The sequence below is a fragment of the Bos grunniens genome, chromosome 15, assembly GCF_055505025.1.
Source record: "Bos grunniens cultivar Pamir isolate PY7600 chromosome 15, Bosgru_T2T1.0, whole genome shotgun sequence".
Classification (NCBI taxonomy): Eukaryota; Metazoa; Chordata; class Mammalia; order Artiodactyla; family Bovidae; genus Bos; species Bos grunniens.
The window spans coordinates 27,287,780-27,348,727 of NC_141179.1; the positions used below are offsets into that span (position 1 = coordinate 27,287,780).

At 48.2% G+C, this 60,948-nt stretch overlaps 1 long non-coding RNA gene across 1 annotated transcript; it reads right to left on the bottom strand.

Moving 5' to 3' along the window:
• Nucleotides 1–54,580: 54,580 nt before the first annotated feature.
• On the bottom strand, nucleotides 54,581–57,086 carry LOC147357491 (uncharacterized). The gene is made up of 2 exons (XR_015141447.1): nucleotides 56,956–57,086; nucleotides 54,581–55,558 (listed from the first exon to the last, which is right to left on the bottom strand). It is a non-coding gene; the product is annotated as an uncharacterized LOC147357491 (long non-coding RNA).
• Between the last annotated feature and the right edge of the window lie 3,862 nt (nucleotides 57,087–60,948).

Below are 60,948 nucleotides of genomic sequence, written 5' to 3' on the forward strand. Positions count from 1 at the left end.
TTAATAATTGTCCCTCCCACTAGCTTTTAAGTTCCTGCTCCCTGGCAGCTCAGCTGGTACAGAATCCGCCTGCCATGCAGGAGACCCTGATTCAACTCCAGGGTCAGGAAGATCCACTGGAGAAGGGATTGGCTACCCACTCCAGTATTCTTGGGCTTCCCTGGTGGTTCAACTGGTAAAGAATCCACCTGCAATGTGGGAAACCAGGGTTCAATCCCTGGCTTGGGAAGATCCCCTGGAGAAGGGAATGGCTACCCACTCCAGCATTCTGGCCTGGAGAACTCCAAGGACTGCATATCCATGGGGCTGCAAAGAGTCAGACACGACTGAGCGACCTTCACTTGCACTTTTCAGGGCAGGAACAGTGCTCTTTTGCCCACAATGTAAACCCAATGAATGTCACAAATCCTGGCATACAGTAGGTGCTCAGGAAATCTGTGTCAAATGATGAAGCAGCTGGCTCTGTGATAGAGCTTGAATCTGAAATGGACAGTGATGAGAGGCACCAGTCATCAGGGTGAATCCCCAGACCCAGCAGTTCTTCTGCAAAGAAGCCATCGCTTTCCAGGTGAGATTTTAGGAGTACCTCTGCTTTATCGTAGGCTTACAAGATAACTTCCACTAAAGAACCAAACCTTTAGTTTAAGAGTAATCAAGCTTTTTATCCCCTTTAGAAAATGCAAGTCTACTCAAGAGAAGTAGAATTTTTAAACTCATCAGTCATTAACACCTCAGAGTGAATGGGTTTCTTGGATCCTTGAACAGAAAGCATGAGACGAAGGGTGACTGAGAGGACGGGGAGGAAGGAAAAAAGAGAATGGAGAGTGAGGAGGCAAGGAAAGGCCCTTGCCCAGACTCACTGCAGCCAGCCTTGAGGGTTCCTGTCACCACTGGTAGAGTATAAATGATGTGGCAGATACGTAGCTGATGCCTTGCACACATTACTCCTGATCCCCACAAGCCCCAAGCAGGACAGAAATACTCCCCGCATCTTACCCGAGAGGCACTCAAGGTCCCATGAAGGTAAAGTTGTTGCCGGTATATTTGAGGTTCTTCCTTCATTGTGAAAGAATTTGGAGACAAAGTGATAGGTAAGAAGTAGATTTATTTAGAGATACACACTCCACAGAGTATGGGCCATCTCAGAAGGAGAGAGCCCCAAAATACAGAGTGGTTTTTATGGGCTGGGTAATTTGATAGGCTAATAAGTGGGAGGGTTATTCCAACTATTTGGGGGAAGAGGCAGGGATTTCTAGGAATTGGGCCACTGCCCACTTTCTGGTCTTTTATGGTAGGCCTTGGAATTGCCATGGTGCTGGTGGGTTTTTCATTTAGATGCCAATGTGTTACAATGTATGTATGAGGATCAAAGCCTATTGGGATTCAAATCTTCAGCCATCTTGGACCTAGTCGGTTCTCAGCCATTTTTGTCATGTTTTATGGCCATGTCAGAGAAGGCAATGGCACCCCACTCCAATACTCTTGCCTGGAAAATCCCTGGACGGAGGAGCCTGGTAGGCTGCAGTCCATGGGGTCGCTGAGGGTCAGACACGACTGAGTGACTTCACTTTCACTTTTCACTTTCATGCATTGGAGAAGGAAATGGCAACCCACTCCAGTGTTCTTACCTGGAGAGTCCCAGGGACGGGGGAGCATGGTGGGCTGCCATCTATGGGGTCGCACAGAGTCGGACATGACTGAAGCAACTTAGCAGCAGCAGCAGCATGGCCGTCATTCTTTTAAAGATTGTGTCTGCCCCCTTCCCTCCTGTTTCAAAGGGACTTGCCCAAGACCACACAGTAAGTAAGCAGCAGTACTGGGATTTGAACCTTGGTCTTACTGCCTCCAAAATGTTAGGTGCTTTTTCCTCCCAATGCAATGATTCCTTCCCAAAATTATGGAATAATTTATGGATGAAGTCATAAATTTAACCCTCCTCACTGCAAAGGGCAGGATGGAGTCAATCAGAGAGTTCCATCAAGATCAGGGACAACCACAGCCAGAAGTCTAACACACCTAAAACTGTCAACATATATAGTAATGGTAATAACAACAGTAATAGCAGCTACTTGCAAAGCACTATGGCTAGGATCACATTAAACACTTTATACAGATCCCCTCATGCATTCTTCACCTCAGTCCTAGGAGAGTGGGGCTTTTATTATCCTCATTTGATAGAGAAGGGAGCTGAGGTGTAATGATGTTAAGTACATCCCCTCAAATTACACAGCGAGTGAGCTAGGAGGCAGACTCCAGAGTTCAAGCTCTCACTCTCGTCCACCTATCTGTGGAGTCCAGCTTCTGAACTTGCCATGGGCACGCTGCTCCTTCTCTGAGTGGGGCGAGCTTCCTCCTTCTTCCCCAAACAGCTGCCCATTACCTGGGGTACAGCACGGCCCCTGCCCCACTTCTCTGCACCACCCCGCCGGCCACGTGGGCAAACACCCTGCCTCTCCCCAGGCAGGGGACGCCCGATTTGCATAACTTAATTAAATTCTGCATTCTCGTTTTCGAAGGAGCAGGCCTATGAAGGATGCTGAGTGCACGGTCTTAAGGCAAATCAACGTAGATGATGAAAGAGCCTATTTCGGTTAAGCAAATTATGAGGAGGCGGGCGATGTCCTCACTCTAATAATTTCCCGTGAATTATTTATATGGAAACTGCAATTACATCGGGCAAAACAGTGTTGTGTGCATAAAGCTCACTTAATTACCCAACCACCTGTTGGGACACTGGGTTCTCCACGAGTCCATTTCTTCACCCAATAGGTCCTACTTCTGGGAGGGCAGGGGACTTGGGGGCCTGAGGCAGGCGGGGCTGGGAGGAAAACCTTGGCTGCCGGCAGAAGAGATGGAACCTGGGGTCTCGACTCAGACTGAGTCCCCATCCTGGCTCCTCTGGTCCAGCCTGGAGCTAGAAGCCCATTCTCCAGGCCCTGGGCAGAGCCTGGCCCATCTCTGCCTCCACTTCATCCCTGAAAAGGAAACAGTGAGGAGTAAGAAAGCGGCTGAGAGAAGAAGGAAGAAACCAGCCCCACACCCCTCCCAACAAACCCTTTAACCAAAGCAAACCAGACTCCTTTCATCAGGGCCCGGTTGTTTAACTGGAAATGAGGGTTGCCATGGCAACCATCCTGTCACATAGTACTTCTTACCACTTGCCAGCGGGAGAGGCGTTGATGTGTAGAGTAGAACCCTGGCTGGGTGGGGAAGGTCGGGGAGGTGGGGGTGCGTCGTTGGTGATCCATTTGTTGAAACACAAGTCACATAGGCCTGTCCCTAACCCAGGGTATTTCAAGTTCATCTCTCCCTTTTCCAGATCATGGGGTGGGGTGTGGAGGTGAACCTCTCCTTCTACTCACCCCCACCCTCCCCGGGAGAAAAACATTGTAAATGTCAGAAATCTGATGGCACTGTCAAAAAATACATGAAATTGGCTATAGAAGAAATCGCGAGACATACGTTCTCCTTTGTTCTGTGACTGTAAAAATCATGAAATTTCTTCAAGAGAGGGTAAAAATAAAGAAGAATGATGACCATTGGGAGAGGTTGGACAGGGGGCTTGGGAGTCTGTCCCAAGACTGGGGGAAGTGGTACTCCCTTCACAACAGTGTTTTAACCACGTTGGCACAGGGCCCAAGCCACAGACAGAGGTCTGGTGAAGAGGTGAGTAGATAAAGAGGGTCAAGGAAGCTCTAGATGTGGGATGGGGAGGAGCGATGGATGCCAAGAGCTGCCTAGTTAGCGGGGGACCGAGAATCCAGGCTTCTCACTCCGTCTGTCACTTAGTACTGGGTAACCTTGAGAAACTGATTAACAGAAAAAAACAGTAGCTGTGAAGTTCAATATGATGATTGTAACACCCTGATTTATTCCACTATTAATGAGAGAAATAATGAATGAATTTATTCCACTTGAAAGTGAAAGTTGCTCAGTCGTGTCTGACTCTCTGCAACCCCATGGACTACACAGTCCATGGAATTCTCCAGGCCAGAATACTGGAGTGGGTTGCCTTTCCCTTCTCCAGGGGATATTCCCAACCCAGGAATCAAAACCAGGTCTCCTGCATTGCAGGCGGATTCTTTACCAGCTGAGCTATCAGTCTATCAGGGAGTTGGTAAAGAATCCACATGCAATGCGAGAGACCTCGGTTTGATTCCTGGGTTGGGAAGACCTGCTGGAGAAGGGATAGGCTACTCACACCAATATTCTTGGGCTTCCCTTGCGGCTCAGCTGGTAAAGAATCAGCCTGCAATGCGGGAGATCTGGGTTTAACCCCTGGGTTGGGAAGATCCCCGAGAGAAGGGAGAAGGGAAGATTCCCTGAAGAAGGGAAATTCTACCCACTCCAGTATTCTGGCCTGGAGAATTCCATGGACTGCGTCCATGTGGTCACAAAGAGTCAGACATGACTGAACGACTTTCACTTCACGTAGTGAGTGAATACAATAACAGTTGTATTTAATAGTTCCAAACAACAAGATAGCTCGCATATTTGGTTGTTTTTGTTCAGTCACTAAGTCGTGTCTGACTCTTTGAGACCCGCATGGACTGCAGCACGCCAGGCTCTTCTGTCCTTCACTATCTCCCAGAGTTTGCCCACGTTCATGTCCATTGATTCAGTGATGCTATCTAACCATCTCATTCTCTGTTGCCCTCTTCTCCTTTTGCCTTCAATATTTCCAAGCATCAGGGTCTTTTCCAATGAGTGGAGCATGTGTGGAGCCTTGACTACATGCCAGCCAGTATGTTGAGCTTTATACACATTTATCACAACTCCCATTTCACAGACAAAGAAACTGAGGCTGAGAGCGTAAGTAAGTTGTCCCAGCTACAAAGCTAGAAGTGACAAAGTCAGCATTCAAACCCAGATCTTTCTGACTCAAAACTCGTGCTCTTACCACTGGAAAAAAGTTTGGAGGATCAAAATTCAAGTTGCCTGAGAGTCCAGCTGACGTCACCAATGCCATCCTTCCCCATCTGGTCTAGAACTGGCTGCTAAGCAGGGAAGAAATGGAGTGTTTTTTCTCCGTTAAAGATTTACCATGTATAAATGTATGAGAATATTAAAGGCAACAATTAACTTTATTGGAAACCTTATATTCTCCAGCCTCATTAGAGCTGCCAACAAGATCTATTATTAGTATTACTATGCAGATACTGTAATAAAAAGGGTATTTAAAGTGGATAGTTTGGCAATGAAATAAAATAGCTTTTCTCTCTCTTTCTTTTCCTTTTTAAGATATATGTGTGTATCAGAGAGGGTCTGGAGCAAGGCAAAGCCTCATGGGATGCAAGGACTGAAGAGCTCAAAAAATGTCCCTCTACAACCATCGAAGATGCTGAGAGAAGGTGGGGGCCCCCTGAAGGTCACTGGAGCCCTGTCCACCTCAGTGGGATTGACCCTAACACTGTGCAGAAGAGGAGTTCTGCGGGGGAGAAGCCCCCGCTTGTTGGAATGGTCACGTGTGATTGGACCCAGCTGCCACCTTTGAGATTGTGAGTGTTTCCCCAAATTCCTCATGGGAGCTTCAGCCTCTTCCATCTCATCCTCTCTTCTCAATGATGGCTTAAACTCAGAGAATGACCCCACCCCCTTCCTCCATCCTCCCCACACCCCTGCCTTGGGTTATGGAAAGAACAGAAATAAGAGGAGCCTGCCTCCCTGCCTTCTTATTCTGGCTTGTGTACCCTCATCAGCCTGCCCTTCTCAGCCACTGTCTCAATGCAGAAGGCTCCCTGGATGGGGGGAGGATTTCTCCTGGGTCTGTTCCAGAAACAAATGGAACATGGGGGGTGCTTAGACTTTCTCATTCCTGGACTGGCTTGCTCTTGTAGCACAGGGAAGTCACTGCCCTCCCTCCCAACGCCACCTACCTGTTCCCAGTCTCTGCACCAAGCCCAGGATAGGTGAGCCAGGAGGGGCAGGAGATACCCAATTCCTGACTCACTGGAAGCATCCTTGGATCTGTTAAATGGAAAATTCTCCACTTAATTAAAGCCTTAGCCCTCCTGTGAGGACCTAGCTGTGTAAGCCCTCATGCTTATGATTATTACTCCTTTTATTACTACTAATAGTCACCATTTTATTGTGTGCTATGTGTCTACTCATTTAATCTTCACAATCAGCCTGTAAGGCAGATGATGTTGCTATCTTCATGTTGTGAGAAAACTGAGGTTCAGGGAGCTGGTGGAACTCACCCAGCCATCATCCTTGCCAATCCAGACCTTTGCAATAACCTTCTAACCAGTCTCCCAAGTTCCACTCTCGATCCCCTGCAATTTGCTCTACATGGAGCAACAAGTTATAAACCTGGGGCACAAGTCATCCTTCCTTGTGCCCCAGGGCCTTTGCACTGGCTGTTTCCTGCCTCAGTAGAATGTTCTTGCTCCAGATTTCCTCTTTATCATCATTCAGATTTCAACTCAAAGAGGTCTTACCCGACCACTCTTCTAGACACACACCTTCTTGTCCTCTTCTATACTACTATGTGCCTAGAACAGTACCTGAAACACAGCAGGTACTATTAAATACATAGTAAACATTTCTTGGAAACAGATGGTTCTTGGTCAGCTTTTAAATGAGTCACACAGCTATGTGTGAGCAGCTCAAGGAGAACTTGGCTGAAGGTCATCCACTTTGCCAAGGGCACTTGGGATATTGGTGAAAAAAAATGAATCTGAAGTCAACTTGTGCCTTATAGATAAGCATGCTGCTGCTAAGTTGCTTCAGTCATATCCGACTCTGCGCGACCCCATAGACGGCAGCCCACCAGGCTCCCCCGTCCCTGGGCTTCTCCAGGCAAGAGTACTGGAGTGGGGTGCCATTGCCTTCTCCAATGCATGAAAGTGAAAAGTGAAAGTGAAGTCGCTCAATCGTGTCCGACTCTTAGCGACCCCATGGACTGCAGCCCACCAGGCTCCTCCATCCATGGGATTTTCCAGGCAAGAGTACTGGAGTGGGGTGCCATTGCCTTCTCCGATAGATAAGCATAGTCAAAAATAAAATTTCTGGGACTTTCCTGGAAGTCTGGTGGTTAGAGCTTCATGCTTCCAGTGCAAGGGGCCACAGGTGTGATCCCTGGTCAGGGACCTAAGATCCCACAAGCTGCTCAGCATGGCCAAAAAAAAAAAAAAAAAAAAGAGAGAGAGAGACAGAGACATCTTATAGAACTCAAGCCTTACCAGTAAACATTCCTTGGAAAGATGTTAGCAAATTTGTTTAAGGCTTCATGTTCTGAGTTGTAGCAGGAAGTCAAATTCAGGTCTGCTACTGCTGCTAAGTCACTTCAGTCATGTCCGACTCTGTGTGACCCCATAGACGGCAGCCCACTGGGCTCCTCTGTCCCTGGGATTCTCCAGGCAAGAACACTGGAGTAGGTTGCCATTTCCTTCTCCAATGCATAAAAGTGAAAAGGGAAAGTGAAGTGGCTCAGTCGTGTCTGACTCTTCGAGATCCCACGGGCTGCAGCCTACCAGGATCCTCCACCCATGAGATTTTCCACGTGAGAGTACTGGAGTGGGTTGCCATTGCCTTCTCTGAAATTCAGGTCTGTCTGACCCTTAATAATGTAGCAGGTATATGTGTGGTTCAGATGTTCAGGTGAAGGACGAGTGGGCTGCAGGCTGCCCAGGACTCTCATGGACTACTCATCAGGAGTCCAAATATAAATCCTTCACAGGACCTGACTGGCAATCCCAGCAATGAGAAGGCCAGGTAAGGAACAATCTACAACCTAAGGGGAGGAGCAGCTCCCAGAAAGGAGAGGGGAAGGCTCAAGTGTAAGTCCCAGGGTGCTGGGAATGTGGTTAAGACACGGCACTTCCAAAGCAGGGGGTGTGGTTTCTATCCCTAGTCGGGAAACTAAGATCCCTCATGCCATGCAGGGTGACCAAAAATTTTTTAAGAAAAGAGTGAGTCCTGGGTGCTGCAAAACGTAGCCTGGAGCCCAGGGCCACCTGAGTGAGCGATGCTTGGCTGTTTGAACCCCTCTCCAGGCTCCCAGGACCCACTGATCCCAGACGCCATTCATTGACTTGTTTCTCTCTCCCACAGAGATCCCTGGATGGGACTGTCTGGCAAACTTCAGTTGTGGGGGGATGGGGGGTGGGGGCTCAGGACCTGTTCTCATCAGCTGTGTACCTGAGGTCAGTTCGGGACTTCCCTGGAGCAACCTCTTACCCTAAAACAACAGAGGTCAGGCTACATGGGGCTTGCTGTGCTAAGCCTCAGTGCCCGTAAGATTTCACACACTTAGCTCCCAGAAGACCTGACAGAGGTCAACTGTGCCTTCCATCCACAACCAGGGCAGGCGGTCCCAGCCCTCACTTTTAGTATACATGAAAATATCTGGCATGCTGGCAATTGAGTACTTACTACTGAGCCCAGGCCTGAATTGCGGGGAGGTGGAAAGAATGCAGAAAACACAGGCCTCTTCTTGAACACTGGACAGCTAACCAAGAGAGAGGGCCTGCCTGTGCATGCGCGCGCGTGCACGCGCGCGCACACACACACACACACACACACACACTGCTTCACAGGCTACGAGTGTGGGCTGCATCAGACCAACAGGCTCACGTCCAAATCCTGACTCAGCTACTTGCAATTTGGGTGATTATTTCAAACCATCTAAGTCCCGAGTTTCCCGTGTGCAATGCACAATAATGCGCACACACCCCACAGTACTGTTGTGAGAGTGAAGAGCAAAGCCCATCGCAAGGGGCCAGGCACCTGCACGCTCGTAAAGACAACAGGAGCAGCAGTTGCAGTCACAGTAGCTGTTACGGGAAACAGCCCACAGGCCACATTTTAAGAAGTACAAATTAACTAATTAATTTCAGACTAAAGCAGGTCATAAACGCTAAGACGACCGTGATGGTGATACACCTTTGAATGATGTTGTAGGAGCAGACTTCTCAGAAGAGGTGCATTTTGAAGCTCGGAGATGACTCAGAATATTAGAGATATTATCCCAGCAGACTTCGGAGTTGATTTCTTACCTTTGTACATCATGGCACACAGGGAAATGGTAACATTTGTTCTGCATGCTGGAGCATACAGCTTCGGCTATTCCCAGCTGAAAGAGAGCCGGCCAGGGTCCCAGGGGCCATCCCGGGCCATCCCCACCCACCCAGGCATCTCAGGGACTAGGGAATCCCCCTTTCAACACATGGGTTACCTGTTTGAGCCCCCGACCCTGCATCGTGTACCACAACACATCTGGGAAACTCAGTTTCAGAATAAGCTCCTTCACTGACAGATGAGAAAACAGATTTGAGGAGCAAAAGTGACTTGGCTGAGGTCACACACTTGGGCCAGCACCAAGTGGAAAACTAAGGTCCCTGGACTATATTGTCTGCTCTTGAAAGATGGGAGGACATCAGGTCACGGGAGGAGGTCAGGGAGCTCATTTCAGGGCAAGGGAGTTAACCTACACTAACAGAGGAGATCTGACCCAATAAATAATGAGGATGACAGTGGTGAGGCTGAGCATCTGCAGCATCGTGGACATGCTCACCATCCAGCACCTCATCCAGTGCTGGTACCCTGAGACGGCACTGTGATGGCCTATGAGAGGGCAGGTCAACCAGGTCGTACGCCACAGTGGATGAAAGCCTGGGGAGGTCCATCTCCAGAGCTATATCCACCACACTCACCTGGAGCAGGAAGCAGGCTGACCCTATGGCCTTGGACCTCCACAGCCAGGGCCAGAGAAGAGGGCCCCCTACGAAGGAATGACAGACTCGGGCCCATTGAACTGAAGGAAGCCCTCAGTCCTCATTCTCCTCTCCCATCTCCCATCCTTGCTTCGTGCAGGGGAGCGACCTTTGAACCTGGCCCTGCCACCTGTCCACAGGTATCTTCTACAGCCCATCTCCCAGGTAAACAGTGTGTCAGTATTGCCAACACCCCACCTGTTAGTTAGAATTACCAGTCAGGACAGTCAGGGGCACCAGCACATACAGGATAGTGATTTACAGATCTACAGCTCAATCCCAGCCGAAGGCCCAAGTCTGGCCTCTTCCAACAGGAGCTCTCGGTCCTCAGATGCCCCTAGCTCTTTCCAGCTAAACTGCCCTCCCACGGCCCCTGACAGCCTCCTGTGCCAGCCTCAAGGGCCCTCCTCCAGGACCTCTTTGCTTGTGCCCTTGGGAACTGAATTCAGAAGCAGCTCCCATCAGCAAAACAATTTTACCGAATGGAGCTTGAAATGCAGGCAGCCTTGAGACTGGGAGGCCAAGGACAGAGCCCCTGAGGCCCCTGTGGGCCTTGTTGGGGTCCAAAGTTGGGGCCTGTAGGAAGAGCCAACCCCAAGGCCTTCGTCCCATTCAACAGGGTCGCATTCAACTGGACTTCCATTCAGCAGAGCTCAGCACCTCGTGGAGAAAACACCCTAGGATTTGGGAGAGTTGGGAGAGGCACAGCATTTACCATCATAAAAAAGAAGCTATTTAATCTGTATTTTTTTTTTCTAATTTTATTTTATTTTTAAACTTTACATAATTGTATTAGTTTTGCCAAATATCAAAATGAATCCGCCACAGGTATACATGTGTTCCCCATCCCAAACCCTCCTCCCTCCTCCCCCCCCATACCATCCCTCTGGGCCGTCCAGTGCACCAGCCCCAAGCATCCAGCATCGTGCATCGAACCTGGACTGGCAACTCGTTTCCTACATGATATTTTACATGTTTCAATGCCATTCTCCCAAATCTTCCCACCCTCTCCCTCTCCCACAGAGTCCATAAGACTGTTCTATACATCAGTGTCTCTTTTGCTGTCTCGTATACAGAGTTATTGTTACCATCTTTCTAAATTCCATATATATGTGTTAGTATACTGTATTTATGTTTTTCCTTCTGGCTTACTTCACTCTGTATAATAGGCTCCAGTTTCATCCACCTCATTAGAACTGATTCAAATGTATTCTTTTTAATGGCTGAGTAATACTCCATTGTGTATATGTACCACAGCTTTCTTATCCATTCATCTGCTGATGGGCATCTAGGTTGCTTCCATGTCCTGGCTATTATAAACAGTGCTGCGATGAACATTGGGGTACACATGTCTCTTTCCCTTCTGGTTTCCTCAGTGTGTATGCCTAGCAGTGGGATTGCTGGATCATAAGGCAGTTCTATTTCCAGTTTTTTAAGGAATCTCCACACTGTTCTCCATAGTGGCTGTACTAGTTTGCATTCCCACCAACAGTGTAAGAGGGTTCCCTTTTCTCCACACCCTCTCCAGCATTTATTATTTGTAGACTTTTGGATCGCAGCCATTCTGACTGGTGTGAAATGGTACCTCATAGTGGTTTTGATTTGCATTTCTCTGATAATGAGTGATGTTGAGCATCTTTTCATGTGTTTGTTAGCCATCTGTATGTCTTCTTTGGAGAAATGTCTATTTAGTTCTTTGGCCCATTTTTTGATTGGGTCGTTTATTTTTCTGGAGTTGAGCTGTAGGAGTTGCTTGTATATTTTTGAGATTAGTTGTTTGTCGGTTGCTTCATTTGCTATTATTTTCTCCCATTCTGAAGGCTGTCTTTTCACCTTGCTAATAGTTTCCTTTGATGTGCAGAAGCTTTTAAGGTTAATTAGGTCCCATTTGTTTATTTTTGCTTTTATTTCCAATATTCTGGGAGGTGGGTCATAGAGGATCCTGCTGTGATGTATGTCGGAGAGTGTTTTGCCTATGTTCTCCTCTAGGAGTTTTATAGTTTCTGGTCTTACGTTTAGATCTTTAATCCATTTTGAGTTTATTTTTGTGTATGGTGTTAGAAAGTGGTCCAGTTTCATTCTTTTACAAGTGGTTGACCAGATTTCCCAGCACCACTTGTTAAAGAGATTGTCTTTAATCCATTGTATATTCTTGCCTCCTTTGTCAAAGATAAGGTGTCCATATGTGCGTGGATTTATCTCTGGGCTTTCTATTTTATTCCATTGATCAATATTTCTGTCTTTGTGCCAGTACCATACTGTCTTGATAACTGTGGCTTTGTAGTAGAGCCTGAAGTCAGGTAGGTTGATTCCTCCAGTTCCATTCTTCTTTCTCAAGATCGCTTTGGCTATTCGAGGTTTTTTGTATTTCCATACAAATTGTGAAATTATTTGTTCTAGCTCTGTGAAGAATACTGTTGGTAGCTTGATAGGGATTGCATTGAATCTATAAATTGCTTTGAGTAGTATACTCATTTTCACTATATTGATTCTTCCAATCCATGAACATGGTATATTTCTCCATCTATTAGTGTCCTCTTTGATTTCTTTCACCAGTGTTTTATAGTTTTCTATATATAGGTCTTTAGTTTCTTTAGGTAGATATATTCCTAAGTATTTTATTCTTTCCGTTGCAATGGTGAATGGAATTGTTTCCTTAATTTCTCTTTCTGTTTTCTCATTATTAGTGTATAGGAATGCAAGGGATTTCTGTGTGTTGATTTTATATCCTGCAACTTTACTATAGTCATTGATTATTTCTAGTAATTTTCTGGTGGAATCTTTAGGGTTTTCTATGTAGAGGATCATGTCATCTGCAAATAGTGAGAGTTTTACTTCTTCTTTTCCAATTTGGATTCCTTTTATTTCTTTTTCTGCTCTGATTGCTGTGGCCAAAACTTCCAAAACTATGTTGAATAGTAATGGTGAAAGTGGGCACCCTTGTCTTGTTCCTGACTTTAGAGGAAATGCTTTCAATTTTTCACCATTGAGGATAATGTTTGCTGTGGGTTTGTCATATATAGCTTTTATTATGTTGAGGTATGTTCCTTCTATTCCTGCTTTCTGGAGAGTTTTTATCATAAATGGATGTTGAATTTTGTCAAAGGCTTTCTCTGCATCTATTGAGATAATCTGTATTTTAAATTTTTAAATGACTCCTCCTGAGACTAATTGTCCCTCTCATCTCTCAATCAAGCATTCAATTCCTTCATTCAAATTTCATTTCTGTTCCCTGGAGCCTGAGTCCATTGCTGGGAGTCCTCCATGTTTATTTCATTTGGGGGCTCTCTCTCTCCATCTCTGCAAAGTTTCTTGGCTCAAAGGCAGCTCTGAATGTGGTATGCTGGGATACCACATTCAGTGTCTGGTAGGGATACTTGGCACTCAGTAGGTCAGCTCTCAACCCTGATAAAGCATCTAAGGGCCTTGGAAGCTCTCAGGGCTCCCCAGTCTGAGGTCCCCATTGACCTTGGGTGGCAGATGCACCTTTTGTCTCCTCTTTCTGCAGCCTGACTCTAGGGATCCCTTTATCATCATGAAGTGTGGGGCAGACACTAGCTGCGAGGTGTGTGCTAAGCCTAGAGCCCCACGTCATATCACAAGCAAGGCTTCTTCCACCTTTCCTCTTCAACACGTGATCCTGAACAGCTGCGATGGTTCCTTTGGGTGGTTTTGCCGCCCATCATCTTAGATAGTTTTGACTCTTCAAAGATTGGGCTTAGTGGTAAAGAATCTGCCTGCCAATGCTGGAGATGTGGGTTTGATCCCTGGGTCAGGAAAATCCCCTGGAGAAGGGAATGGCAACCCACTCCAGTATTCTTGCCTGGAGAATGCCATGGACAGAGGAGTCTGGTGGGCTACATTTCATGGGGTCACAAAAAATTGGACATGACTGAGCATGCAGGCACTCATGCCTATGCATGCTTCAAAGATCTCTCCTTTTTTCTATATTCAGTTCCCACAGCACCCCAAGCAGCATTCTTCTGTGGCCCCAAGGCCTGGGACCAGATGTTAAGGGTCTGATTCTGCCCCTACTTTCCCCCAAGACCTGACAGGTCACAACCCCTGCTCCCTCCTCTGTAGAATAAGGAAGTTGGGCCAGATCTCTCGGTTCTGATATTCTAGAGAGGCAGAGTAGATTTCAATAATCCCATTTTACAGATGATGAAATTGAGGTTCAAATCTCAAAATCAATGTACCTGAGATTCCAGATGATTGGCTGAAAAACTAAGCTTGAAATTCCTCTCCAGAATCCTTTTCTTAAGTTGTTTCCATGAGACCCCATGTCGCTGGTGGCTACCGCAGCAGACAGCTCAGGTACAGAACATTTCCATGACAACAGAAAGTTCTTTGGGCAGTGCTAGTTTGGAAAGTTTCTTTATCTGCATTTCTCTCTCAGTTAAACTGATTGCCTCAAAGGCAGAGGATCAGTATCTGCATCTTTGTTTCTCCGGTACCTGGCACTGTGCATACGTGTGCTCAGTCGCAAGAGTTGTGTCCAACTCTTCACGATTCCATGGACTGTAGCCCTGCAGGCTCCTCTGTCCATGGGATTCTCCAGGTAAGAATACTAGAGTGGGTTACCATGCCCTCCTCCAGGGCACCTTCCTGACCCAGGGATCGAACCTGGGTCTCCGTGTCTCCTGCATTGCAAGTGGATTCTTTACTGCTGAGCCACCAGGGATACTTGTCATCAGAAGTGCTCAAATATCCATCAGATGGATTTGTTTGCTGACAGAAAACTTACCACCCAACTAGGGCCTGGGCTCGAAGTTCAGGCTGGAGAAGTTGTGATGGAGAGTGGGACCTGTGTAGGATGGGGAGATCCCGTCCTCAAACCGGTAGGCCAGGAGCCCTGCTGCTGGGACAGAAAGTCTCACTAATCCATCTGTGCTCTGTGGGGACAGGTGAGGGGAGTACCTAGCACCAGTGGGAAAGGACGTGGACCAGAAGGAGCAGACACTGCCCAGGGGTGGAGCCAACAGAGGGTGCCTACTTGCCCACCACCAAAGAGAATTCCAGCTGGGCCGCTTCCTCCTAGGCACCAGGAGGAAATTCTGCTAATTATCAAACCCAAACTTGGGATATGCATTTTTATGAAATGCTCATGCAGGAGGCAAATCATTTTCCTTAAAAAAAAAAAAAATCAAGATGGATAGGGGGAGAAAAGGCTCATACCAGTACCTACTAATTCAATCTAATCTTGGTCATTTCAGTTTCCATAAGAAAGTGCTTTCATAAAGCTACAAAGCTAACATCCATAACTCTCCAGTTTCCCCAGACAGGATACCTCTGCATTAAGTTTCCCATTTATCTTCGGAGATGGCAAATCATCCATTTATAATGGGATCTAATAAAGCAAGCTCCCATCGCAGTCCCAGCTGCTGGAATGCACCTCTGATCCAGGGACATTACTCTGGGGCCCGAGACTGTCTCAGTCTTCGTGGTGGCCCCTTGACTAGGTTTGTCCGGGTGCATAGTGCCCGGGGCATCATCACACAACACGGTTGTGGAGGCACGTGTGTGGTAAGGGGAAGGGGTGTGGCAGTCAGAGAGGCAGGTACTCTACGCCCACCAGCCTGATCACACACATCCCTTCTTTGAGAAGCTGAGATGAAGCAGTAAGAAAGGAGCTGAACCTGGCTCAGTCTTTAAGGTAGCTAGAGCTTGCTGTAGAGATGACAATTTGGGAAGGAACAGGGTGTAGCAGACTGATTCTACAGGCTCAGTTAGGCAGGTAGGGATCAGGTTCCACTGTCATGGGGTGGATTCCTTGGGAAGCAACCGCTTGAGATTGAGTGTAGCCAGCAGGGTGTTTACTAAGGAGAGCCCACAGGGCCCACACCAGTGGGGAAGAGAAATAGAAAGCAGAGAGAGGAACGCAGCTTTTATGAAGGCCAGCAGCAGCCGTGGCCAACCCCACAAGGAGTCCTGGAACACAGAATGGTCCTCTGGAGCTGTCCCCAGTCCAGCCGAGATGGCCAGGCCTTCTATTCCCTCATCAATCTGTCACTGGATGTGGGCCACCTCAAAAGGGAGGTATCTTAGGCAGGAAGCTTTCTGCAGCTGAAACAATCTCTGATGGGGCCCAGTTACTGAAGTCTGTCTGCTCATCACCTCCCCAGCAGCTAGGTCTAGTCCTTCACTGAAGGCAGATCTGGGAGGCACACTAGGGTGTCTACCACACCTACCATCGCCCTCCCCTCTCCACCAGAAACTATGCTTTAATCACACTGCCCCTGGGCCTTTGGTGCCCAGGACCTGTGGGGGAAAAGGCAATGAGCCCCACTACCTGCCTGCTCAGGCATAGGCCTAGTTCCTCTCAGGCTAAGTGACCTAGAAAAGACTGTTCCCATCAATTCCTTGGCACTTCCCAGCTTGCTGAGTGGGCAGCACAGTAGATTCTGGGGGGTCAAAGAAACCGTCAGGCAGACAAACACAGGTGTTGACAGGCAGATGTCTTCCAGTGTGAACCCAAGAGGTAAGGGAAGGAGGTATAGGCAGGCACCTCTGGGGTCTGCTGCACCCCTCTTCTGTATCCCCATATATGCCCAGGGAGCCTCTGCTCAAACTTTTCCAGTGGCGGGGAGCTCATTACCTAATATGGTAGCACACTGCATAGTCAGGCAGGTCTAGTCCTCAGAAAGTTATTTCTTAGATTAAGCTAAAGTCTGACCGTTGCCCAGTCTCGGTTCAGTACGTTCCACTAGGACAGGGGCAGGGAAGTTTGTACATTTTGTGGCTATACCCTCAACACCTAGTAAGAACATGTGGTACATGTTAAGCTCAGTATTTCTTGAATGAATGAATGCTGGCATGCATGCAGGCGTCCCCAGTGGCTCAGGAGTAAAGAGTCCACCTGCAATGCAGGAACCACAGGGGACGAGGGTTGGATCTCTGCGTCTCCTGGGAAGATCCCCAGGAGGAGGAAATGAGAACCCACTGCAGTATTCTTGCCTGGAAAATCCCCTGGACAGAGGTGCTTGCAGGGCTACAGTCCATGGGGTCACAAAGAGTAGGACACGACTGAAGCAACTTAGCATGCACGGATGCATGCATGGCCCATGCCGCCAAGGAGTTTACATCCTGCTTCTGTTTCCAACCTGCTTTCCCACGTATAACCTACGTGATCGGATTCTCATGGGTTTAAGGGCATAACCCCGTGCCTGGAACAAAACTGAGCTGAAGTGCTAGTACTCATTCACTCAAGGAGCCAGCAATGAATTCCTAATGCATGTCAGAATCTCTCTAGGTGCTCTGGGCTCTGGTCTTCGGAAGCAGAAAGTGTTAAGATGGTGGGAGAGGGCAAAAAATTACCAACGGTGAGGATGATTTTAGAAAAAGTGTCTAGGTGTTTCATCAGGCAGAGTGGACAAACACACACACATTCCTACTCAAAACTCATCCTTCCCTTCAACAGAGCCAGCCCTCCCAATACAGACCTTGAAACCTGGCCGGGAAACAAGACCCTCAGGGAAACCCAGCTCCCTCACCCACCCCTCTGCAGGAAACAGGACACGTCACAGCCCCAGCACACCGTTCCTGCTGCCCCTCAGGCCTGGAGGATCTGGGTTCCCACCACCCCTCCCTCTGCCATTTGTATTTCCTTTGAAATGCTTCTGTGTGTGAGTGGCGAGGGGGGAGCAGATTAGCTTCCCTTCCTGAAACACCGCTCTGATGCCAGGAAGAGTGAGCTGGAATCAGCAAGGCGAGTTAAGCTTTCTGACTGCAGCCCCGGGCTTAGCGGGGCCGATTACAACAGCAGGTGATGAGCCACGTTACCGCCGCTGTGGAGCCTGTGAAAATCCTGTTACAGGGCAAAGGCATTTTAGCTACAGCTCCAAATTTCAAAGAATGATTGAGCTGGAACGTGGCAGGCAGTAGGCAACCGGGGACCTAAGTTATTTGACTTAAACTGAGAACAAGGCCCAAGGAGGCTGCAGGGGGTAGAGAATTCCAGACAGGGACCCTAACCTCCCCCACCACCCCTCCCCCAAAGAGCCTTTCCCCACCCCCACCGTGTCTGCACACCCTCCCTCCCACCATCCTCCCCTCCCTTCTCCAGCCCATCTTTAAGCAGAAGGAGCTTCCATCTGCCTTGAATCCTGTCTTCCTCACCAATCTGTAAGCTCCTGGAGATCAGAGTGTGAGGTTTCTTCAACCCCGCGGGGTTTAGCACAGCGCCTGGCTCATATAAATGCTCAATAAAGTTTGCTGAATGATGCATTGGTTACGGCCTCAAAGTCACTTCTTCCTTGCCTTGTTCTGCCTGATTTCTAGATCCACCCAGCCCCTCTCCAACCACTACCACACACACACATACACTTACTCCCACTGAGTGCTTCTGGAAACCCACATCTTTTATGCAGCCCTCCCTGGTTCCTTGGAAAAGAAGTAGCGCCTGGCTAGCAGATCCAAATCTGACTGCAAATGAGACACTTAGGCAGAGGGAAAGACTTTAAAAAACACCCAGGAAAAGGAAGACCCGTGAGTATTTGCTTTGCCCTACTAGATGGGAAGGGCTTCCCAGGTGGCACTAATGGTAAAGAACCCACCTGTCAATTCTGGAGATGTAAAGAGACGCAGGTTTGATCCCTGGGGTCAGGAAGATCCCTGGAGGAGGATATGGCAACTCACTTCTGTATTCTTGCCTAGAGAATCCCCGGGACAGAGGAGCCGGGTGGTTTACATACCGTCCATAGCGTCGTGCAGAGTTGGACACGACTGAAGTGACTTAGCACACATTAGATGGGAAAGAGTAAAATCATAAGATAGAGAGTCTATCCTGGAGCCTTCAGATCCAACATCCCCCCACCACACTTAACCACCTCCTCAAATTGGTGCTCATTTGCATTTAATGGGAAGAAGCCTGGAAGAAACAAGGGACCTAGAAAAGCCATTAAGGGGTCTGGGTTCAAAACCTAGTTTTTCAAGTCTCTCAAGATTTCAGACCCTCTGTGGTAAACGACCCACCTCATAAGCTATAGTACCAACACAGCCTATGTAAGGAACGTCTCAATGGCAACACACAGTAGAAATTAATCAAATAATAATGGTGTCATCAATGTGAAAATCAAGATGCCCCATATGCTAGACCTGAGCATTGTCCGTCATGACTAAGGAAACCCAGTGAGGTCCTTGATCTGATGTGATCTTCACAACAGCCCTAAAGTGAGTGGTTATATGCTCCTTGTTGTTTAGTCACTAGGTCATGTCCAGCTATTTGTGACCCCAGGGATTGTAGCCCACCAGGCTCCTCTTTCCTTGGGATTTACCAGGCAAGAATACTGGAGTGGGTTGCCATTTCTTTCTCCAGGGGATCTTCCTGACCCAGGGACTGAACTCGCGTCTCCTGCTTTGGTAGTCGGATGCTTCACCACTGAGCTACCAGGGGAGCCCATGCATCTTGTACAGAGAGGAAACTGGGGCCCAGGAGAGTAACTTGTCCAGGGTTGCCTGGCTGGGAAACACAAAGGCTGGAACTAGAGTCCAGGTACTGAGACCAGAACCTGAAGCTGTTCCCCACAGCAGGCTACCTGCCCCCCATCCCACCAGACAGGAACAACCAGTTGTCATCAGGATGCACATTCATTGTCCAGCCAGACAAAAAAGATGGGGGCAAAGCTCTCTCTCCTCCCTCCCTCCCTCCACTCCCTCCCCTCCTCCCTCCCTTCCTTCCTTCCACCACGCAGTGATTAAATACTCTCCATATGCTCAACCCTCCAGTAGTGAATATGTGGGATAAAAAAAAAACAAGCTGTCCCTACAGAAGGCAGCTTATAGTCCAGCCAAAGAGACAAAATGACCGTCACAGGAAGTAATCTCAGAGTGCGGGCCACATTCCCATGGGGACGCAAAGCCTCTCCAAGCAAAATACGCATGTGTGATCAGAGGACATGCAAGTGCAGAGTAGATGGGGGAGACCCCAGAATGATGAACGGAAGCTACCAGGAGACAGAGTTCCCAGGCAGGAGCTGGGCAAAGATGAAAAGAGCTGCCCTGGAAGTAGGTGTTCAAGGGGTATCTGGGTGATTGACTTCAAGCCCCACCCCAGCCCCAAGATTCTCCAAATTAATGATCATTCCTTCTAGAGTCCACTGTAAGAGAAGCAAGGGGATCCCAAGAGGTCAGCGTGCATCCTCTCCAGAGAAACTGGAGCTTCCCGGAGCAGGGAGCGGATCAAGCGCTCCCCAGCTCAGCCTAACATGGCCTCAGGCTTCTCATCTCACATAAGCCATTCCCCCTCCAGCTCCTCATGCCTCGTTTTCCAGGCCAAGATTTAGAGTACCCGTGGCAGCTGCCTCTCCCTTCAGGAGAAAACAAAGTAGAAAGCATGCAAAGACCATCTGAAAATCCCTTGTTTGCTCTCTGCTTCCGAGTCACTGCAGAACACGGGCTGGCAGTGTCCCAGACAAACACGGGAAACCAGGCTCTGCCTCTGCTCAGCCCTTTGCAATGGCTCCTATCCATGTCTCCTCCCTCAGCAAGGCCCTGCTCTCACACAACAGGAAAAGGGACAGAGACCCGAGGCTTGCGTGCACCCAGCGTTCCTCCACCTGGCACTGTCCTCAGGGCCACCAAAATGAAGAGAACTCCAGGCTGCCTGCTCTGGAGGATCCTTCTTGTCAGGGGAAAGCCTTTTATCCTTAGGATCCCAGAACTGGAGAAGGTAGTCCTTAGTGGTCATCTCCAGCCTCCTCATTTACTGTCTACTGCAGATGACACTGCACCGCAATGTCAGACCTATAGTAAATCCCTTTGCGCAGCTCCCTGATGGCTGAGCTGCCTGGGGACCTGGGCAGAACTACATCACTATTGTGGGACTTCTATAAACTGAGTATTGTCTCGCATCTGTTAGGCAGTATTCCTTACGGGGCCTGCTGCTGCTGCTGCTGCGGAGTCACTTCAGTCGTGTCCAACTCTGTGCAATCCCATAGACTGAAGCCCACCAGGCTCCTCTGTCCCTGGGATTTTCCAGGCAAGAACACTGGAGTGGGTTGCCATTTCCTTCTTCAATGCATGAAAATGAAAAGTGAAAGTGAAGTTGCTCAGTCGTGTCCGACTCCCGGCAACCCCATGGACTGTAGCCCACCAGGCTCCTCCATCAGCACATAACATCCTAAGATGTGGCAGAAAGAGGAGGTTTTGAAACCCTCCAAAGCAGGATTCAAATCCTGGCTCCTGCAGTTGGCAGCTATGTGACTCTGAGCTGGTGACATAAAGTCCCCATGTATCAGTTTCCCTGTGGCTAAAATAGAGATGAGATTTGCCTGTGCTGAGTTTTTATGCAGCTTCAAGGATGCAAGGCATGTTAAAGCCTTCAGCATTAAGCAGTAGCTCCCTGCTCCTTCCTCCTTAAGATCCCTGGTTGTGGGGGGACAGAGGTGGAAATGAGCTTTCTTACTTCCTCTCTGCAAAGATTGGTAACAGCATATAGTTCCTATTAGCCCCAGACACCACTGCCCATGATTCAGCCACAAGCTAAGAGGGATGAGGCTGGGAGGGGCACGGAGACAGGCACAGGCATGGCAGTTGTGACTTCTGGCCCAGTGAGGCAAGAGGAACTGGCCACTCCACCGTAGGGAGAGGCAATCTAGTGGGAATAAGAGGCATCTTCCAGGTAGGGGTACCCAGGGCCCTTCCCAGGAGCAGTCGACTGGGTTGAACACTCTGAATCCCACTGAGGGACTGTCCCCTTCCCTCTAAGACCAGATAAGGAGGACTGAGTTAAGGAGGAATGGTAGAAAGAAAGTGTGATGATTAATTTTATATGATCACTTGACTGGGCCACCAAGTGCCAAGACATTTGGCCAAGCATTATTCTGAATGTTTTTCTGAGGGTGTTTCTGACGGAGATTAACATTTGAATCAATAGATGGAGTAAAGCAGATTGCTCTCCCCACGAGGGTAGGCCTCCTCCAATCAGTTAAAGGGCTGGATAGAACAAAAAGTCTGACATTCCATGAGTAACAGAGAGTATCTCCTGCCTTTGGATTAACATATTGGCTTTTTTATGCTTTTGAACTCAAACCAAAATATTGACATTTCTTGAGTCATGAGCCTTTGGACTGGAACTATACCATTGGTTCTGCAAGTTGCTCACTGACCCTGGAGATTTTAGGACTTATTAGCCTCTATAATTGCATGAGCCAATTCCTTCTAATAAATCCCCTTCCATATATATATGTGTGTGTGTGTGTAAATATATTTTTATATATGTATGCTCCTGGAATATGAATGTGGAAATGTATATTCACATATATATGGAAACTATAAGTGTATATGGAAATATATATATGTATACACAGGCACACACACACTTTCTATTAGCTTTGTTTCTCTGGGGAGCCCTAATATAGCAGAAATCCTACTCATCACTAGAGAAAATGTTCTAACACTCTGAGCTGCCAACCCCTGGATGTATGAAAGCAGAGCCCCACTCAGCATCCACACTCTCAGTAGGAACATGAGTTTGACACATTCCAAAGATGCTTCTGTCTCTCAAAGTCTGTGATTTTAAGGTAGAAATGGGGAGGGTGTCATGCAGCCATTTTTCTCCCCAGAAGTTGGCCAGGGCAGGCGCAAGTGGGATGAAAGGGACCACATGAAATCTGTCTCCCCTGTGAGCTTCTCCTTTGAGCCCCCAACACCCCCTGAACCACTTAGATCACACAGTGAGTAAAGCGAGTTCTTCTCACTCCCAGCCCTGTGTTCTCCCTTCACTGTGATGCTGAGAGGGGTGTGGAGATGCTGAGGAGGGAGGCAGAGAAGCAACCCAGGAGAGACCCAGGGCTCATCAGGCATGGGAAGGGGTGAGAGCATGTGGTCAGCTTAAGGGGACGGGAGAGGAGCCCCAGCTCCCTGACTGAGGCCCCAGCTCAGAAATTCAGGATCACAGAATCATAGCATAGCCTGGGGGCCTCTTGTCTGCCTTCTCTACCTTCAGAAGGAAATAATCGGAGAACAATAAAGGTATAAAGAATACTTAATCTAGAAAATTCTAATCTTTGTGTACTTTAAATGCAGATTTAAAAGAAAACAGCATTTCTCTTGCTTGAAATGTTTTTGCGATAATCCTATTATGAGGACAAAGTGTGGGGAAAAGGTTTTCTCCATGGCTGTGACAGCGAGTTTGGAAGGAAAGAGAATCTAATTCCCACTTCTCTCTTGTCTTACTCCACTTCTCCTCTATTTCTCTGATCCTTCCAAAATACCCCATCCCCACATCCTCTTCAGATAGGCTCCCTCTAACTCTCTGGCTGATTCAGCCCACATATCCCGAAGGAGACTGAAATGGCCACCTGGATGCTGTGGTTTCTCACCTCCTGCTGACCCAGAGCTGAGTCAGCCAGGGTGGTGAGCTGACATCTGGGGACCAGCAGCTGTGAGCAAAGCCGGTGACCATGAGGCGGGGCCGCTGGGCAGAGCCTGGGGCGCCCTAGGTGTCAGCCTCAGAAAAGGGAGCCGATGAGGGTGCTATACTCATCTCCTGGCCCTAGAAAAGGCAGGGGAACTTTCTTGAGGAGCCATCCGTCTTTTCTGGGATGGACTTCAGAGTGGGAGAGAGAGTTGAGTGGAGTCTGAGTATCATAGATTGGATTGTGTCCCTTGGAAGTCCTGACCCCCCAGGACCTCAGAATGTGACCTTATTTAGCAACCAAGTCTTAACAGGCTAAGTCACTTCAGTTGTGTCCTACTCTTTGCAGCCCTATGGACTATAGCCCACCAGGTTCCTCTGCCATGGGATTCTCTAGGCAAGAATACTGGAGTGGGTTGCCATGCCCTTCTCCAGGGGATCTTCCCAAGCCAGGGATCAAACAGCCATCTCTTGTGTCTCCTGCATTGGCAGGCGGGTTCTTTACCACTAGTGCCGCCTGGGAAGCCCTCAGTAATCAAAGATACCTTCTCAGAGTGGGGCTTAAACCTATATGCTTGGGGATTGATCTGCCTCCCCTCAAAATTCGTAGATTTAAACTCCAACCTTGACTCAAACGGTAAAGAATTCACCTGCAATGCAGGAGACCTACTTTCAATCCCTGGGTTGAGAAGATCCCCCTGGAGAAGGGAATGGTTACCCACTCCAGGATTCTTGCCTGAAGAATTCCATGGACAGAGGAGCCTGGTGGGCTACAGTCCATGGGGTCGCAAAGAGTCAGACACGACTGAACGATAAACACTCCAATGTGAGCGTATTTGGAGATCAGGCCTGTGAGAAGGTAGCTAGGAGAAGTAAAGCAGAGGCACTCATCTGATAGGGCCGTGTCCTCATAAGAAGAGACATCAGAGCTCTCTACCTCCACCGTGGCAGAATGCAGTGAGAGGAGGTGTCTGCAAGCCAAGAAAAGGGTTCTCCCCAGAAACCAGATCTGCCACGTCTAGATATTGAGTTTTCCAGCCTGCAGAATTGTGAGAAAATTAATTTCTGTCATTTAAATCATAGCATCTGTGCTATTTCATTACAGCAGCCTCACCTGAGCAATACAACTAGTGTCTTTATAAAAAGGGAAATTGGGGTGGGGAGCGGGGTCCTCCTCTCGTGGTCCAGCAGTTAAGACTGTGTTTCCAGGACAGATGGCTCCGGTTAAATCCTTGGTCGGAGAACTAGAACAGGCCACAACTAAGAGTTCACATGCCAAAACAAAACTAAAGATCCCACATGCCACCACTAGAACTGGAGCAGCCACATAAATAAATAAACATAAATTTTTTTGTTAAAAAAAAAAAAAGAAAATTTGAGCCCTGAGACACTCACAGGGTGAAGATGATACAAAAACAACCAGGAGAATATGGCCATCTACAAGCCACACAGAGACACCTGCAACAGGTCTCCCTCAGGGCCCGTGGAAGGATCCAGCCCCTGTGACACCTTGATTTTAGACTTCCAGCCTCCAGAACTCTGAGAAAGTACATTTTTAAATTTTAGTTACTTATTTTAATTGGAAAATAGTTACTTTACCATATCGTGATGGTTTTTGCCAGACATCAGTATGAATCGGCCACAGGCACACGTGTGGGTCCTCCATCCTGAACCCTCCTCCCACCTCCCCATCCACCCGATCCGTCCAGGTTGTCACAGAGCGCCAGTGTCCTGGGTCATACATCAGACTCGCACTGGTTGTCTATTTCGCATATGGTAATATATATGTCTCAATGCTCTTCTCTCAAATCATCCCACCCTCTCCTTCTCCCACTGAGTCTGCAAGTCTGTTCTTTACATGAGTTCTTTACATTTCTGTTGTTCAAGTCAGCCAGTCTGTGGTGCTTTATCACAGCAGCCATAGCAGATGAACAGACCGGGCTAGATAGGTCACCACAGGTCTGAGGCTGGGAGGGTCAGGTCTGCCTTCCACGCAGCCCTCTGCTCTGGAACCTCCTCTCAGCCTGGAGCGGGGATAGATTCTCAGACCCAGAGTCCTTCTTTCCTACTGACTGTGTTCTGGATCCCCGGAGCTCCCACTTTCCATTGCATTTAGGGGATGGACTTGACACAAAACCCTGTTCTGCTTTGCAGGAAGGAATCATTTTTCATCAGGCAACAGTGACGCTCCGAGAGAAATCCATGGAGACAGAGCAGGCGCAGTGCCAGAGGGAAGGCCAGTTGCCAGAGCCCAGTTCCCCGCTTGAATTCCAAGGTTCTTGGGGGAGGGCCTCTCTGCCCTGCTGAAGGGTAGGAGAAAGACAGGGGTACCAATCAGCAGAAGAATATACCCTCCCAGAGGCCTGGTAGGTGCCCTTCTCTAGCTGGGCTACCCTGGTGTGATGTGACGCTGGGCTGGAAGGAACTAGAGGCAAAGGAAAGCGGAGGCAAAAGAAGATGCCTCACTTCAGAGAGGAAAGGTAGTGGCCTGGCACCAACAGACAAGTTGTCTCCGGCCATCTCATCAGCCGCTCCCACAGCTCACAGGCAAGGAGTCCCTGCTATGCAGTTGCAGAGAGAGATGAGAGACAGGACACGGGAGGAATCTGGTGGGCATCCAAAGAAGGTTGGCATGAGAACAAGGGACAGAGACAGGAGTGAAACACACACATGCAAAGCGGCCTCCAAAGGCTGCAAAGACGCTTCAGAAAGCAGATCAGACTAGCTTTTCAGTCTTGTCCAGACTGCACCACCAGCCCCTCGGGGATTCTCTCATCACTGGAAATTAGCGACAGCGCAGCAGTCTGTAGCCTGGGCCATCTGCCCCTGCCAGGCTGAAACATTCCTCCAGGCAGCCCTGACTGTGGTCGGTGTAAAAGCAGGAGACAAGAGCCCCTTCCCCAGCATGAGGAGTGAAATGAAGGGGCCACAGCACACATGGATCCCCAAATCAGAGAATGAAAGCTTAAACCATCACGTGGATGTGGGATCCCGGCAGTCAAGCCAATCTGCAAATAAGAAGGTGCGAGGGCAGCTTGACAAAAAAAGTTTGAACCCAGAGAGATTCGCCTTGAAAACAGTTGCTTCCCACAACAGGCTCTCTTAAGAGAGCTTTGAATTCTCAGTGATGAATCCAGAAGACAAATCGCTGTCTCAGTCAGCAGCGGCGGCAGCCCATGTGTTCTCAAATCAGGCATGTCATGTTCAGATCGACAAGCACGCAGAAGAATTTGAAGCTTGGCATGGTCCTTCTAAGTCGTTGTAGGAGGCAGATGAATCTTGGATCAGACAGAGCTGGTTTGGACCCTAGCTCCATCTCTTCCTAGCTGGGTGGCATGGACCAGTTCGATGAATCTCTGAACTTGCTTTCTGTATTCTCAAAATAGGAGTAAGAATGTCTACCTCATGGGTTTTGGTGAGTGGGTTAAATGAGATTATACTGAGTTAGGAACACAGTAAATGCTCAATAAATATTCTTACCACCCCTACCCTTCTTCCATACTAAATACAGCAAACTCCTAGATTGGACTCACCGGGGAAAGGTTCCCAGGCTCTGTTTGAAAATATCCAGTGATGAAAACTCACCCCTTGGGCACAGAGGGCCCTTCCATTTGGACAGCTCTCATGGTCAGATGCTATGTTGCTTATAGCATGGGAAATCAAAATTAGCCTGGCAGTAATGCCTCAATGGTCCTTATTTGGTCCTGCACCCCGTCATAAATGAGACATAAAAAGAGGAGGCTGATGCTCTTCTCCTCCTGTAGTAACAGGTCCTGTCATCATCTGTACCTTATCCATTCATCCATCACTCACCAATTCACTGGTTCCTTCAAGACACAGCAGCAGGATACAGAGACAAGAGCCTTGAGTTTACTCTGAACCACCAGCTGATCAATATCTCAGCGTAACTCTGTCAACCCTTTTTTGTTTGTTTGTTTCCCCCCAGAGAAAATACAAAAAGGAAGGAAAGGAAAGAACTGGCTTTGGGAATGCCTCTGGATGGGAGGTCATGTCCTTGGAGCCTCCAGGGAATCTGAGGATGGAGGCCAAGGAAGCAAGGTGATCCTAATTCCTAGTTCCCAACAGGACCTAAATCCTCCATCCAAGGCCGGAAGCCACTCTTTACTTTGAGATGATCCAGCTCAGTCTTATTTGCAAAGCTGTCCCCAAAGCCTCCACAGGAAGTATAATATCACCATAAAGAATTGTTATCTTCCCAGGTGGCTACTTCTCTCTCTTTAAAGAAATAGTCTTGAGTTTGCAGTGAGCAAGATTTCCACTCCCTCCCCCTCCTTTACCTGATATAATTTTGGTTCCTGATAATTACATTAGGTATAGAAAGTGACTTTATGGTGCTAATAATTATACATGCTTACAAAACAGATGGGTCTGGGGATCTGGAGGGGGAGCGTTTATGGACTCGGAAATGAGACATTTTGTTGTAGGAAATGGATAGTTATTTCCAGGTTTTATTGCTGTGTTTTGTAGGACTCTTCTTAAATCTTGTGGATAATGCTTTGCCTGAATTACCTTCGGTTTGCATTTTCTAAGACTTAGCTCACTGGTCCCGCATGTGCTGGGAAGATGACATGAGCTACCCAGAGCAGGAGGGGAAGCTGGAAACCACAGGGGACCAGTGGGTGCCACTGGGCAGAAGAGTACCACACAGGGGATGGGAATTCCACAGAATACTGGAATCAGAAAGAACCTGAGAAATCATCTAGTCAAGCAGTTCTCAAAGTGGGCTCCCCAGACCAGCAGTATAATCATGGTCCAATTTCCCTGGTGGCTCAGATGGTAAAGAATCTGCCTGCAATACGGGAGACCTGGGTTTGATCCCTGGGTTAGGAAGATCCCCTGGAGGAGGGCATGGCAACCCACACCAGTATTCTTGCTTGGAGAATCCCCATGGACAGAGGAGCCTGGTGGGCTAGAGTCCATGGGGTTGCAAAGGGTCAGACATGACTGAGCGACTAAGCACACACGTAGAGCACGGGAACCTCTTAGAAATGCATTTGGGATGTCCCTGGCGGTCCAGGGACTTCCCTGGCAGTCCAATGATTAAGACCACCTTCCAACGCAAGGGGTGCAAGTTCGATTCCTGCTCGGGGACCTAAAATCCCACATGCCTCTCGGCCAAAAAATGAAAACATAAAACAGAAGAAATTTTGTGACAAATTCAATAAAGACTTTTAAAAATAATGGTCCACATCAAAAAAAAGAAAAAAAAAAACTCCTAAAAAATGCAAATTCTCTTGACTTCCCTGATGGTCCAGTGGTTAAGACTCGGAGGTCCCAATGCAGGGTGGGTGGATTCGATCCCTGGTTAGAGAACTAAGATCCCACATGCAGTGCAGTGCAGCCAAAAGAAAAGACAAGAAATGCACATTTTCAGGCCCTACACAGAAACTCAGGGTGGCACCCAGGAATCAGCCTTTTCTCCTCAGTGCCCCTGATGATAGTTAAAGTTTAAGTCACTGATCTGCTTCAATCTTTCATATTAAAAGTGAGTAACTATATAAGATAAACAACAAGGACCTACTGCATAGGACATGGAACTATATACAATGTCTTATAATAATCTAATGGAAAAGAATCTGAAAAAGATTATATATATGTATGTATAGCTGAATCACTTTGCTATATACCTGAAACTAACACAACACTCCATCTAGTCAAGGCTATGGTTTTTCCTGTGGTCATGTATGGATGTGAGAGTTGGACTGTGAAGAAAGGTGAGTGCCAAAGAATTGATGCTTTTGAACTGTGGTGTTGGAGAAGACTCTTGAGAGTCCCTTGGACTGCAAGGAGATCCAACCAGTCCATTCTGAAGGAGATCAGCCCTGGTATTTCTTTGGAAGGAATGATGCTAAAGCTGAAACTCCAGTACTTTGGCCACCTCATGTGAAGAGTTGATTCATTGGAAAAGACTCTGATGCTGGGAGGGATTGGGGGCAGGAGGAGAAGGGGACGACAGAGGATGAGATGGCTGGATGGCATCACTGACTCTATGGACGTGAGTCTGAGTGAACTCCGGGAGTTGGTGATGGACAGGGAGGCCTGGCGTGCTGTGATTCATGGGGTTGCAAAGAGTCAGACACGACTGAGCGACTGAACTGAACTGAACTGAACACAACACTGTACATCAACTATAGTTCAACCAAAAGAAAAAAAAAAAAAAAGGAGTAAACTAAGCCCAGAAGGGTCTTAAGTGATTTTCCCCAAGTCCCTCAGTCAGTTAATGGAGAGTCATCATGAGAACTTCTAATCCACCACACCCTCTCTAAAATACCATGTGGTCCCTTAAGTATTAGGCACGTGATGTACTGACTTGCTCTTAAATTTGGTATGTCTAGAAATCACATGGGGATCTTGCTAAAATGCATATTTGGATTCAGTAGTTCTGGGGTACCACCTGAGATTCTACATTCTAACAAGGTCCTGTGTGATAGGACGCTGCTGGCCCAGGGGTCACACCTTGAGCAGCACAATTCTGCTGCTGGTTGTGGGATTCTAGACAAGTCAGCCCCCACTTCCCCTTTCTCCGTCTGGGCAGCAGGAAGGGCTGAGGAGAGGTACTAACTCTTCGTGTTCTTCTTGGGGGACAAATCTAAGCAACAGTGACTCTGCACCCTTCTGCTCACCGCCTCTTATTCTCCCTGGAGCTTGGTCAGCGGGCCACCGCCCTGCTGGCCCTTTGCCATCTCTGCCCTGTTGACTTCTCCCCTCTGCAGTCTGCCACACCATCATCTTGGGGAGAGGTAGTCTTCTCTCATTTTCTCCAAAACTTGATGTGATAGACAGACCATGGGATCCAGGAAAAAATAAATTGTGTCTCCCTTTCTTTCAAGGAACTCCTGGGTAAAAATCCCAGAACCTTTCTAAGTCTTTCTGGCTTCTATTTACTCATTGGCAATGGGATCCTAACACTATCCCTCTGGCTGCCATAAAAGTCATTTATTTATTCACTCAACAAGCACTTTTTGAGTGCTTCTTAAGTGCAAGCACCAGCATAGACATTAGATAAATGGGCTTCATCCATTCCTTACCTTCCCCACCCCCAACCCACATCATTTGTAGCTTAAAGAGAATGAGTTCCCAGGCTAAAAATCCCACAAGGACCACTTGTCGGGCACATTTACTGAATTTCTTCTCACTCCATTTGTCTCACTTCTTGCCCTATCCAACCAGGTAGACATGCCTCATCCTCCTAATTGGGAACACCCCCTTCCCCAACCCCCAAGCACGCCTCTCTGTTAGCTGCCCGCGAGCCTGGCCCTGCCGCTTTCATATCCCGTCCCTCTCGGAATTTCATTCGCTCCCCGCCGGTCCCTCTCGCAGACAAACATTGATAATGAATAAATCTCTTTCAGGGAAGGGAGTGGGCTGGTGTGTCCGTGGGGATGGCCCTGCAGACACAGGCAGGATGGATGGCTGGTGGGAGCAATGCCTTTGGTTCTAATTAACGTATTGTTCTCTGGGCTCTAGCAGGATTATGGATGAGCTCCACAAAGCGGCCCACTTAACCTGAGCACCCTGCTTCCAATCTATTACTTTCTCCACTGGCTTCAGCCTACAGTTTGGCCTGGTGCGGAAGGGCCGAGTGTGGGCAGAGAGCCAAAAGAGCTCAATTTGAGATGCTCCCCGAATGCACATGCCCAGCTCACTTCTACCTGATGGGTCAGCCTGTTTGGAGGTCTGGTCTTATCCTTCCCCAGACTAGCAGGAGGAGAAATTCAACCCAAAGTGCCCCAAGTCTCTGGTCTGAGGTCCCACCCATAGACTCTCGCAGATAAATCTAAATAGGTTACCAGCTCACCAAGCTGTGGGAGCTGCCCCTAAATCCCTGGCTGGTGGAAAACAGCCTGAACAACTTCGGTGATGGCTCCTAAGCTAAGCCTTTCATTTGCACATTCCTGAAAGTCTTTGCTATCTTTTGATTATTTTTTTCATGCATAAACTATTGTCCAAGAGCTGTTAAAAGCAAGAGGACAAAATGTACAAGACTTAGTTCTCACTCTGAGAAGGCTCACAATCTGGTGAAGATAAGAAGCATTCTCAGAAGACAAAGGCACCAAGGGTACCTCCGCACACAGCATTGTCTGAGGGCACAAATCTGATGATGTAACAGTGAAGATTAGATGCGGTGATTTAGGTGGTGTGAGGGGTAAAGAATCCATCTGCCAATGCAGGAGAGTCAGGAGATGCAGTATTGATCCCTGGATTGAGAAGATCCCCTGGAGGAAGAAATGGCATCCCATTTTGAAATGGCAGCTCCAGTATTCTTGCCTGAAAAATTGCATGGACAGAGGAGTCTGGTGGGCTACATACAGACCAAGGGATCACAAAGAGTTAGACATGACTGAGCAACTGAGCTCATGGAGAAGGGAGATATGTTAGAAGTGGCAACAGGTAGGCTGGCCATGAAGGTCACCCAGAGAAGGAGATTCAGAGGGAGGGAAAGGGCAGAGTGGCAGAAGCATTGGAGATATTTAGGGTTGTCAAGTGTGCTCCATCTGGACCAGTAATTTCAGAACAGAGTGTAAAGAAATGTGAGGGCTGATTAAGGAGTTTGGACTTTATGGCAGTCAGAAAAGTTGCTGAGTAGAAAAAAGACATGCTGAAATGTGTGTGTGGCTAAGAAAGTTACTCTGTCAGGGATGTGCAGGAAGGATTTGAAGATAAACTACGTGGTGTTGTGGAAACCACTTAGGAGCCTTGACTTCCTGGAATAGTCTAGAAGGAGAGCGGTGGCTACAATCTTAAATTTGCAATGATTTCCTGGAATCGTCTAGAAGGAGAGCAGTGGTTTCAACCTTCAATTTGTAAGCAAGAGAGGCTGTTCGTACTAAACCCGAGACTCTACATGAGATGCCCAAAGTAATACAGTTAACTATGGATAGGTTTCCCTATGAATGTCTTTGACTCCTAACCCACAACACTTTGCTGAAGATCATATAACCAGAATTCAATTCCCAGTGCCCCTACTATCTCCAGGCATACATTTATCAACTAAATTAAGCTACAAAAGCCCTGGCCCTCACATTTTTCTAGATGCTTCCCAGAGCAGAAAGGCAGCAAGAACTGTGCCCACTCCTGACACCATGTGCATCTTACTTAAGCTTCATCAGGGTGTCTGCTCTGCAGGATAAAGAAGGCTGACACTCTACCCACCCAACCTCCATGCCCGTGTCTGGTAGGAGCAATAGCAGCATGGGAGGAAGATGGAAGACCAAGGTCAGAAAGCCTGAGACTCATGTTCTCACTCATATACAACCTCAGAGAAGCTGCTAAACTTCCCTGAGCTTCAGCGTGCTCAGTTAGAAGGTAGGGTTATACTGTATACTTTATGGGGTGCTGATAAGGGTTAGAGGAGATATCATGTGTAATAGGACAGATAGGAACATATTGTCGTCATTATCATCATATTCTTATAAATGTAAGGACTTCTAGACCTAGAACAAGGACCAAGGAACAGTGCTCTGTTAGTAAAGCTTAATACCTAAAAGTAAAATATTAGAAGGGACAAGCACAGCACTGGAATCAGGAGACCTCAGTCTAAGAACTGACTCCCCCATGGTTAGCTGTGTGATTCTGGGCATGGTGACTGGCAGGGCACACCAGTATCTGCATTCTCCTCTTCTTCCTGGATGCCCAGCTAGACTGCCTTCCCCATCCTTCCTGTTATTAGATGTAGCCATGGGACCGTGTTCTAGCCTATGGAGTGTGAGCAGAGGTGATGCATGCCACCTCCAGGCCTGGCCCATGAATAGCAGCCCACGTGAACCCTTCCTGGCTTTTTCTATCCACCTGCTCAATCAAGATACTCCAAGTACCTACAGGACAACAGAGCCTGGGTCTGACAAGGAGCCTGGGACCCAGAAATACTGCATTGATGCAATACTGTAAAGCAATTACCCTTCAATTTAAAACAAATTAAAAGAAATACTGCAACAAGCAGAGAATCCTTGCCAACTCTCAATGAAGAGGGGCATTTTGAGAAACTCTGAGTTAATCCCCTGAGATCTGGGGGCTGTTTGTTATAGCAGTGAGACTAACCTGACTAACACACTATTCTAATCTCTCCTGGAGAAAAGTTTCAATCACTTTACCTGCATCCCCATGTCCACACTTCCCCACCTCAAACACATCCATACAGAGATTTCTTATCTCTGCTGCATGGACCCAGGGCAGGTGCCAGACTGAAGTTTCTACTGAAGTCATTGTACCCAGAGACTGAGGGAAGTCAGGCTCCCTTGATTGACTTTTGGGGCAAAAAAGCCACAAGGTGCTGTCGCCCCCTGAATGGTATGTTTATTGGAAAAGTCGATAGGGATACAGACCATCAAGTACCCCCACATTTTCAGGTCAAGAAGTAGAAGCTGAGAGTGGACAGGGGTGCTTGGAAAGGTCACTGGCGCAGCTCTAAAAAGTAGGCAAAGTGCATGTGCATCTATCTGTGTGTGTGTGTGTCTGTCTGTCTGTCTGTCTGTCTGTGTTAAGAGGAATGTGTATAGGCATCCATGTCTTGAGGCTGTGCACACATGGGTTTGCCTGTGTTTGTAGGGTGTGTTTGTTTGAAGGCTGATTGTGTGTATAGCTGTGTGGATATGTTTGAGGTGACCACACACACACATCCAAGTGTGCGTGTGGTGCATGTGTGTGTATATCCTTGTGGATGTGTTTGAGGCATGCATTATACCTGTGTGTGTCTGAGGGGTGCACATCTGTGTTTGTTTCAGGACTGGGTGCAGGCATGCAGAATGGGTGTGTTTGCAGTGCTCACACATGTGCAGATGTCCGTGTGTGTGCAACTATAGAACTGTGTGTCCCAGGATGGGAGGTGGCAGAGAAGAGGCAGAGGGACTGTCATTAGGTAAGTCCTCCCAGCCTCAGAGCTCAGTTGGTAAAGAATCCGCCTGCAATTCAGGAGACCCCAGTTCGATTGGGTTTGGGAGGATCCGCTGGAGAAGGGACAGGCTACCCAAGCCAGTATTCTTGGGCTTCCCTTGTGGTTCAGCTGGTAAAGAATCCACCTGCAATGTGGGAGACCTGGGATTGATCCCTGGGTTGGGAAGATCCCCTGGAGAAGGGAAAGGCTACCCTACCCACTCCAGTATTCTGGCCTGGAGAATTCCATGGACTGTACATCCATGGGGTTGCGAAGAGGCAGACACGACTGAGCAACTTTCACTTTTCACTTTCACCCAGCCTCATTGTGCTGGAGAATTGACTAGACTACAGGGAATGTCATTGTTAAAAACAGTCTTCATCTCCCCATCTGAAACCTTTTTCCTGAGCAATTTTTGCCCATGCCACATGGCTTGTAGTACCTCAGTTCCCCAATCAGGGTTCAAACCCAGGCCACAGCAGTGAAAGAGCCAAGTCCTCCCCAGTGGACCACCAGGGAATTCCCTTTCCTGGACCTCTCAGAAGGGAGACCTTTTTCCCTCCACACCCCCAAAGAGGCAGAATCATCTGTTGATTCGTCTGTTCCTTCCTGCATTTGTTAAACATTTGTTCTGCTCCTCTCTGCACCCGGGCCTGGGCTGGGTTCTGGGCTCCAGGACCCTGGGCCCCCTACCCCGGCCTGCCTCGCCTTTCCAGCCCTGACTGAGGGAACCATGTGCAAGAGACTTCTCTGAGGAACAAAGAAACCCAGGTCCGTGCAGAGTGAGGGAGGGAGGATGCCTGCAGCCTTCTGGGAAGGGAGAGGGAGAGAGCCGAGGGTGGCAGGGCCTAGATTGGGGAGAACGGCAGGGGAGGCTCTCAATTCTCAGCCCCGCGGGGCGCCAGGGAGAAGCGGCTCCCAGAGCGGCTGGGCTGCCGGGTTAGGAACAGCCCCTGACACAAGGGGTTCGCACAGCCGCACAGATGAAAGAAAATCAGAGAAGATGAAACCATACAAATTTCGGGTAATAGAAAGAGAGGAAAAAGATGTGCGTGTGGCCTGGGTCTCGGCTCAGAAAGGTCGATTCCAAGAAGACGCTGCCCAACTTTATATTACTTTTCAGAAAGCCAGTGAGCTGAAAAATAACTCTCACCTTTTTTTTATATATGATTATTCGTTTCTTCAGAGTTTCTTCTTCACATTGTTTTGTGCATCTCGGTGGTTCCTTTCTCCCCGGCCTGATTTCATTTGGAGATTTGGCCTGGAGCCTGGAGGGAAAGATGGTCCTTCTTCTTCTTAAAATTGCGTTAATTTCAAATCCTCCACAGCCCCTCTTGGGGGTGGGGGGTGGTGGGGATGGGGTAAGGGCACTCCCGCTCCCCTAGTTCACAGACGTATGCGTGTTGCTCTTGGGCAGGCACCTGTGTGCTTACATGTGTGTGAGGAAGCACGAGGGTTGGTGAAGGGGTACACGTGTCACTTCGCACGCGTCGGGGATGTACACAGGTGGGTGTGTGCCAAAGCACATGGGACCCAGAGCCCCGTCTGGGTGGGTGCAACCCGTGGGGCTGGGTTATTCTCTTTCACGTGAATCTGCCGCAGCAGTGACTAGCTCCCTCACCTTTCGCCCGGCTCGTCAAGGCGCAGATGTTGTTTGAACCAAGGAAAATGTCAGCCCCCAGGAGGAGCCCGGCTGTAACTTAGAGTGAGCCCCCAGGAAGCGGGGCAGTGCATTCTGGGTGTTGTGCTTCCAATCCATTTGCATTTGCTCTTTTCAGTAACTAAGGTCTGGTGGGTGGGTGTGAAGGGAGGGGGGACTCTGCCTCAGTGCCCGCTGCCCACCCCCCTCCCCACCAGCTTCCCAGGGCTCCTGGTAAGGCTGGCACCAAAGACAGCGACAGCGAAGGGAGAGCAGATGCCCTCCTCAAGCCCCGGCTTCTCCTCCATTACCCTGGCTGCCTGGAAAGATTCTTCTGGCCTGAAGAGCTGACTCCTGGGTTTCAGGTGGGGACAACCTCACCGCAGAGGCTGGGTGCTCAGGTGTTCATCCTGGCCCTGGGCAGGCGCCTCCAGAAACAGCCCCTGGGGTTTAGACTGCATACTCCCCTGGAGTGGGGGCAGGGGGAGGGTGGGGGGAGGGAGACTCTGAGCTTTGCTGGAGCCAGAAAAGTGAAGGATACACATGTCCTTCCCTCCTTCATTGCCAGCAGGAGCCTTCACCAAGCCCCAGAGGTAGGGGCTCTGTGTGCTGCCTTTGCCTCCCCAGGAAGAGCCCAAGTGGCCAAGCATAAGACACAGCACTCCTAAGGCCCCATCCCCCCCGGGGCCATGGCTGGCTAGGGCCACCCCTCCATTTAGGGAGACGGGGAAACATCACCTCAGAGAGGTTAAGGGACTTGTCCAGGGCACACAGCCAGCAAGACAAAGAGCTGAGTCCTCTCCCCCAGCACACGGGCACCTGGCATGCCAGGCTCACTACTGGACAGACCCTGGGTGAAAAAGTCCAGAGTGAAAAAGAAGAAACGCTTCAAGCTTGAGTTCCACCAGGTCACAAGCAGACCCGGGTCCTGCCCCAGGGAAGCCGAGTGGCCCGTGAAATGGGACCTTCTTGGGAATTGGGGTCACTGATGCCTAGGCCTCCGGAGGGCCCAGGGAGCTGCTTTCCTTATATTTCAGATATACACGGTTGTGTCATCCAGCTACACCACCGAGAGCCAAGGGAGGCGGCGGGGTGTGGTGAGAAGGTTCTGTGCCGCCACGTTCAAGTCACTCAGACGATGATGTGGACGGCTGCCTGATGCACAGGGCTGGTGTGAAGTCTGATTAGACCAACAGGTGTGGAAAGACCCCCTGTGTTGCCTGGCACGTGGCAGTGTTCAGATTGGGTCCATTTCCTTTCACTTCAACTGGCCAGAGTCACTTGAAAAGCTTCCCCAGGTGTCCATAGGGGCCTCAGCTCATGGCCACCCCTCTGTTCTGCCCTTGTAAACGTTAAAACGCCTCCACCACCTCCACCGTGGGAAGCTAGGGTGTGGCAGCCGTGGAGTTGATCCCCAGACCTAAGGTGGGTCACTTTCCCTGCCTTTCCCTGTGGAGTCTGTTAGGTTGTAGGATGAGACAACTTCCACCCTCCCTCTCTGCCTTGTTCAGGACCAGGAGTAACTGACTGGCTATAGCAGAGAGGTTCTGGTTTGCCCTAGAGAAGACCTTTGAGAGAGGACAGCCTAGGAACCCTACCTTTTCCTTTGCACCCTGGGTCTCCAACTCACTGAATATGAGTTTCCCCTTTGGCAGAAATCCCAAAAATTCATGGATAATAATAACTAACATTTTCAAGCCCTTTGCAGTTGAAAAGCATCTTTGCAGCCTAGCAGGATGATAAGAAGTGTGGACTTGGTGGCAGAGAACCTGGGCTAGGACTTGCTGCTAGGTTCTGCATAAAGCACACGCAATGATACCAACCCAGAAGGAAGTAATAGGATGATATGAGGTAACAGATGAGTTCAAGTGACCCAGTAGCCTAATTAGCCTGAAGTGAACATAATAGCTCTAGCTATATGACCTTGTGCAAATTGCTTAAACCTTATGTGTCTCAGTTTCCTTATCTGCAAAATGAGGTTCATAACAGGATCTACCTCTTAGGGTTAAATGAGTATTAAGTGAGGATTAATGGAGGATTAAGTGAGTTAATATTAATAACATATTTAGAGCAGTACCTGCCACATGATGAGTGCTCAGTGAATTATAATTGTAAATCCTTATACTAAGATTATTTTGCCATCACGATTCCCTTTTGAAGTCAGGAGTAGTGTTATTCCATTTCATAGATGAGAAAACTGAGGTCAAAAGGGCAAGATCACTGGCCCAAGGCTTGAACTCCAGGCTTTCCGGTTCCAAGTGAGATTTCCTTGCAGTCCTCTGCCCCCAGCATCTTTGATGGCTTTTCATCTATGGAAAGACTGTCCAGGAGGACTCTGTCCCCCTCAGTGGCCCTTTCAGCCAGCACAAGACAGCCTCTCCCTCCTGATGGAGCCACCAGCTTCCAGAGGCTGGGAGCTTTCCCTCCAGGAGAAGGGACATCTGCCTTCTCCCTAAAGGAGCAGCCTCAGGAGAAAGAGGCCATCAGGCTGGGAAAAGACTCTTGAGAGTCCCTTGAACTTCAAGATCAAACCAGTCAATCCTAAAGGAAATCAAACCTGAATATTCATTGGAAGAACTGATGCTGATGCTGAAGTTTCTTTGGCCACCTGATGCCAAGAACCAACTCAACTGGGAAAGATCCTGATGCTGGGTAAGATTGAGGGCAAGAGGAGAAGGGGACAACAGAGGATGAGATGGGTGGATGGCATCTTCGACTCAATGGACATGAGTTTGAGCAAACTCCGGGAGATAGTGAAGGACAGGAAAGCCTGGTGTGCTGCAGTCCATGGGGTTGCAAAGAGTCAAACATGACTTAGCAAGTGAACAACAGGTCCTGCTCTGGGTGTTCCAAAAATTCTGCTGTCAGTGGTCCTCCCTGAGTCTCCAAGGATCTCTGCAGATCTGTGTGGCTCTGTGTCAGACACTGTGAAGTCATAGATGTCACGTGTGATGGGTGGGGAGGTGAGAAGTGGGGGGCTCTCTTCCCAAACCAGCCCCCAGGCACCCAGTGGTCACCAGAGCCACATCGAGGATCTAAATGACAAGGTACTTTTCAGAGGTGCCTCCTGACCAACCTGGGCCCCTTTCAGAGGCCCCTTCCCGCACATGCCCCCCCCCTCCCCTCCCCCAACATGCCCCCTCCCCCCACCCCTCCCAACAAACACGCATGTGCAAGCACACAGCCCTACTCAGAGGAAATGATCAAGTGCAGAGAACTCTCCTGTGCTACTTTATATGGCAAATAATTGAGCCGTACCCTTGTGGTCTCAGTGAGAAGTTTCATCCATATTCATGCCTCGCATTTACTGTGGAAACGAACACGCGACATTCCAGCACGATGGCAGGAGCAAGAAATCTGAAGCACTAATTCGGTCTCTCCACTCCCCAGCCCGACTCCGGGGAGAGCAGATTTAGCTGGTGTCTAACCAGCCAGGAGGCAGCGTGCTTGCAAGTACGGCTTGTCCCTCTGTGTCTGTCCCATTCTCCCTTTCTCTGGCTTCATCTCATTCATCTTTCTTCTCCTCTCCTCTCCTCTTCCAACCTGTTGTCTTCTTTCCTGTCTTCCTCTCCATACCCATCACCTCCCCTCCGTCCTCCCCCCAACCCCAGCCTTTCCCCTCCCCCTTGGTCCTTCCACCTGTCCCTGTCTTCAAAGCTTCATGTCCCCTTGCTGCCAAAGTTAAATTCTGTGCTTGGAGTTTCACTTTCCTCCTCTAGTTTGATGGGGGGCTGGAGTTGACGGGGGTGGCGCCTGGGTGCTGGGAAGTGGGTTGGGAGTATGTCTGTGAATACCAAGCATGTTAATAGGTTAAAGTAAATCTAAAGTAACATTTGAAAGCAGAGAGATGAAAGCAGATCACAGGCCAAAGATCAAACAATCTAGAGCCACTTCTAAGCCTTTTACAGCTGGAGATTATTAGCATTTGAAAGTGAAGAGCATTAGAGGGAGAGAGGGAAAAAAAAAGGTTGGAAGGAATTTTTGTTGTGGAGATAAAAACTGAAATAAATGACAGTGGAAAGGGAGAACTAGAGAGGCTGACTTATTTTAAAAACCACATTAAGACAGTGGGGGAGGGGGGACACCGCTGGCTGTATTTTTAGCTCATCAGCCAGCTTCTGGGCTGGATGCTGAGGTACGCCGCCCTTCCTGGCCTTCCTCCCCGCCTCCTTCCTCCTTTCCTGGCCTTCTAGGGGAGGAGAGGGGTTTCCAGTCCTCCTCCTCGGCATTCCCTTCCCTCCAGCTGTGAGAGACACCTCTGTTCTGGAAGGGGAGGGTGGGGGAGTGGGACTCATACTGGGACTGGAGCCAGTCACCCCAGACCCCTCAGGCACCCACCTCTAGGGGGTATCCACCCAGTCCTTATAATGCTAGAACATCTGAGTCAGTAGAACCAAGAGACCATTCACCTGCGAGTCTTTGTTCTCCATCCCAATCACAGTTGATAACCCCCTAGTCCAATCAGCCTCCTGTTTTCCAGAGAAGACTGGGGATTCCCACCTCCAAGGCACTAGACCTTGTTATGTAAGAGAATATATAAAACCTTCCATCTTTCATACTTTTAATTTAGTCAGTATTTGTTTTCTAGGAATCTAGTTAGCTATGAACCTAGTTATGAGCTAGGCACTCTGCTAGGAATCTGAATCTTTCTGTTCAGTTCATCTCTCAATTGTGTCCGACTCCTTGTGACCACATGGACTGCAGCACACCAGGCTTCCCTGTCCATCACCAACTCCCGGAGCTTATTCAAACTCATGTCCATCGAGTTGGTGATGCGATCCAACCATCTCATCCTCTGTCGTCCCCTTCTCCTTTTGCCTTCAATCTTTTCCAGCACCGGGGTCTTTTCATTAAATTAAATTCTGCACACTGAACAGAGAGATCCTCAGCCTTCTTCCCAACTGAGTTTTCAAAATGGTAGCAGCCAAGACATCTCTCACCTCCCATCCCTCACCCCCCAACCCAGACTGGAAGCAGGAAAATTTTCCTCTGGGAAAACTGAATGGCCTAAGGGGATAAGGGACAAACAGAATTTGGGGCAGAAGCTCCAAAAAAAAAAAAAAAAAGCAGCTCCCTGTCCATCCACCCTACTGTGAAGTCCACCAACCCAGAGAGACCCACCCATACTCAAAGAGGGACAACCAGGTTTTTAAAAATGATTCACACTCTTAAATATAGGCAACTATGGATCACCAGACATTCTAGGAAAGCCTCCAACATTATGACCAGATAAGCAAATAGGAAGAAAGAAGAAATTCAGAAGAAATAGACACAGGTCGTGAAATTAAAAAAAAAAAAAAGAAAGAAAAATAATTTAAAAATAAGCATGGTTAATATCCTGAGATGTATAAAAGCAGATATTTTACCTAAAATAAGAGCAAATATAGATAGGTAGATAGACAGATATAAAAATATAGATTATCAGGAGCTTCCCTGATTGTACAGTGGTTAAAAATCCACCTTCCAGTGCAGGGGACATGGGTTTGATCCCTGGTCAGGGAACTAATGAGATGGTTGGATCGCATCATCAGTTCAGTGGACATGAGTCTGAGCAAACTCCAGAGACAGTGAAGATAGGGAAGCCTGACATGCAGTCCGTGAGGTCGCTAAGAGTCAGACATGACTGAGCAACTGAATGACTGTGAACTAAGCCCAGCGTGACTCAGCGTAACTAAGCCTGTGCCCAGCAACTACTGAGGCTGTGCTCTCTGGAGCCTCACAATTAGAGAGGAGCCCACGTGCCACAGTGAAGATCCCACATGCCGCAGCTAAGACCTGACACATTAAACACATAAATAGTGAGAGTGAAAGTCGTTCAGTCGTGTCCGACTCTGCAACCCCACGGACTATACACTCCATGGAATTCTCCAGACCAGAACACTGGAGTGGGCAGCAGTTCCCTTCTCCAGGGGATCTTCCCAACCCAGGGACTGAACCCAGGTCTCCCACACTGCAGGATTCTTTACCAGCTGAGCCACCAGGGAAGCCCAAGTACGTAAATATTTTTTAAAATAAAAAAATAAAGATATAGATTGCCACATACAAAATCAAGGCATAAGGAAGAGCTCTTAGCTATTAAAAATGGTAGCAAAAATTCAATAAAAGTTCTGAAAGAGAAAATAGAAGAAATTTCCCCAAAAGTGGAATAGAATGAAAGAGAAATAGAGATAATGGGAGAGAAAATGAGAATATTAAAGAGCCAGCTCAGGAGGTCCACCATTTAACTGTTAGGAATTCTAGACAGATTCTGAGAAAATGGAAAGGATAATTAGCAAAGAAATAATAGAAGAAAATTTCCCAGAATTGAGTGGTTGGTTTTCAGATTGAAGGGTCATTAAAGGCCTAAGGCATATGATCATGATGTTTCAGACACCAGAAATTAGAGGTTCCTAAATGCTTCTAGGAAGGAAGCAGCAGAGGAGCCACCATCAATGGATTGCATGCAGTCTCCTGGGGAAGAAATTAAGTTATAGATTATTTGATACACTTGCTCATTTGACAAGTAATATTGATAGATGGTCTTCCACTCTGTTGAATCATAAAGAAAACTTATGAGAAGACCTTAGAAAAGAAGTAAAACCAAAAATGAAGAAAAGCATAAAGTTGCCCAGGAAAGGAAACCACCATCGTTGAGACCCGTTGCAGGTGGGAATGTGTTTTACTTATTGTTGTGGAAATAGAAAATATTGATTTAATTTTCAAAGTTGATATAAGTACATTATGGGGAGGCAAAGCTATGGGCGAAGACATGCCATAATAGGAAGTCAGTAGACAAGATCAAAAATTGTTTTGTCAAAAAGCAGAGTTAAAAAAAGAGAAAGAAAAAACAGAAGCTGTCTGCCTTATGTGGCCCGCTGTTGGTATTTATCGCAAGGACACCTAAGGGAACGCCCCAGGGGGATGGTGAAGTTCTTATTTGGGGTGGCAGTTTGGTTACATAGTCCCATGCATAGCTCTGAAGTCATGGACTGGTGTGCTGTAAAGCTTTTCTCAAAAGCAAAAAGAAAAGAACCACAAGCAAATCCTGAACTCTAATGATATGCATGGTGAAGTGTTTAGGGATGACTAAAGTGTACTCTTATCTACAACCTGCTTGGAAATGTACTAAAAGAGGGAGTGACAGATGGACAGAAGCATGGAAAATTAGAAAGTTATGTGATAGAGCAGTGTCACGAAATATTAATTGCAGAATTAGATGGTGGGCATATGAATGTCTGCTGTAAATCCAACTTTTTCATATATTAGAATTTTTTGCAATAAAATGTTATAAAAAGAGTGGGAGTATGAGTATGTCGCTTAGATGAAGGGATGTAAACACCAGGAGAAACAGCATAGGGTTGAAAGTGGTTGACGCTGGAGGATGGGAAAGGGTTGTGAGCAGAGCCTGCTGCCTTTCCTGTAAAACCTCTTGATGTGATTTGATCTTTAACTTTTGTGTATCTGTCACTTTGGTCAAAGAAACTAATTTATAAAGGAAAGAAAGGACATAGTTACGGATAAGTATTTTTAAGATGAGAAGTACACAAAAGTTGCAGGGTGCGTGAAAGACAAGAACAGCGTGCTCTGACAGTAAGACAGGAGGGTGCTGGGGAGGTGGATGGTCATGAAGGCCTGGGGCAGAAACCCAGAGAAGGTCAGTGGGCCTAGGTGTGTGTGGGGGGTGGTGGGGGAGAGAACGGAGCGGAGGAAGAAGAGGAAGGAGAAGAGGGGGAGGAAGAGGAAGGAGGAGGAGGGGCAGGTGGACAGAGAGAGGCAGGATGGGCTGCCCCACATTTGCAGCCTCAGGTAGAAAACCCTGGCAACCTGGACCACCCGGGCCTCGGGCAGGAGAGGGCTCATAAACTGTTTGCTTGTTGCAGTTGCTGTTCTCTTGTCTCCCACCAGTTTTTTAAATAGTCTGTTTTAGGGAAACCCAGGGAAGGTTTTCAGACCTTATATTTTCAGGTTACAAAGGTTGGAGACAGGGCCAATGAGACCTTGGTTATGGTACCTGGGGGAGGGGGCCCCCAGAGGAAGCCTCTTGTCTGCACCACAGCCCTGAGGTCTCCTCGACATTTCACCTTGGAGGGTTGGCTATTTGATGTCTGCTCCGGTGACTGTTGCCCCGCAAAGTTCCACCCACATAGTACAGACTCATCATCCAGGAGCATTAGTCAGAGAACCTGGGAACGTGTGCCCCCGCTACTCTTGAGCAAGACCAAGGTCCTCATCCCTAGCAGCACTTCACAGGTTCCCTCTCTCAACCCAGATGATACCCTGACGGTGGGGACAGGACATCCTAATCAGAGGGAAGAAGAATTAGAAAAGAGGAGTGTGGAGTACATGGGAAAAATTAGACTGAGTCATGCTGGAAACGCAGAATTTTCCCATCCGAAAAGTGGAGGGGACTGGGGCCCTCCTCGAGACAGGGAGAAGCTGGGACAAAGGCAAGGAGGCTCTTTGCCCCCCTGGGGAAGGAGCTCAGGGGTGCCTAGGTGGGCTGCAAGCTTGCTGAGAGAGCTGCTGTGGGAGCTCAGAGAGCAGGAGGTGCTCCGAGTCTGGGAGTCGGGCCTGAGAGACAGCCATGCACCTCTGGCTGGCAGGTGTCCACCCCTGGTGACAGTGAGTGGCACCAGGCAGGGATGCCCAGGGCTCTGGCACAGAGCCGGCAGCTGCCACGGCAAGGTTTTTATGCTAATGCCACTTGTCAGGCTGGCAGCACTCAGGGCAGCTGGACTTGACAGGAAAGCAGCTGGGTCCCCTGGGTTGCGTTTCCCCGGAGCCTCTCCCAGGTCCCCAGAGATGCCCAGCAAGAGCTTGGCACCAACTCCAGGAGGCGGAGGGCCGGCAGCTACAGAGGGGAGGGGGACCGTGGGGCTCCACGAGAGGAAATGCCACCTCCTCGGAATACTGCTCACTCTAAAGTGGGGCCCCAATAGCTAGAATGGATGGCACAAATGGGTTTCCCCAGTGAGGAGGGAGCAGAGGGTCCATTCAGTTAGCCTGGCCCCAGGGAACCTGAGAGGAGGCACTGCTGTAGAGGAGAGAACACAGGGCACTGGAGAGAAAGACCTTTTCAGGGTCCTGTTGCTGTCACCCTGTGACTTTGGTCAAGTGATGGCACCTCCGTGTACTCCCCTTCCTCCTCTGTGAACGGCTGGTGAAGGACAAGCTTTAGATGCACTCGTTAATTTAGCCTATAACCACTGAATACTGACTTCTTAGGTACCACGCCCTAAGCTATGTGATATAAAGATGAATAGTATATTCCTGACTTCAGATCGATTGGTGTTCTTATAGGGAGGGTGAGACATTCCTCAGATCTCATGGCCCAGGACTTGGGGGCCAGGTCTCTAGGGGATCCCAGGTGAGGGTGTACCTCATTGAACTTGAGCCCAGAATGGCCATCCTGACAGTAGATACTAGGTGCTTAACCTGGGCCTGAGGTCTATGAGATTCCTGAAAATCACCTTCAAAGCTAGTAAAGACTCATCATCAGGGGCTTTAGGCACAGAATCCTAACCGGCACGATCTGTGGGGGAAGCCTGCATTCTGCCTTTTTCCATGGGAGACCAGTCGTTCAGTCATTCAGTCATGTCCGACTGTTTGCAACCCCTTAGACTACAGCATGACAGGCTTCCCTGTCCTTCACAGTCTCCTGGAGTTTGCCCAAACTCATGCTCATTGAGTCAATGATTTCATCCAACCATCTCATCCTCCTCTGTCGCTCTCTTCTTCTCCTGCCCTCAATCTTCCCCAGCATCAGGGTCTTTTCCAATGAGTTGGCTCTTTGCATCAGGTGGCCAAAGTATTGGAGCTTCAGCTTCAGCATCAGTCCTTCCATGAATATTCAGGGTTGATTTCCTTTAGGATGGACTGCTTTGCCAGTAGCCTTGGCAATCTGAAAAAGCACTGAACTTGGAGTTTGGAGAAAGAAATGGCAACCCACTCCAGTATTCTTACCTGGAAAATTCCATGGACAGAGGAGACTGGCGGGCTACAGTTCATAGGGTCACAAAGAGTCAGACACGAACGAACGACTAACACTTTCACTTTCTGGAGTCCAGAGACCCGTTTCCAGTTCCCAGAAGCAGTATGACTGCAGGCAAGAAGCACTCTTCCTGTCTCTGAGTTTCCATTTTTCCAGTGGTAAAATAAACCCCATCCATCTTAAGAATTCATTGCTCTCTAAATGCAAAGCATGCATCCTGACCCTTTCCGGGAAGTAATCCTGCCCCCAGGTCTGCCTGGCTCCTAAGGACAGAGCCAGCCAGCAAGCCACCAGCAGGTGGGACTCTCAGGAACACCTGATGGGTACAAATATATGCTTACTCATCACCCACCCAGCCATCTACAGCATCCTCAAGACACGTGGGGCAGTTTCCTGTAATTGTTTTATGGATGGTTCTCTCAGCATTGTGTCTGGCCATAAAATATACTCCCTTAATAATCTCCAAGGAACTGCCAGGCCTTCCAGGCTATAACTCCAAACCCCCGGCCCCTCCTGCCTAGCCTGACACCTTGTTTGGTGAATCTGATTTGATTTTGATCTTAAATCTGTTCTAACTGCCTCAGAGCAGTAGCCACAGGGAGGGGGGTGGGTGTGGGGGAGAGGAGGATGGTTGCTGAGAATTATGACTCAAGCCCATTAGGAAGCGATGACCGCTCAGCACAGCGCCTTCTAAATCATGCCCGAGGAGACTGTCACAGAATCCAGAGGAGGCCTGCAGTTGGCAGGCAGGGAAAGTGGCCGGGAGGTGGCAAGGCTGGGGACTGACTCAGCCTGGCCTGGCTCCCCTCCATCCTTAGGGGCCCCCACATTCTGCTTAGGCCTTCCAGTGACTTCTGTGTCCTAGACACTCTCTTTCTCAGCCTTATCTAACAATTTTTCCTCCCTTGCGGAATTTCAAGACGTGTGTGTATATGCTCAGTCATGTCTGACTCCTTGTGACCCTATGGATTGTAGGCCCCAGGCTCCTCTGCCCAGGGGATTCTCCAGGCAAGAATACTGGAGAGGGCTGCCATGCCCTCTTCCAGGGGATCTTCCCCACCCAGGGATGGAACCCATATCTTCTGCACTGCAGGCAGATTCTTTACTGCTGAGCCACTGGGGAAGCTGGAATTCCAAGGAGTTGGTAGCAAAAGGTCAAGAGTTACAGGGGACGAGTATGACAAGGACACAGACTCTAGTCCCTCTGTGAGAAGTTAAGAGTCACTGGCTGCTCCTCTGTGACCTCACCTCCTTTTCTTCGATGAAATAGTTGCTGAAGAAAGATGGCGAGTGGAAACGCTGCTGGCTCTTCTTCTCAACTGTTGGCTAGTGCTGAGGGCCCTGGTCACTCCCTGCTCTGGGAGCTCTTATTCATCCTCTCTGCCTCTCCTATAGCAGCCCCTCCTTTAGCGGACCCTTCCCTGTCCTCCTGGGGAAAAGTGATCCTTCCGTCCCCATCTCTTTTCTCTTAGGCCAAAAGAAAGCTTGGTGCAGTTGGCCGAGGGCCTGAACTCTGAAATCAGCCTGCCTAGATTTGAATCAAGATTCTACCATGAGTGACCTTGGATGGTGACCTCATCTCCTTGTGCCTCTGTGTCCTTCACTCTTAAGTTCCAAGATAATGAAAGTGCATATCTCCTAGGATCATTGTGAGAATTAATCACATATAGCTCTCACAGCAGAGCCTGGTACATAGTAGGAGCTTAATAAGTGTTAGCTGCTGCTCTTGTCATGTATTAATATTTCCTGGGGTGGGTAGTGGGGTGGGAGTTCATGGGCCTAGGAAGTATGCCGCATGTTCAATTTCCACCAGACCGTGTCTTTCCATGTGCTGTCCAAGGACTTCGAGGGAAAGAGAAGTGGGGAGGGAAGGAGGGTGGGAAGGTCATTGAGCATGGGGTTATGAGAGACGCAAAGACCCCAAGGCAGCCTGCTGCACAGAGCTTCCATTCTGGCTGGGTAGCCAGGACAGCCTTCACAGGGAGAATGTTCAAGTCAAGCCGCAGAAACTTAAAGACTGGATCCTGGGGGGCAGTGGCAGGGAGGTGGCTCACCAGCATCTGGAGTTCTAAGAGGTAGTAACAAGAGATTAGGGAGGGCCCAGACACCCCCAGACACCACTGTAGGGAGTGCTTGTGGTCCAAAGAGCTATTAATGCGAAGGACTATGTAGTTCACAATTCACTGCATTTACCCTAAACTAATCTTCCCAAGCTCTGACTCATACTTAAGATTTCCTAGGTGACTTTGGTCCCTGAGTATTAACCCATCTTTTAGTGTTAGTGTCTAGAGATTGGAAAAAGTCACAAAGTTTTTTTTTTTCTTTTTCCCTTAGACCAGGAAGAGCCTTAGGAACCAACTCATTTACCCTGTTATCTTATAGAAAGGGAAAAGTTTGGAGAGTTGAAATGGCTTCCCTATGTCCACTGAGCTTCTCTCCAAATGTGTCCCTTTGTCTCTTGCCCTTGAATCCTTATCCCCACGTTGGTGGGGGGATGTGGAAACCATTCTTCCTGTTTTGGGAAATGGAAAGGAAGCATTGAGACCCAGATGGGTGAAGTGGTTTACCCCAGAGCACAAAACAGTCAGCCACAGGACAACCTGAAACAGGGGTTCTGACCCCCTCCACCAGGCCTTTCCCTTCCCCTCTCACCCAAACCCAACCAGCCGCACTGTCAAAAAACAAAAAACACCTCTGACTGTGTGCAGCTGTGACTTCCCAGAGTGGAGTCGGGCATGGTGCAGCCCAAGATGCTCCGCACTCCTGGGATGGAGAGGGATCATAGGCGTCCCTCCCCACCTCCACCATGCACCAGGCAGAGGAGCTGGCCTTCCACACCACCCTCTGTCAGCTGCTCCTCTAAGCAGAACACTCCGCAGCCCGAGAAGGAGCCTCTTGTGCCAGGGAGGCTCCAAGCCTGTATCAGGAGGATTTTCATAAACACAACTGTCTGTGTCTGGGCAGCCATGTGGAAAGTTGCAATATAACCCACTGATGTCATGTGGCAGGGGAAACAAGATTTCCAGAGGAGCCGCGCTGCTCTTTCCAACCTCAGTGTGGAGCAGAATCCCAGACAGGCTTCTGAAAGAAAGGGAAGGAAAAAAAAAAAAAAAAAACACCTGCAACAAATTACAAAACAAAACCCCGATTCCAAGGTCTCGGAGGGAGGGTAGGGAGGGGGGCTGGGGACTGTAGGGGGGCTGTAGTTGCTGGGGAGGAACAGCTGAGTGGGGCCTGGGGGCAGTGTAGGGTCACCCCCAGGCTCCTGAGGCCTTCCTGGGATGGCGCGGGCAGCCTGAACCAGGGAAGCTGTGCCATTCTGGGTGCGCTGAGTTCTCCCTGCTGTCCGTCACCTCAGATCCCTGGACGTCAGAAATCTCCTGTCACTCCTCTCACCTCAGGCAGGAGCCACTCCTCGCCTCGACAGACACTTCTTTTCTTTTTGGAGTGTAATTGCTTTACATGGTGTGTTAGTTTCTGCTGTACGATGAAGTGAATCAACTCTAAGCATACATATATCTGGGCTTCCCAGGTGGCGCCAGTGCTAAAGAACCCACTTGCCAGCAATGCAGGAGATGTGGGTTTGATCCCTGGGTTGGGAAGATCCCCTGGAGGAGGACTTGGCAATCCACTCCAGTATCTTTGCCTGGAAAATCCCATGGTCAGAGGAGCCTGGCGGGCTGCAGTTCATGGGGTCTCAAAGAGTTGGACACGACTGAAGTGACTTTCCGTGCACGGTCCTCTTGGACCTCTCTCCCACCCCTCCGCCATCCCACCCACCTAAGTTATCACAGAGCTCGGAGCCTAGCTCCCCGGTTCTCTAGATCTCCAGATTTCTGCAAGCCATTCTACACTGATCCCAGGATAGCATCTAAAGTTGAACTCAGATTCCTTCTGCTGGGTTTAAACACGGTCCTAGTACTCCCCTAGCCAGGACGCCCCAGAACAGAGAGTGGATGAGGGGAGGGGGTGTTCTCGCCTTCTCTGTTAGCATTTCATATGATGTTACCTTCCTCCTCCCCTGCCTCCAGTGGCTGGCAGACCTTGGCCAGGTCATTTAACTTCTCTGGGTTGCAGTTTTCTCTTTTCTAAAATGCGGAAGCAGAGAGTATATGACATTTAAATTTCCTCGTAGCTCTAGAAGCCACCATCTGCACACAAGGAGTAGCAGGATAGTGCAGATTACCTGAAGGATATTTGCAGCTTTATTAACACTTACTGGGATTTTTTTCCAATTATAAAAGTAATCATTCTAATTGCAAAAAACTTGAAAACCAAGAATATGCAATAAAAAAAAAAACTACCTCCCAAGACTTTTGAAAAGTGTTATTTTCATCTTTAGTCTTTGCATCTTCTTATATTAATATTTTTTAATAACAATACTATGCTATAAAAATGCTCTATAGTCTGTACTTTAATCACTTTGGAATGAATTGTAAACATTTTCTTATATTGATATTCTTCTACAACATGACATTTTCTTATATTTGTGGTTTTTCTTATGATTTCTAATATTGAGGCAAATTGCAAATAAAGAAATACAAAGGGCCAATAAACACATGAAAACAATTTCACCTCAACAATAGTCAAAGAAAAGAAATGAGATGTTATTTTTACACATCATATTAGCATAGGTTTAAAAAAAAATTGGTAGAACCTACTTTGTTAACTGGAGAAAGAAATGGACAGCATTTTAGACAACTGGAAGGCTGAAAATCTATCTGGATTTTTATGTATCAAAATATAAAATATGTCTGATTATTTACTTGGCAATTCTATTCCTAGGAATTTACTCTGAGAGCAATCACCCATGTGAAAAGATATAAGCAGAAGGATGTTTGCTGAAGCACTGTTTATAATAGCAAAATTTTAGTGACAACCTAAACGAAATGTCAATCAATGGGGGAATAGTTCCAATGAATGTGAAACATAATGTTCAGTCATTAAAATGATAATGCAGCTTTATACAGACTGTAGCCCCCCAGGCTCCTCTGTCCATGGGATTTCCTAGGCAAGAATGCTGGAGTGGGCTGCATTTCTTTTTCCAGGGGATCTTCCCAACCCAGGGACTGAACCCACATCTCCCCTATTGGCAGGAGGATTCTTTACCACTGAGCCACCAGGGAAGCCCCAGCTTTATATGTGTTGACTTAGAACGATGTCTGACATTTTGTGAAGCAAGAAGAAATCACATAACAGAACAGCATACTAAGTCTGAGTCCGTGTATGTAAAGTTACACACACAAATCTGTATGTGTCTTAGATAACTAAATGCCTAGAGCATTGTAGTCTTCTGAGAGGAGGGGCTTAAAGGTTGCAATCTGGTTGGAATGGGGGAATGGGCAAAGGATGAGGGTCCACTTTGAAGCCACATTTGCTAACCAACCATCAAGTTTTTGTAGTTGTTTGTTTTGTTTTTCTTAGAATGTACGTCCTTTGAGGACGGCAGGGAGAGGGAGCGATGGAGATTACAAACTCTGCCATCTGCTGAGTGGTGTTGACCAAAATATTAATAGTGATTATCTCTTGGAGGTGGGATTTGGAATGTTTTAATTTCTTCTTTGAATTTTTACTATTATTCAAACATTAAAAAAAATATTTTGTAACATTTGCTGTTAGGGGAGGCTCACAAGAGCTGATTTATTTCTTTGTTTTGCAGTATCTAATAGACTGAATTTCTGTGTCCTGCCTATCTAAGTCTGCAACCTGATTAACTTTCCTCTCGATCCTTGAAGAACTTCAGTCACTTTTCCAGGCACAGAGTATCTTGGTGGACACAAGCCCACGGGGAGTCCATACTCACAGTCTACCAGCATTATGCCCTAAGCCCGCAGCCCCCCACCATCAGAAGGAGGCTGTTCAAATCTCTTCCATCCAGGCTGACCATGGCCCTCTCAGCTTCCTCCACCACTGTTTCTTCAGATTTACCCCTTGGATTCTGATCCCACCACTGTGCCCCATCAGACATGGAAATCCTCACCATCAACTCTGCTGCTCACCTCAGCTCTGTGCTGATAACACCAACGTGGCATCTGACCTTCTTCTGTCTTTCATCTTTGACTTTGCTTCCTCCTGGCAGGTTCAAGTGACCCTACCATGCTGTTGTTTAGTCACTAAGCCATGTCTGACTCTTTTGCAATCTCATAGATGGTAGCCCACCAGGCTTCTTTGTCCGTGGGATTTTCCAGGCAAGAATACTGGAGTGGGTTGCCGTTTCCTCCTCCAGGGGATCTTCCTGACCCTGCTAGCTGTGACAATGCCCCAACCTATCTGATTCACAGTTCCAAAAACCTACTGAGCACCCATGTGCTCAGCCTGTGGTCGGGGCTTGTGAACACAGAAACCATGAGCATTAGTTCCCTATTCTTGAGGGGCATTCAGAGGATCAGACGTGACTAAGGGAAAGCTGCTATGATGGTAGCCGACACTGAAGGCTTGTTACTACTTGGTACAGCTCTGTGGGTTCTGTGTGTATCATCTTGCTTTACCCTCAGAATAACCCTATGAAGTAAGCACCATTATTACACCCATTTTAAAGAGGAGGAAACTGAGGCATAGAGGTAGTTTCCTCAAGGTCACAGAGACCTAAGGAGCAGATCATGTAATCCAACTTCAGAGGCATGAGTCTTAAAAACCATGCTCTATGAAAACAAAAGGTAGCCGGTTGCTGAGCAATAGACATTCATAAAAAGGGCTGCTGCACTATGCAAAACAGAATGGAAGTGCCTCAGAAAGCTAAAACGAGAATTACCATATGACCCAGCAGTCTCACTCCTGGGCATATACATGAACAAAACTATAACTCAAAAAGATACACGCACCCCAGTGCTCATAGCAACAGGATTCACAATAACCAAGAAACAACCTAAATGTCCATCGACAGACAAATGGATAAAGCAGATATGGTACATACACAATGGAATACGACTCAGCCACAACAAAAGAACAAAGCAGTGCCATCTGCAGCAACACGGATGCAACTGGAGAGCATCATACTAAGTGAAGTGAGTCAGAAAAGACAAATAACATGACATTACTTACACGTGAAATCTAGAATACAGCTCAAATGAGCTTATCTACAAAGCAGAAACAGACCCACAGACATAGAGGAGAGGTTTGTGGTTGCCAAGGGGAGAGAAGAGGGAGAGAGATGGACTGGGAATTTCAGATTGGTTCAGTTCAGTTCAGTTCAGTCGCTCAGTCGTGTCTGACTTTTTGCAACCCCGTGAATTGCAGCACACCAGGCCTCCCTGTCCATCACCAACTCCCGGAGTTCACCCAAACTCACGTCCATCAAGTCAGTGATGCCATCCGGCCATCTCATCCTCTGTCGTCCCCTTCTCCTCCTGCCCCCAATCCCTCCCAGCATCAAAGTCTTTTCCAGTGAGTCAACTCTTCACATGAGGTGGCCAACGTACTGGAGCTTCAGCTTTAACATCGTTCCTCCAAAGAACACCCAAGGCTGTTCTCCTTTAAAATGGACCGGTTGGCTCTTCTTGCAGTCCGAGGGACTCTCAAGAGTCTTCTCCAACACCACAGTTCAAAAGCATCAATTCCTCAGCACTCAGCTTCCTTCACAGTCTAACTCTTACATCCATACATGACCACTGGAAAAACCATAGCCTTGACTAGACGGACTTTTGTTGGCAAAGTAATGTCTTTGCTTTTCAATACGCTATCTAGGTTGGTCATAACTTTCCTTCCAAGGAATAAGTGTCTTTTAATTTCATGGCTGCAATCACCATCTGCAGTGATTTTGGAGCCCAAAAAATAAAGTCTGACACTGTTTCCACTGTTTCCCCATCTATTTGCCATGAAGTGATGGGACCAGATACCATGATCTTCATTTTCTGAATGTTGAGCTTTAAGCCAACTTTTTCACTCTCCTCTTTCACTTTCATCAAGAGGCTTTTTAGTTCCTCTTCACTTTCTGCCATAAGGGTGGTGTCATCTGCATATCTGAGGTTATTGATATTTCTCCCAGCAATCTTGATTCCAGCTTGTGCTTCTTCCAGCCCAGTGTTTCTCATGATGTACTCTGCAGATAAGTTAAATAAGCAGGGTGACAATATACAGCCTTGACGGACTCCTTTTCCTATTTGGAACCAGTCTGTTGTTCCATGTCTAGTTCTAACTGTTGCTTCCTGACCTGCATATAGGTTTCTCAAGAGGCAGGTCAGGTGGTCTGGTATTCCCATCTCTTTCAGAATTTTCCACAGTTTATTGTGATCCACAAAGTCAAAGGCTTTGGCATAGTCAATAAAGCAGAAATAGATGTTTTTTTCTGGAACTCTCTTGCTTTTTTGATGAGCTAGCGGATGTTGGCAATTTGATCTCTGGTTCCTCTGCCTTTTCTAAAACCAGCTTGAACATCTGGAAGTTCACAATTCACGTATTGCTGAAGCCTAACTTGGAGAATTTTGAGCATTACTTTCCTGGCGTGTGAGATGAGTGCAATTGTGCGGTAGTTTGAGCATTTCTTTGGCATTGCCTTTCTTTGGGATTGGAATGAAAACTGATATTTTCCAGTCCTGTGGCCACTGTTGAGTTTTCCAAATGTGCTGGCATATTGCATGCAGCACTTTCACAGCATCATCTTTCAGGATTTGAAATAGCTCCACTGGAATTCCATAACCTCCACTAGCTTTGTTCATAGTGATGTTTTCTAAGGCCCACTTGACTTCACATTCCAGGATGTCTGGCTCTAGGTCAGTGATCACACCATTGTGATTATCTTGGTTGTGAAGATCTTTTTTGTACAGTTCTTCTGTATATTCTTGCCACCTCTTCTCAATATCTTCTGCTTCTGTTAGGTCCATACCATTTCTATCCTTTATCAAGCCCATCTTTGCATGAAATTTTCCCTTGGTATCTCTAATTTTCTTGAAGAGATCTCTAGTCTTCCCCATTCTGTTGTTTTCCTCTATTTCTTTGCATTGATCGCTGAGGAAGGCTTTCTTATCTCTTCTTGCTATTCTTTGGAACCCTGCATTCAGATGATTGTATCTTTCTTTTTCTCCTTTGCTTTTTGCTTCTCTTCTTTTCACAGCTATTTGTAAGGCCTCCTCAGACAGCCATTTTGCTTTTTTGCATTTCTTTTCCCTGGGGATGGTCTTGATCCCTGTCTCCTGTACAATGTCACCAACCTCAGTCCATAGTTCATCAGGCACTCTATCTATCAGATCTAGTCCCTTAAATCTATTTCTTACTTCCACTGTATACTCATAAGGGATTTGATTTAGGTCATACCTGAATGGTCTAGTGGTTTTCCCTACTTTCTTCAATTTAAGTCTGAATTTGGCAATAAGGAGCTCATGATCTGAACCACAGACAGCTCCTGGTCTTGTTTTTGCTGACTATACAGAGCTTCTCCATCTTTGGCTGCAAAGAATATAATCAATCTGATTTCGGTGTTGACCATCTGGTGATGTTCATGTGTAGAGTCTTCTCTTGTGTTGTTGGAAGAGGGTGTTTGCTGTGACCAGTGTGTTCTCTTGGCAAAACTCTATTAGCCTTTGCCCTGCTTCATTCCATATTCAAAGGCCAAATTTGCCTGTTACTCCAGGTGTTTCTTGACTTCCTACCTTTGCATTCCAGTCCCCTATAATGAAAAGGACATCTTTTTTGGGTGTTAGTTCTAAAAGATCTTGTAGGTCTTCATAGAACCATTCAACTTCAGCTTCTTCAGCATTACTGGTTGGGGCACAGGCTTGGATTACTGTGATATTGAATGGTTTGCCTCAGAAACGAACAGAGATCATTGTTTCGTTTTTGAGATTGCATCCAAGTACTGCATTTTGGACTCTTTTGTTGACCATGATGGCTACTCCACTTCTTCTAAGGGATTCCTGCCCGCAGTAGTAGATATAATGGTCATCTGAGTTAAATTCACCCATTCCAGTTGGGTTGGTAGATGCCTACTATTACCTTTAGAATGGATAAACAACAGGCTCCTACTGTAGCACAGGGAAGTATATCCAATCTCCTGGAATAAACCATAAATGAAAAGGAAATTTTAAAAAAGAATGCACAGATGTGTAAAACTGAGTCACTTGCTGTACAGCAGAGATTGGCACAACACTATAAATCAACAATCAGATCAGATCAGTTCAGATCAGTCGCTCAGTCGTGTCCGACTCTTTGTGACCCCATGAATCACAGCATGCCAGGCCTCCCTATCCCTCACCAACTCCTGGAGTTCACCCAGACTCACGTCCATTGAGTCAGTGATGCCATCCAGCCATCTCATCCTCTGTCGTCCCCTTCTCCTCCTGCCCCCAATCCCTCCCAGCATCAGAGTCAACAATACTTCACTTAAAAAAATAAAGTATATGGGAGACCTAAAAAATGAAAAGGGCTGTGGGAGTTCAGTAAAAATGAGTCATGAATTCTTCTGCTTTCAGACTCTTGGCTGGCATGAGACTGACATGCAACCAGCTTCCTCTTTGCTGCTCACGTAACCACATGTCTGCTTTTATCTCTGCCCAGGTGTGACACCTCACCTATGACTTACACTCCAAGTCTTTCTGAGTGACTGATATCTGCAGGGCTGACCTGCAGCTCTGTGTCCACCTGAACTGGGCTGGCAGGCCCGGACCCTGTTCCATGTCATCTCAGATCCAGCGGGCCAAGTGCCCTCCCCGCCATCTCCAGGGCACAGAGACACAGATGGCCCAGAGTTCTCCCATCTGGGGTCTCACCTTCTTCCCAACGCTCCTTGAGCCCTCCAGTGCGGGCTCCAGTGGGGGAAGGACTGATGAACGTCCCTCCATGGCCATTCTACTTCTACAAGTAGGCCACGTTTTCTGTAATGACAGTGCTCCAGAAAAGTTTTGTTCAAACAAAATATTTGTACATTGAATCCCATTTAGAATATATTAGAATCATCAGCTACAATGCAAAAATCAGACACAGTGGCACTAACTAGCATTAAGTATATACAAAGTGCCAGGTACTTTGCTTGTAATCCTTAGAGCACCCCAGCAAGGAGGCACTACTTGCATTACTGTTGTTGTCCAGTCACCCAGTCACGTCCAACTCTTTGCAACCCTGTGGACTGCACCCCTAGCACGCTCGGCCTCCCTGTCCCTCACCATCTCCCAAAGTTTGCCCAAGTTTATGTTCACTGCAACAGTGATGCCACCCAGCCCTCTCAGCCTCTGACGCTTTTTTCTCCTTTTGCCCTCAATCTTTTTCCATTATTGGAGAAGGCAATGGCACCCACTGCAGTACTCTTGCCTGGGAAATCCCATGGACGGAGGAGCCTGGTAGGCTACAGTCCATGGGGTTGCATAGAGCTGGACACGACTGAGTGACTTCTCTTTCACCTTTTCCATTATACCCAAATGAAAACACCAGGTCCAGAGAAGTTAGCTGACTTACCCAAGGTCACACAGCTAATGAGCGGCAGAGCCACCACTCTTGGCCAACACGCAGTCTAAACCGTCTAAACTGAGTCTAAACTCAGCGAATTCTTAGGCAAACAGTCTCTCGGGGGTGCAAGCTTCCTAAGTTCCAAGTTGTGTATTGTCACAAGAGGACAAACCTGACTTTCCTGATCATCTTCAGCCACCAGGCTGACGTGAAAGGAAACATGAGTCATGCTGGATAGTTCCAGGGGAGACATAAAAGAAATTTCTCCCCAGCATCCCCCAGAAGGGGAAGCTCTAGAGCTCCTCTATCTCCACCCTATCTTGTGTGTGCACACACACACACACATATACACATGCACACATATACACATGCACACACAAGCACATATGTACCTATGTATCTTCCTGGTCCAGCCCATAAATCTCTCCTTTGACCAGACAGCTGCCTGGGTACACCCAGGGCAGAGTCACTAAGGAGCCAGGGCCATCAAGAGCGAGGGAGCTGAATAAAAGCAGCTCATGCTATACCTATGATATGCAGCTTTGGTTGTAATAAACACTGCAGCTGAGTATTCCCGTGGGGATTCCCTAATGGCGAAGATGGATACACTCCAGAGCAACCCCAGGGGTTTTACACGCAGCTCTGACTAAACTCCCTATAAAATCAATCCCTCCTTTTCACCACTTGTGACAGGGTGTTCTAATATTAATCCACTCTCCTTGTCAGTCAGCTCCCCCAACAAAGGCTTTAATGATCTTTAACCAGGCACAATCAACGCTACACACTCCAGCAGAGACTTCCTGGACCCAGGCAGCTCCCCCACCCCCAACAACAACTGGCTGGAAGTTCCCAGGGGGACAAAGGCGATCCCCTCAGCCCCCCTGAACCACCTTCTCTCTCCCCGCAGGATGGACTGTACAGGAGGGCAGCACCCCCATGAGGACAGGGGCGGCAGGCTGCTCGGCGGGTGGGGGGTGCAGGCCCGGCCCCTGCAGTCTTCCCCACAGGCTGCCTATGGTCCTGAGACGCTGATTGCTCCGGCCGCACTGGCTCTGCAAGTCTGCCTCTAACGCTGTCATCAAGGGCATCTCCTCCGGATTTCTGACAGCTCCCATCTCTCTAGGGGAAGCGGGGCCTGGGTGGAGGACCCTAGCAGCTGGAGAAGGAGCACGGGAGCGTGTGGTTTGCCCTCTGTTCCTGATCCCCCCACTACCCCCAACCTGGCCTGCCCAGACCTGGCACCCTCCCCTTCCTCCCCGACCCCGCGCTTTCTCCCTCCTCCTTGTTTCCCTGGACCCTCCATGCTCCTCATGGCCCCCCAGAGGAGAGTGGCAGGAATAAAGGCAGACGGGGGCAGGGTGCAGACACACTGTAGCAGAGCCGGAGGCCCCCGGGCTGAGGGAATACACCTTCTGGGTAGACCAGGAGGGTCTCCCCCCACAAAGGCCTTAGTCGTTCTCGTATAAATCTGTCTCTGCCTCTTCAAGGCTGCACAGTGTTTATCGGAGCCACGCAGGAGCCCTGCACCAGCTCTGGGGCAGCTCTGAGGACTTGTGGCGCACATACAGGCCTGTCAGGGAGGCAGCTGGGCAAGCTGTCTGGCAGCCTCGCTGAAACCTCCCATCAAGTCCCTTGGGCGACGTCAGAGTCCCTCGGGCAAGTCGGAGCCTGGAGTTTGGCCTCTGAATTCAGGAAACAAACTGGCCTGAGCTGCTTAATGCAGCCTCCCTCCTGTTCCGGCCCATAAGGAGGGGTTCTTCCCTGCCTGGTGATGTTTGGCTTCTCTGTGGCCCTGAGGACCCCCGAGAGCTGCGTGAAGTTTAGGGGAGCAGAGAGATGCCTTCACTGTTTTCTCATTAGAATTTAGTTTACTTTGCTCACATTACCAGTATATTGGTACAAGGTGTGTGTGTGTGCTCAGTCGCTTCAGTCGTGTCTGACTCTCTGCAACCCCATGGATTGTAGCCTGCCAGGCTCCTCTGTCCATGGAATTCTCCAGGCACAATATATTGTACTTAACTTGAGAAAAATGGGACGATATTAAAAAACAGAAGAGGAGGCCGTGAACTCCAGCAAGCACTGCTAGCATCTGAATGCATTGCCTCCCAAAAGTTTTATTTTCTTACAGTTGTTGAATTCGGGTTTGCCCTTGGACTTGCACCAGAGACCCGCCTGTGTTGTTCTGCCTGTGGGAACCCACCTCCCGCCCCCACCCTGGTCCTGTATTGAGGAGGGGAGCTTGTGATTCTTGCTCATGATTTATTGGGTGATCAGGGGCCCCTTCATTAATGCTGTGCCTTCGAGTCCTCAATTATAAAAAAGGAGATAATAATAGCATTGCCCTCACAGGGTAGTCATAAGGATTAAATGTTTTTGTATATGCAAAGTACTTAGAATATGTATCTAGCATAAATGTGAAATATATGTGGTAGTAGCATCACCAATAGGATTGTTATTATTATAACTACTGCTGCTATTTGCACTACCTTCCCTGTGAAGAGTGGGGAGTAGGGACCAGCATCCCCTTTTCCCAGTAACTGTGGCTTCCATACGGGAAGTCCAAGCACCCAGATATGTAACAGGTAGGCAGGTAGCCTGAGAGAACATCAATCGGGGAGGACAGAAAGCAAAACATCACTGGTCCAGGACTCTGCCTCTCCTGGGGTGACAGGGAGGGGTATGGCTACCACGCCTCATGTGAGATCTTCTTGCTTGCACAGCTCTATGCTGGTACCTAAGTGACCAGCAGGCCTCCTTTCCCACCCTCACTCAGCGCAGATTGTTAATCCAGCATTTCTCTCCTCTCCAGCGAGCCCAGCCCAAGCTGTGGACTATTTCTTACCCCCACAGTCCAGTGGGCTCCTCCCATACACCAGGGCTGGCTTTCCAAAGGATGCCTACTTTCCAGTCCTCCTATAGACCTGAAAGGTTTCAGACTTGGGCCATGAGAATAGAAGAACATCCCTGGAAAGAACCCTTGTTGCTGCTGTTGCTGGTTAGTCACGAAGTCATGTCTGACTCTTTGTGACCCCATGGACTAGCCTACCAGGCTCCTCTGTCCATGGAATTCTCCAGGCAAGAATACTGGAGTGGGGTTGCCATTTCCTTCTCCAGGGGATCTTCCAGACCCAGGGATCAAACTCATGTCTCTTATTTTGCAGGCAGATTCTTTACCACTGAGACGCTAGGGAGGCCCCTCAAATAATAGCTCATGACGATAACAGTTCAGATTTGTTCAGCATTTACTGCGTGTCAAGTGACAGTCGCTCAGTTGTGTCTGACTGTTTGAGACCCCATGGCCTGCAGCCCACCAGGCTCTTCTGTCCATGGAATTCTCCGGGCAAGAATACTGGAGTGGGTTGCCATTACCTTCTCCAGGGGTTCTTTCTGACCCGGGCATTGAACCTGGGTCTCCTGCATTGCAGGCAGATCCTTTACCATTGAGCCATACTGTGTGTCAAGCCCTTTGCTAAATAATTTACATGTATTATCTCATTTAATCCTCACAACAAGACATAAGCTAGGAACCATCTTTATCTCCATTTTATAGCTGAAGCCTCAGCTTGGAGAGCTTGAGTCGTCTGCCCAGGATTGACGCCCAAAAGCCACCGAGGGGACTTAACCTGACTATGGAGAGACTGCTGTTCATTCTGGGGAAACGCTACTATGAACTTTTAAGTTTCCTACATCTATTCTAAGGGGAAGCCCGATGCTATTGTTAATTGGAATGAATGAAGAGTCGGTTTTGATCGTGTAAGGTCTATGTGTGTATATACACACACAAATGGAACCCAGAAAGTAAATCACTTTGCATGGCCACATGGTTAGAAAGCCATGGAGCCTGAAGCAGGACCCCAAACACCCCGATCTCGTGTTCTTTCTGGCCTATGCTGTTCATCTTTTGTCCCTTCTAGAGAGACGCTGGCCCCGGGCAGACACCAAGCCCCACACTCCGGTGTTCCCTGCACTGTACCCAGCACAGCCAGTGCACACAGTGGGTCC